A 72,089-nucleotide genomic window follows, 5' to 3' on the forward strand; every position below is an offset into this window, starting at 1 on the left:
AGCTCTGCAGCACCGGACCAGCGCCGAGCGGAGGTGAGTACTGTACAGAACTAAAGGGGGGTGAGAGGGGGCTGGATAATGTCGAATGCCGCAGTGGTCTTCAACCTGCGGACCTCCGGAGGTTTCAAAACTACAACTCCCAGCAAGCCCGGACAGCCGATGGCTGACCGGGCTTGCTGGGAGTTGTAGTTTTGAAACAACTGGAGGTCCGCAGGTTGAAGACCACTGCGGGTGAAGACCACTCGAGTATAAGCCGAGGGGTTGTTTTCAGCACGAAAAATCGTGCTGAAAGACTCGGCTTATACTCGAGTATATACGGTATATAATAAATCCCCCCCAACCACACACACTATATAATAAATCCCCCCCACCACACACACTATATAATAAATCCCCCCCACCACACACACACTATATAATAAGTCCCCCCCACCACACACACTATATAATAATTCCCCCCCACCACACACACTATATAATAAATCCCCCCACCAGACACACTATATAATAAATCCCCCCACCACACACACACACTATATAATAAATCCCCCCCACCACACACACACACTATATAATAAATCCCCCCACCACACACACACACACACTATATAATAAATCCCCCCACCACACACACACTATATAATAAATCCCCCCACCACACACATACTATATAATAAATCCCCCCACCACACACACACTATATAATAAATCCCCAACCACACACACTATATAATAAATCCCCCCACCACACACACACGATATAATAAATCCCCCCCACCACACACACACTATATAATAAATCCCCCCACCACACACACACACACACACACTATATAATAAATCCCCCCCACCACACACACACTATATAATAAATCCCCAACCACACACACTATATAATAAATCCCCCCACCACACACACACGATATAATAAATCCCCCCCACCACACACACACTATATAATAAATCCCCCCACCACACACACACACACACACACACACACTATATAATAAATCCCCCCCACCACACACACACTATATAATAAATCCCCCCACCACACACATACTATATAATAAATCCCCCCACCACACACACATTATATAATAAATCCACCCACCACACACACACTATATAATAAATCCCCCCACCACACACACACTATATAATAAATCACGCCACCACACACACACACTATAATATAAATCCCCCCCACCACACACACACTATATAATAAATCCACCCCACCTGTGCTGCCTTCGCAATGTATTTTACATGCTTGGCACTCAGCAGGGTCTGTTCCTTTAAGACCCTCCATTTTTTTGAAGCCTAGAGGCGGGCCTTCTCTCTAAAACATAGGGCTAGCTCCGGCATGTCTCATTCATTCCAGCTCCAGCTACCACAGTGACCAGATCCACAGGACTTCTTAAAGCTAATACAGACTGCAAATCTGATAAATACCAAAGCCTGTGAGTACGGAATTGTTAGTTAGGCTGTGTAGAGAGATGCTAGGCATTTGTAGATAGATAATGTGTTTTCAGTGTGTAGTAAGTGAGCACATGTTAGACCCTATCTATGTATTAGCTATGCATAATGTAAGGCACTTGAATAGCCATGCTTATATCTGTCTTTCATATGTTTGTTTTACAGTTTTACCGCACTTTCATTATATCTCAGTAAAGATTACATCAGTTAAGCAAACCAGCGTGTCTTTCCTTGAGATTCGGTATAAACTTGATGTGAAGCTGTGTCCACGAGACAGCGGAGACATTATAGTAAAAAGGCTTTTAAAACGTTATCAGAAGCAGTTAATCAGCTTTGAATCGTCCGCAGCCATAAAAAAGACTCATAAATCCTGTGCCCTGCAGTCTGTGTCGGAGTAAGGGCGCGAAGCACTAGAAAGTGAAACTAATTCTCTCACGCGCTATAACACCGCTGTGCTGTGTCCAGTCATCATCATTATCTAGCTGCCAGCTAAATCAAGATGCAGAACTCAGAGAACAGCACTCTGACAGTTAACCCTCAATGCTCCTATAAAGAGAATGACACCTTGCCAAGAAGTAGATCTAGGTGCACAACATTGTCTAGAGCGTCCAGTCAAACAAATCTAACTTCGGTTAGCGCCGATGCATCAAGATTTAAACGCCATAGTTCTAGACACTCAAGCACCACCAGCCTGTCATCCGCTAGCGCCATAGCAACTAAGGCAAGAGCGAAAGCAGAGGCAGCTTGTGCAATGGCGTCCTATGCAAAGCAGGAAGCTGAATTGATGAAAGAACAAGCTGAAGCACTTAGAAGAAAAGCTGAAGTGCAAGCATCTTTACACTTACTGCATCAGCAGAAAAACGCTGCAGCAGCCTTAGCCGAGGCAGAAGTTCTCACAAGGGCTGCTGAAGCTCAGTTCGCTGACATAGAAACCCAGATGTCACCCCTCAGCGCAAGCCAACGTACCCGTGAGTACATACAGTCACAAGCAACCATGTACACTGACCAGCAGTTCAATGACACATCAAGGCCATCATTGACTCCACCAGCAATAAGCAACTTTGATTATACGCAACACTGCAAGACTGAATCAGAACCTCAGGGTAGGAAGTCAAGTGGTCACATCCTCAGAGATCAATCTGCCAACCTGACAAGAGTGCAAACGGATGCTGATGTACTCCCTCCTCAAGCAAATACAAGTCTGGATTATAGCAGAAAGACTTACAACAGAGGAGAAGAAAGCAGACTTAGTCAAGTACCTCATCAGCCTTACCAGCCGCAGCCATACCCTGAGTTTACACCCAGGAAGTATTCACCAGATGCAGCAAGAGCTACAGAGGTAGCAAGATTCCTGATGCGCCGTGAGATAGTGAGCGCTGGTCTCATGAAATTCGACGACCGTCCAGAAAACTACTGGGCCTGGAAGTCATCTTTCCTAAGCGGTACTCAAGATTTAGATCTGACAGACAGAGAAAAGCTTGATCTGCTCGTCAAATGGCTAGGACCAGAGTCCACTGAGCAAGCCCAAAGAATCAGATCAGTACATGTTCATGACGCAACAGCAGGACTTGCAATGGTGTGGAGGAGACTAGAACACTGCTATGGGTCACCTGAAGTGATTGAAGATGCTCTTCTGAAGAGGATAGAAAATTATCCAAGAATGACAAACAAAGACAATCAAAAGCTGAGAGGGTTTGGGGACCTACTCTTAGAAATAGAAGCCGCTAAGTCTAGTGGATATCTGCCAGGTCTCTCATACTTAGATACAGCACGTGGAGTTGATCCCATAATCGAGAAACTTCCTTTCAACTTGCAAGAAAGGTGGGTCACTCAAGCATCAAGATACAAGAAAGATCATCGAGTCGCATTTCCACCATTCGCCTTCCTTGCTGAATTCATCGTAGACCAAGCTGAAACACGCAATGATCCAAGCTTTGCTTTCCTGAACAAGAGAACTGCAAGCTCCCCAAAGGTAGAGCAAAAACATCCAACGCCTTACAAAGAACGCAGAGCAACAGTTTCTGTACGGAAGACAGAAGTCTCGCCTGAGTCTGCAGTCAATCAGGAAGACAACACAAGTAAGAAAGTTGAGGAGCCAGACAAAATATGTCTAATCCACAACAAGCCTCATCCACTAAGAAAATGTCGCAGTTTCAGAAGTAAGACGTTAGAAGAGCGCAAAGCTTACCTTAAAGACAATCACATTTGTTTCAGATGTTGCGGTTCAATTCAGCATCTTGCAAAAGACTGTACAAAAACAATAAAATGCACAGAGTGCAACAGTGATAAACACCTGTCAGCACTGCACCCAGGACCACCACCATGGAAACAAGAAGTTCCAGCAACTCAAGAAGATCATGGTGGGGAGCAAGGCGAGAGTACAACGCCAGCAGTAACCTCAAAGTGTACTGAGATCTGTACAGAGCAGGGCCGCCCCAGATCATGTTCCAAAATATGCTTAGTCAAGGTGTATCCTGCAGGCTTCAGAGAAAAAGCAATCAAGATGTACACAGTCTTGGATGAACAGAGTAACAGATCTCTGGCAAAAACAGAGTTCTTTGACCTCTTCGGTGACAAAGGAAGTCCAACTCCATACACCCTGAAGACTTGTTCTGGAGTTGTAGAGACAACAGGGAGAAGAGCAAGCAACTACATCATTGAGTCATTAGATGGAAAGACAAAGGTGACTCTTCCTACCCTCATAGAATGTGATGAGATACCAGACGACAGGTCAGAGATCCCCACACCTGAAGTTGCTCGTCATCACCCCCATCTGGTGCGAATATCAGACCAGATACCAGCACTAGATCCAGATGCTGCAATCATCCTTCTACTTGGGAGAGATATCCTCAGAGTGCACAAAGTCAGAGAACAGTACAATGGGCCACACAATGCACCATTTGCACAACGCCTTGATCTCGGATGGGTCATCGTTGGAGAAGTATGTCTAGACGGACTCCACAAACCAGAAAAGGTGAATGTCTACAGAACACATCTGTTACAGAATGGTCGTACATCTTGTCTTTGCCCATGTACCAACAGTCTACACATTAAAGAGAGACTTGTTAACCCAACACATCATCGGAGTATCCAGAGGTGCATGGAAGACTTAGCCTCAACTGGAGATACAGATGAACTGGGCTGTAAGGTGTTTGAAAGAACACGAGATGACGACAAGCTAGCACCCTCGGTGGAAGATACTCTCTTCCTTGAGATTATGGACAGAGAAGTCTTCAGAGACAAATCAGGCAGCTGGGTAGCCCCTCTACCCTTCCGGTCACCACGCCATCGCCTTCCTGACAACAAGGTACAAGCAGAGAAACGCTTCACCTCGTTGCAGCACATGCTACAAAGAAAGCCAAATATGAAGAAACACTTCCAAGCCTTCATGCAGAAGATCTTTGATAACGATCAAGCTGAAAAGGCACCACCACTACAAGAGAACCAAGAACACTGGTACTTACCAATATTTGGGGTGTACCATCCTCAGAAACCAGGCCAGATACGGGTAGTATTTGACTCTAGTGCGAAGCACAAAGGCCTCTCACTAAATGATGTCCTTCTCAGCGGACCTGACCTGAACAATACACTCCTTGGAGTACTCATCAGGTTCAGAAAAGAACTCGTAGCAGTGACAGCAGACGTACAACAGATGTTCTACTGTTTCCTTGTTCGTGAAGATCACAGAGACTACTTAAGGTTCCTGTGGTATGCAGACAATGACTTTAACAAAGAAATCACAGAGTACAGGATGAAGGTACATGTGTTTGGAAACAGCCCTTCTCCAGCTGTAGCTATCTACAACCTGAGACGAGCAGCACAACAAGGTGAAAGACATGGTCAAGAAGCCACACAGTTCGTCATGAAGAACTTCTACGTAGATGATGGACTTGCTTCTTTCTCCAGCAACGAAGAAGCTATCAACGTCCTGAAAAGTACAAGAGAAATGTTGGCAGAATCCAACATAAGACTGAACAAGGTAGCTTCCAACAGCAACAGAGTCATGGAAGCATTTCCAATGGAAGACCGTGCTAAAGACCTCAAAGACTTGGATCTAGGAACAGAATCACCACCCTTGCAAAGAAGTCTTGGGATTAGTTGGGACCTGAAGACTGACAGTTTCACCTTCAGGGTCTCCAGAGAAGAGAAGCCATTCACAAAAAGAGGTGTCCTATCTACAGTCAACAGTCTTTACGACCCCCTGGGGTTCGTAGCACCCATCATCATGCAAGGCAAAGCTCTTTTGAGACAGATCACTACTGAGCAAGAACAAAGTGACTGGGACATAACTCTACCTGAAGAGAAGGAAATGCAGTGGAAGTTGTGGAAAGACTCATTGTTAGAGCTTGAACAACTCAACATCCCTAGACCATACGTATCTGTTTCCTTGTCTGCTACAAAGAGAAGAGAAATATGCATATTCTCTGACGCCTCCACTATGGCTATCGCATCTGTCGCCTACCTTAGGGTAATAGACACTGAGGGACAAAGCCATGTCGGGTTCCTCATGGGAAAATCTAAGCTGGCTCCCAGACCGGCTCACACTGTCCCACGTCTAGAACTTTGTGCTGCTGTCTTAGCTGTAGAAATGGCAGACATGATTACAACAGAACTGGACATCGAGATCCATGCAATGAACTTTTATACAGACAGCAAGATTGTGTTAGGATATATTCACAATGCTTCAAGAAGATTTTATACATACGTGGCCAACAGAGTGACACGTATCAGAAAGTCTACAAGTCCAGAACAGTGGCATTACATCAGCACTGACAAGAACCCCGCTGATCATGGGACAAGACTAGTGCCAGCCGCTGCGCTCAAGCAAACTAACTGGTTTGTAGGTCCATCCTTTCTTCGTAAACCAGAAACCAAAGAAAATACTCAGGTAGAGACCTTTCAGCTCATAGAACCAGATCAAGACAAAGAGGTAAGACCTCAAGTGACAGTTTGTAGGACTATAGTTACAAGAGACAGTCTGGGCGCTCATAGATTTGAAAGGTTTTCCAGCTGGAAGTCGCTGACCCGTGCAATCGGAAAACTTATCTGTCTAGCCAGATCCTCCTGCAGAGCTACCAATACTGATCAGCGTAGCAACGGCCACCGTGAACAAACCAAGGTCACGATCATCAGATGCATCCAGCAGGAAGTCTTTAAAGAAGAAATCCAAGGCCTTCTGAAAAAGGAAGAGATTTCTCAACACAATTCGCTCAAGGACTTGTACACCAGGCAATGGAAACAAGTTCAAAGTCTTGCGGACATTTTCTGGAAGAGGTGGAGACAGGAATACCTGGTGATCTTCCAGCCATGCAAGAAATGGCAAGATGACAAACCCGATTTACAAGTTGGAGACGTTGTCTTACTGAAAGACTCTCAGGCCCACAGGAACGAGTGGCCTATTGGACTCATTGTGGGGACTGATCCTAGTAGTGATGCTAGAGTTAGAAAGGTTGAAGTTAGGATTGTTAGACAGGGCATTCCCAAAGTGTATGCAAGACCAATTTCTGAAGTAGTTTTACTCCTGTCCAAGGGTTAGTGGCATAACAAAAAGTATGCCAGGTGGGGAGTGTGCTGCCTTCGCAATGTATTTTACATGCTTGGCACTCAGCAGGGTCTGTTCCTTTAAGACCCTCCATTTTTTTGAAGCCTAGAGGCGGGCCTTCTCTCTAAAACATAGGGCTAGCTCCGGCATGTCTCATTCATTCCAGCTCCAGCTACCACAGTGACCAGATCCACAGGACTTCTTAAAGCTAATACAGACTGCAAATCTGATAAATACCAAAGCCTGTGAGTACGGAATTGTTAGTTAGGCTGTGTAGAGAGATGCTAGGCATTTGTAGATAGATAATGTGTTTTCAGTGTGTAGTAAGTGAGCACATGTTAGACCCTATCTATGTATTAGCTATGCATAATGTAAGGCACTTGAATAGCCATGCTTATATCTGTCTTTCATATGTTTGTTTTACAGTTTTACCGCACTTTCATTATATCTCAGTAAAGATTACATCAGTTAAGCAAACCAGCGTGTCTTTCCTTGAGATTCGGTATAAACTTGATGTGAAGCTGTGTCCACGAGACAGCGGAGACATTATACCACCACACACACTATATAATAAATCCCCACCACCACACACACTATATAATAAATCCCCCCAACACACACACTATATAATAAATCCCCACCACCACACACTATATAATAAATCCCCCCCACCACACACACTATATAATAAATTCCCCCCACCACACACACACACTATATAATAAATCCACCCCACCACACACACTATATAATAAATCCCCACCACCACACACACTATATAATAAATCCCCCCAACACACACACTATATAATAAATCCCCACCACACACACACTATATAATAAATCCCCCCAACCACACACACACTATAATAAATCCCCCCACCACAAACACACTATATAATAAATCCCCCCCAACACACACTATATAATAAATCCCCCCAACACACACACTATATAATAAATCCCCCCCACCACACACACACTATATAATAAATACCCCCCCACCACACACACTATATAATAAATCCCCCCCCCCAACACACACTCTATATAATAAATCCCCCCAACACACACTCTATATAATAAATCCCCACCACACACACACTATATAATAAATCCCCACCACACACACACTATATAATAAATCCCCCCCAACGCACACTATATAATAAATCCCCACCACACACACACACTATAATAAATCCCCCCACCACACACTATATAATAAATCCCCCCACCACACACACACTATATAATAAATCCCCCCCACCACACACACACTATATAATAAATCCCCCCCAACGCACACTATATAATAAATCCCCACCACACACACACACACTATAATAAATCCCCCCCCCCCACCACACACACTATATAATAAATCCCCCCCACCACAAACACTATATAATAAATCCCCCCCCACCACACACACACTATATAAGAAATCCCCCCCACCACACACACACTATATAATAAATCCCCCCCCACCACACACACACACATCACAGCATGCCCGGACAGCCAAAGGCTCTCCGGGCATGCTGGCAGTTGTAGTTTTGCAACAGCTGGAGGCACCCAGGTTAGGAAACACTGGGTTAGGCCCTAAGGCAGTGTTTGCTAACCAGGGCTCCTCCAGCTGTTGCAAAACTACAACTCACAGCATGCCCGGACAGCTGAAGGCTCTCCGGGCATGCTGGTAGTTGTAGTGGGAGGGAGGGGTACCTGTACGGCCGCAGTAGGCCTGGCGCTGGAAAACTGCCGGTGGGAGCTCATCTCCAGCGCTCTCCTCTCAGCCGGCACCACGTCACGTGACGTGATGACGCAGCTGCATGGGCCGCAGGCCGAAGGCTGGGAGGTGTCTGCGGGGGGGGGGATTTGTGGGGGGAGGCCGGTATATCTTAGTGGAGTGGCAATGGGTGCCCCTCGGGGCCTAGCAACGGGGGGCCCCCTTCTTCACTGTGCGCGGGGGCCTGGAGCAGGTGCTCCAAAGGCTTTGGACCACAGCGCCAGTGATAATCCGGGACCCCAGCCTAGACGGGGCCCCCCGCAACGCGGGGGCTGCGTGGGCCCCTGCTACGCCTGCTGGAGGCTCCGTTTTGGAAACCCAGCCGTACAAGACGTTTTTAATTATTTATTGGGGGGGGGGACAGTGTAAGGGGGTGTATAAGTAGTGTTTTACCCTTTATTATGTGTTAGTGTAGTGTAGTGTTTTTAGGGTACATTCACACTGGCGTGCTACGGTGAATTTCCCGCTAGGAGTTTGCGCTGCGGCGAAAAATTTGCCGCAGCCCAAACTTGAAGCAGGAAATTTACTGTAAACCTGTCTGTGTGAATGTATCCTGTACATTCACATGGAGGGCAAACCTCCAGCTGTTTCAAAACTACAACTCCCAGCATGTACTGACAGACCGTGCATGCTGGGAGTTGTACTTTTGCAACAGCTGGAGGCACACTGGTTGGAAAACCTTCAGTTAGGTTATGTTACCTAACTGAGTATTTTCCAACCAGTGCGCCTCCAGCTGTTGCAAAACTACAACTCCCAGAATGTACTAATCACCGAAGGGCATGCTGGGAGATGTAGTTATGCAACAGCTGGAGGTACCCAACTACAATTCCCAGCATGCCGAGACAGCTGTTTGCTTTCTGGGCATGCTGGGGATTGCAGTTTTGCAACATCTGGAGAGCTACAGTTTTTAGACCACTACACAGTGATCTCCAAACTGTGGACCTCCAGATGTTGCAAAACTACAACTCTCAGCATGCCCAGACAACAAACAGCTATGTGGGCATGCTAGGAGTTGTAGTGTTGGAAGATCTGGAGGGATGTAGTTTAGAGACCACTGTATAGTGGTCTCAAACTGCAGCCCTCCAGCTGTTGCAAAACTACATATTCCAGCATGCCCAAACAGCTGTCTGGGCATGCTGGGAGTTGTAGTTTTGCAACATCTGGAGGGCTACAGTTAGAGACCACAGTCTCAGACTGTAGCCCTCCAAATCAACTTACCGGCTTCTGTAGGATCCCGGGAGCCGTCCTCTTCAGAAGCACGTGACGCCGCCCGCCGATCAACGTCGCCGCTGCCTCCGGACGGGTAAGTGGACGTCGGCGCCCGGTCCCCTTCGGTTCCCCGTTCTGCCCCGCCTATTGTGGGTGGGCAGGACTGGGAAAACGAAAGTTAACCCCCCCGCCCCCGGTCTGCTATTGGTTGTCGCCTCTGACGATCAATAGCAGACCAATAGCAGGGATAGGAGGGGTGGCAACCCTAACAACCCACTCCTATGCCTACAGGGGGATCGTGGGTGTCTTAGACAACTGCGATCCCCCTTCTATTCTGGGTCACCAGGTCACAATAGACCCGTATGACCCGGAATCGGCGCAAATCGCAAGTGTGAATTCACTTGCGATTTGCGCCGATTGCCGATTGGGGGGGGGGTCTGATGACCCCCCTGGGCATTTGCGCGGGGTGCCTGCTGATTGATATCAGCAGTCACCCCGGCCCGGTCCCCGCCCGGCGCGTGGCGGGACTGAAATTCCCACGGGCGTATGGATACGCCCTTGGTCCTTAAGTACCAGGACGTCAAAGCTTATCCATACGCCCTAGGTCCTTAAGTGGTTAAACACTAACCTTGAGGTTGGGGAAATTTGCCAGATTTGTAAATTATTTCTATTTAAAAATCTTAATCCTTCCAATACTTATCAGCTGCTGTATTCTACAGAGGAAGTTATTTTCTTTTTGGATTTCTTTCCAGTCTGACCACAGTGCTCTCTGCTGACACCTCTGTCCATGTCAGGAACTGTCCGGAGTAGGAGAAGTTTACTATGGAGATTTGCTCCTGCTCACAGAGAGCACTGTAGTCAGACCGAAAAGAACTATACAACTTCCTCTATAGCATACGGCAGCTGATAAGTACTGTAAGGATTAAGATTTTTAAGAAGTAATTTACAAATCTGTTTAACTTTCTTGCACCAGTTGATTTAAAAAAATAAAATAAAAAAATGTTTTCCCCCGGAGTACCCCTTTTACGTAACACCTGTAAATTCTGCACTACGAATATCACCAGCCACTGAAGAGAGAGGTCATCCAACAACTGAAGTCCCAAAAAAATCTGCCACTAAATCCCTCAAGCAACCGTTCAGCCCCAGTCCAAAACCATCTGACCGGACCACAGGGACCAGTGTGGAGGAGAACAGTGTCCAGGCTGTAAAATAGAAGAACACTGGAGCAGCCAGATACACTGACTCTAAGGCTGAGCCTCATACTTCTACCGAAGCTGCAGAGTTATAGGGGAACTGTAATAATGAAAGTACTACAACCCCCAGTGTGGTCCGTCTATGCCCCCCTAAGGGTCAGGGTTGGAGGAGGCACAGGTTGAAAAGACACACTACAATGGGAGTTGTAGTACTGTAGTTGTTAAAGAAAAAAAAGATGTTTTCATCAGGTTGCCCATAGCAACCAATCAGATTACTTCTTTCATTCTTGAGAAGACCTCTGAAAAATAAAAGAAGTGATCTGATTGGTTGCTAAGAGCAACTGGACAACATTTCCTCTCCACAGGTACATTTCCCCGATTGTCTTCATATTTAGGATGAGAATCTACTGACAAAGTGAGTAGCCAACCATTTCTGGGCATAAAACTCTGTAAGAGACAGCAGTCTGGGGGCGTCTGTGGTGGACATGAAGGAAGGGGGGGGGTCCAGGGAAATTGAGATTTGACGTCTGCAGCGAGCGCTTCTCACTGAGCGACGGGTCTCATCCCAGGTATTGCAGGGGGACCCCCCATGATCAGCTACTTATCCCATAACCCATGGAAAGGGGATAAGTAAATTTTTGCCATAGTTCTCCTTTAATTGGCCAGAACACACCCAAAATCGGTCCCAGCCAAATATTGCTTCGTGTCCTGTCATTTCTCCCAGCTGTTCTTTTTCTACCTGCTTGTAAGGCATGCCTACACTCTCTAATTCCTTAAAGTGGTACTCCGCCCCTAGATATCTTATCCCCTACCTTAAGGATAGGACAAAAGATGACTGATCACTGGGACCCCCGCAATCTTCATGCAGCACCCGGCGTTCCAAATAATATATTAAGAACTCTGGGTTCTCGTGGTGCGGGTCGTGACCTCCCGCCACGCCCTTTCCATTTATGTCTATGGGAGGTGGTGTGATGTCACAAGAAGGTGTGGCATGATGTCACGAATCCCACCACAGGAACCAGTGATCTAAACATACTATTTAGAATTTTGGTTGCTGCGTGGAGATTGCTGGGGTCCCAGCAGCAGGATCCCCTTGATCAGACATCTTATCCCCTATCCTTTACATAGGGGATAAGATATCTAGAGGCGGAGTACCCCTTTAAGGGACAGTTCATGTACCCAAAAGTTGATCCTTTGCAACCGTATGACCCCTAGCAAGTTCCCTGCATGAGTCCCATTCATCAGAAAAAGACTTGTGCATGGAACTTGCTGGGTGTTCTACGTTTGCCTCATAAACTGCACCACCCAGCACCAGTTGCCTCTCTCCGCACCACATTATGCAGATCGTGCAGGAGAGCAGCTTTGGTCATCCATGTTTTGCTAACTCTATTTTCACACACAGAAATAAATAAATGAGTCGAGCAAGTCAAAGAACAGTTTAAAAAAAGGGGAACTTTATTTATTATTTATTAAAATGTTTGTGTAGGGGATTTTTTGTAACCTCCCATCACTCACAAAGAGCGTACAGTAACTAATACTCAGGACAGGAAAAACCTCCAGAGGGGAGGAAACCTGTAGGGAATCCATGGCTACTGTATGGCCCTTCCTCTGGGCATACTAAAGGAGGTTACCTCTAGAATTTGGGCAAATGTTTCTGTGTATGTGCATGATTCCTAGGCCTGTGCCTTCATCCAACGTCTTGCTGTAGGTCCCGAAATGCTACTCCATGTCCTGGAAATAGTGCATCTAAGATAGGGGACAAAAAAGATAGATTATTTACATGTTTATCATAGAAATACACATGGAACTGCAATAAAGACCTTTTGGACAAAGCAATTTAACACTTACCAGTCACAGTCATGTGCATGACTTTGCATTCCCGTGTCCCTACACAGTGTCCAGCACCGGCCCCTCACTGATGGACAGGACCAGTGTTATTTCTGGGGCTATGCCTTCATCCAACGTCTTGCTGTAGGTCCGGAAATGCTACTCCATGTCCTGGAGATAGTGCATCTAAGATAAGAAAAAAAAGATAAATCATTTACATGTTTATCATAGAAATACACATGGAACTGCACTAAAGATCTTTTGGACACAACAATGTAACACTTACCAGTCACAGTCATGTGTATGACTTTGCATTCCCGCGTCCCTACACAGTGTCCAGCACCGGCCCCTCACTGATGGAGAATGAACAGGAGCAGTGTTATTTCTGCTCAGTGCTGCTCTTTGGTGGACAATGGTTATGACATCACATGTGTGACACGCTGTTACCTCCTGGGAGTTCTATTTCAGTAGTGCTGCTCTCTGATTGGCTGAAAATAAAAAAAGCTTTCTAATATATTCTGTATGACTGTTATCTAAGGTTTTTGACAAATTTTATTAAAATTGCGCCACTCCCTGTGGGTGCGTTATATTTGTTTCTCCTAACCAGACATTCTGTATAAGTAATATCATTTGGTGGCCCCAACAGCCTGGGCCCATAGGTTTCTTACATAGATCAATGCTACTCCGGTAGGCTCAATGAGCAGCGCTGGCCGCCGGGACGTCTGACAAGTGACGTCCCTGACGTTGCGGTCTGGAACGAAGGATGTCACTAGTCATACGTCCCAGCAGCCATTGATTTAAAGTGGTCATGGCTCCTGCTGCCAGTTCAAGATCAGACACCATGGCCCTAGATTGACATACTGCAACACCGATCCCCTGTGGCTGCCCACCTGTTGCAAAACTACAACTCTCAGCCTTCGGCTGTCATGGCATGCTGGGAGCAGGGGCGGATCCAGAGTCGAGTCTCGGGAGGGGCGCTATTAGAGTATTTTGTGTTGGCGGACAGAAGATTACGGAACTTACAATATTATTAAATGTATCATACAGTCCTAACCTTGTTTAAGACTCTTAGGCCGTGCTCATATGTCAGAATAATAATCATATATACCAATTGCCACAGAATGGGAAAGTGCTAAGGCTCTATAGTGAGGAGAATACGCAGTGATATCAGTGATTACAGGTGACGTCTTATCATTGTGTATTCTCCTCACTATAGAGAAGACGTCACCTGTAATCACTGATATCATTGTGTATTCTCCTCACTATAGAGATCAGTGATTACAGGTGACGTCTTCTCTATAGTGAGGAGAATACACAATTATATCAGTGATTACAGGTGACGTCTTCTCTATAGTCTTTCCTTATCTAATTCAGATGGTACATACCGCCAGGATTTGTTCCAGCTAAATCTTCTCTCTGCAGAACTTGATGCCCAGACGTCTCCTCACTATGCCAATGCATTCTGATCCTCTATATGAAAACAATAATTATTATAATACTGCCAAACACTGTATTCTTTGAATATAATACTGGCACACACCCTCCTAATATAATTCTGACATACTGTACCCCCTGAATATACAACACACTGTACCCTCTGAATATAATACCACCATACACTGTACCCTCTGAATATAATACTACCACACTCTGTGCCCTCTAAATTTAATACTACCAAACACTGCACCCTCTGAATATAATACTATCACACGCTGCACCCTCTAAATATAATACTATCACACACTGTACCCACTGAATATAATACTAACACACACTGTGCCCTCTAAATCTAATACTACCACACAGTACATTCTCTGAATATAACTTGCTGTGCTGTTACTACCCTCTGAGTAAAATACCGTAATGTATTGTGGCCCCTAAAAAACGTACCACCCCAGAAATTCCTCACAATATACACTATACTTCTGAAAGGCAAAACACTCTGTGCCTTCACATATAGTAATAATGCCCCATCTTGTGCCCCTACATATAATATGACCCGTCCTGTTCCCCCACATAATAATGCCCTCTGTGCTGTGCCCCTCACATAGAATGCTCCTGTCATGTGCCCCACACATTTAATGCCCCCTGTGCTGTGCCCTTCACATATAATGCCCCCATTCTTTGCCCCTCACATATAATGCATCCATCATGCGCCCCTCATATATAAAGCCCCCATCATGCGTCCCGCACATATAATGCCCTTATCATGCGCCCCTCACATATAATGCCCCCTGTGCTGTGCCCTTCACATATAAAGCCCCATGTCCTGTCCACTCAGGGGGCATTATATGTGAGGGGCACAGCACAGGGGGCAATATATGTGAGGGGAACAGCACAGGGGGCAATATATGTGAGGGGAACAGCACAGGGGGCAATATATGTGAGGGGCACAGCACAGGGGGCATTATAAGTGTGGGGTACATAACAGGGGGCATTATATCATATAATGCCCCCCTGTGCTGTGCCCCACACATATAATGCCCCCTGTGCTGTGCCCCACACATATAATTTATATGTGTGGCACAGCACTGGGGGCATTAGGTGAGGGGCACAGCACAGGGGGCATTATATGATATAATGCCCCCCTGTCCTGTGCCCCTCACATATAATTCCCCCTGTGCTGTGCCCCTCACATATAATGTCCCCTGTGTTGTGCCCCTCACATAATGCCCCCTGTGCTGTGCCACACATATAAATTATATGTGTGGGGCACACAGCACAGGGTGCATTATATGTGAAGGGCACAGGACAGGGGGCATTATGTGAGGGGCACAGCACAGGGGGCATTATATGTGAAGGGCACAGGACAGGGGGCCCCCTGTCATGTGCTCTTCACATATAATGCCCCCTGTGCTTTGCCCTGCAGACCAGGGACGCGCACAGACATTTTGGAGGGCAGGGGCTCAAGTAAAAAAGAGGGCACTTTTCATAATTAAAAAACGTCTGCCAGACTTAATGGGCAGATGTGCTGCGGCCCAGGGACACAGTGGACTCCCGCCAGGCTTTCTCGACATTCTTAGCCCCCATAAAAGTTGGTGTTTTTGTAAAATTGAGTCAAGAACAGTTTCTATGAAGGTCTGCCATGTGTATATACACTTTGGCTGTGCTGTCAGTCTTATTTACAGAAAAGATATGACAGCTGCCCTATAATATACTGTATTATAGAGGAGATTTATCAAACCTGTGCAGAGAAAGAGCGGTGCAGTCGCCCATAGCAACCAATCAGATCGTTTTGCGGAAGGATTTTCCTCTGCAAAGGTTTTAATAAATCTCCCCCTATATGCCCCCACCTGAGCTCTATATGACAGAACCCAGCACCCATCACCAATCACCCATCACCCATCCCCAATCACCCATTCCCAATCACCCAGCACCCATCCCCAATCACCTAGCACCAATCACCCAGCACCCATCACCAATCACCCAGCACCAATCACCTAGCACCAATCACCCATCACCCATCCCCAATCATCCAGCACTCATCACCCATCCCCAATCACCCAGCACCAATCACCTAGCACCAATCACCTAGCACCAATCACCCAGCACCAATCACCCATCACCCATCCCCAATCACCCAGCACTCATCACCCATCCCCAATCACCCAGCACCAATCACCTAGCACCAATCACCCAGCACCCATCACCCATCCCCAATCACCTAGCACCAATAACCCAGCACCCATCACCAATCACCCAGCACCCATCACCCATCCCCAATCACCTAGCACCAATCACCCAGCACCCATCACCCAATCACCCAGCACCAATCACCCAGCACCAATCACCCAGCACCAATAACCCAGCACCCATCACCCATCCCCAATCACCTAGCACCAATCACCCAGCAACCATCACCCATCCCCAATCACCCAGCACCAATCACCCAGCACCCATCCCCAATCACCCATCCCCAATCACCCATCCCCAATCACCCATCCCCAATCACCCATCCCCAATCACCCAGCACCCATCACCCATCCCCAATCACCCAGCACCCATCACCCATCCCCAATCACCCAGCACCAATCACCCAGCACCAATCACCCAGCACCAATCACCCAGCACCAATCACCCAGCACCAATCACTCAGCACCAATCACCCAGCACCAATCACCCAGCACCAATCACCCAGCACCAATCACCCATCCCCAATCACCCAGCACCAATCACCCAGCACCCATCCCCAATCACCCATCCCCAATCACCCATCCCCAATCACCCATCCCCAATCACCCATCCCCAATCACCCAGCACCCATCACCCATCCCCAATCACCCAGCACCCATCACCCATCCCCAATCACCCAGCACCAATCACCCAGCACCAATCACCCAGCACCAATCACCCAGCACCAATCACCCAGCACCCATCACCCAGCACCCATCACCCATCCCCAATCACCCATCCCCAATCACCCAGCACCAATCACCCAGCACCAATCACCCAGCACCAATCACCCATCCCCAATCACCCAGCACCAATCACCCAGCACCAATCACCCAGCACCAATCACTCAGCACCAATCACCCAGCACCAATCACCCAGCACCAATCACTCAGCACCAATCACCCAGCACCAATCACCCAGCACCAATCACCCAGCACCAATCACCCAGCACCCATCACCAATCACCCACCTTATGCAAAATCTCCACACAGCTCTGGTTCTTACACTGAAGAGATGGACACCACACTAATATATGCTTACAGTCTACAATATACTAGAGTTGGCAAAAAAAAATAATTATAAATATACAAAGATGGCGAGGCATAGCACAGCATACAGGATGGAGGCAGGGAAGCTCCGCCTCCATTGCGCACAAGACTGACTTCGCATACTAGCAATGTGGGGCAATACCTAGAAAATGGAAAGACCAATTTTTGTATACTGCACTGTAACCTAGTGTATTGGGTTTAGTGTGAGTAAACAGCCTGTCAGTTTCCCTTTAATTATATACCGTACCTCCCCTTAATTCCCTATATACTGTGCCACCATTCATCTATTAATTCCCTATATACTGTGCCACCATTAATGAACTATATACTGTGCCACCATTCATCTATTAATTCCCTATATACTGTGCCACCATTCATCTATTAATTCCCTATATACTGTGCCACCATTAATGAACTATATACTGTGCCACCATTCATCTATTAATTTCCTATATACTGTGCCCCTATTAATGAACTATATACTGTGCCACTATTAATGAACTATATACTGTGCCACCATTCATCTATTAATTCCCTATATACTGTGCCACCATTAATGAACTATATACTGTGCCACCATTCATCTATTAATTCCCTATATACTGTGCCACCATTCATCTATTAATTCCCTATATACTGTGCCACCATTTATCGATTAATTCCCTATATACTGTGCCACTATTAATTAACTATATACTGTGCCACCATTCATCTATTAATTCCCTATATACTGTGCCACCATTCATCTATTAATTCCCTATATACTTTGCCACTATTAATGAACTATATACTGTGCCACTATTAATGAACTATATACTGTGCCACCATTCATCTATTAATTCCCTATATACTGTGCCACCATTCATCTATTAATTCCCTATATACTGTGCCACCATTAATGAACTATATACTGTGCCACCATTCATCTATTAATTCCCTATATGCTGTGCCACCATTAATGAACTATATACTGTGCCACTATTATTTAACTATACTGTGCCACCACTAAGGGTGCATTCACACGTGCGTATTTTCTGCTGCAGATCTGCTGCAGATCTGCTTTAGCAGATTTCTCTTCCCATTGTCAATGAGAAGCAAAATCTGCAGCAAAAATAGGCACACGTGAACGCACCCTAAGGATCTAAACACAGTGCCAGCATACATAAAAATATAATGTTCCAATATAATGAAATATATGCTGTGCTTCCATAAATTCCCTATATACTGTGCTTACATTCCTCTATTAATTCCCTAATAATGTGCTTCATACAATAAATACAAGCACATAACATAAAGGCACATACAGTACATAGGTAATATACACACATACAGTACATAGGTAATATACACACATACAGTACATAGGTAATATACACACATACAGTGCATAGGTAATATACACACATACAGTACATAGGTAATATACACACATACAGTACATAGGTAATATATAAACATACAGTACATAGGTAATATACACACATACAGTGCATAGGTAATATACACACATACAGTGCATAGGTAATATACACACATACAGTACATAGGTAATATACACACATACAGTGCATAGGTAATATACACACATACAGTGCATAGGTAATATACACACATACAGTGCATAGGTAATATACACACATACAGTACATAGGTAATATACACACATACAGTGCATAGGTAATATACACACATACAGTGCGTAGGTAATATACACACATACAGTGCATAGGTAATATACACACATACAGTGCATAGGTAATATACACACATACAGTACATAGGTAATATACACACATACAGTGCATAGGTAATATACACACATACAGTGCATAGGTAATATACACACATACAGTGCATAGGTAATATACACACATACAGTGCATAGGTAATATACACACATACAGTGCATAGGTAATATACACACATACAGTGCATAGGTAATATACACACATACAGTACATAGGTAATATACACACATACAGTACATAGGTAATATACACACATACAGTGCATAGGTAATATACACACATACAGGGCATAGGTAATATACACACATACAGTACATAGGTAATATACACACATACAGTCCATAGGTAATATACACACATACAGTACATAGGTAATATACACACATACAGTGCATAGGTTATATACACACATACAGTACATAGGTAATATACACACATACAGTACATAGGTAATATACACACATACAGTACATAGGTAATATACACACATACTGTGCATAGGTAATATACACACATACTGTGCATAGGTAATATACACACATACAGTAAATAGGTAATATACACACATACAGTACATAGGTAATATACACACATACAGTACATAGGTAATATACACACATACAGTACATAGGTAATATACACACATACAGTGCATAGGTAATATTCACACATACAGTGCATAGGTAATATACACACATACAGTGCATAGGTAATATACACACATACAGTGCATAGGTAATATACACACATACAGTACATAGGTAATATACACACATACAGTACATAGGTAATATACACACATACAGTACATAGGTAATATACACACATACAGTGCATAGGTAATATACACACATACAGTACATAGGTAATATACACACATACAGTACATAGGTAATATACACACATACAGTGCATAGGTAATATACACACATACAGTACATAGGTAATATACACACATACAGTACATAGGTAATATACACACATACAGTACATAGGTATTATACACACATACATAGAGACACTGACACATACATACAACATGGAATATATACTAAAAGATATAGCCAATAGGCACATCATACATACAGGTACACACATACAATCACTCACAGATATACACACACATACATAGATTTACTTGCTCATATATATATATATATATATATATATATATATATATATACACACACACACACACACACACACATATATACATACATACATACACATACACAGACAGATTCACTTGCTCACATATATATATACACACACATACATACACACATATATACATACACACATAAATACATACACACATATATACATACACACATATACACACACATACATACACACATATATACATACACACACATACATATACATACACACACATACACACACACACACATACAATCACTCACATATATACATATACACACACACTGACATACAATCACTCACATATATACATACACACACACACACACACACACACACACACTGACATACAATCACTCACATATATACATATACACACACTGACATACAATCACTCACATATATACATACACACACTGACATACAATCACTCACATATATACATATACACACACACTGACATACAATCACTCACATATATACATATACACACACACTGACATACAATCACTCACATATATACATACACACACTGACATACAATCACTCACATATATACATATACACACACACTGACATACAATCACTCACATATATACATATACACACACTGACATACAATCACTCACATATATACATATACACACACACACTGACATACAATCACTCACATATATACATATACACACACTGACATACAATCACTCACATATATACATATACACACACTGACATACAATCACTCACATATATTTACAGTTACTTACAGTAAGGCCCCATCCATCCCTCTCTGCACATACATAGAGATAGACACACACACATATATGTATATATATATATATATACACACACACAATGACATACAATCACTCACATATATATATATACACACACACTGACATACAATCACTCACATATATACATACACACACTGACATACAATCACTCACATATATACATACATACACACTGACATACAATCACTCACATATATATATACACACACTGACATACAATCACTCACATATATTTACAGTTACTTACAGTAAGGCCCCATCCATCCCTCTCTGCACATACATAGAGATAGACACACACACATATATATATATATATATATATATATATATATATATATACACACACACTGACATACAATCACTCACATATATTTACAGTTACTTACAGTAAGGGCTGCTTAGACTGGTTTGTGGCCGGACATGTTGTGGGCGGGGCCTCCCTCTGCCTCCTCTGCTCCTGTCTCCTCCATGTGGAGAGAAGCAAAGAAATGGCAGATAATGACAGGGTGAGTGGCGCCCCCTTGCTGCAGGGAGGGCACAGCACCCTCCATTAAACCACATACAAATCTCCAGCAATGGATCCTTTTTACTTCACTTGTCAGCCTGAGTCTGCACCTCCTTTTGTGAGGGCACTAGAGGGGCAGGTGAGGAAAAGGGCAGGGGCTCCAGCCCCCTTTCACTCCTATGTGTGCACGTCCCTGCTGCAGACCCTCATTAAATATTCCCTTTTCTCTGACCCCCCTCCTCCTAACAGTGGAGCATATCCTGTTTCCATAATCCCCTGGACCCTGAGCATACCCTTACTTACAGTATGCAGACCGCAGGGACGGGTCCTCCAGGCGCCGGCGCGATGATGTGACGTCATCGCGCCGGCCTTTAGTGGGTCTCGTCCCCGCAGCTCACACGCTGTGTACTCACAGCGTGTGTGTAAGGTAAGTGCAGTGTTTCCCAACCTTTTTCGGGTCGGGGCACACCTCGGAAAAAAAATTCCTATGCACACTGCATATATCTTATCTTGCATATATCTTATTTTCCCCCACATTAGGTTGGCAGTATAGTCCCCACACATTAGGTTGGCAATAAAGTCCCCCCACATTAGGTTGGCAGTATAGTCCCCCCACATTAGGTTGGCAGTATAGTCTCCCCACATTAGTTTGGCAGTATAGTCCCCCCACATTAGGTTGGCAGTATAGTCCCCCCACATTAGGTTGGCAGTATAGTCCCCCCACATTAGGTTGGCAGTATAGTCCCCCCACATTAGGTTGGCAATATAGTCTCCCCACATTAGGTTGGCAGTATAGTCTCCCCACATTAGGTTGGCAGTATAGTCTCCCCACATTAAGTTGGCAGTATAGTCTCCCCACATTAGGTTGGCAGTATAGTCCCCCCACATTAGGCCCCGCATAGTCCCCCCACATTAGGCCCCGCATAGTCCCCCCACATTAGGCCCCCGCATAGTCCCCCCACATTAGGCCCCCGCATAGTCCCCCCACATTAGGCCCCGCATAGTCCCCCCACATTAGGCCCCGCATAGTCCCCCCCACTTTAGGCCCCGTATAGTCCCCCCACATTAGGCCCCGCATAGTCCCCCCACATTAGGCCCCGCATAGTCCCCCCACATTAGGTCCCGCATAGTCCCCCACATTAGGCCCTGCATAGTCCCCCCACATTAGGCCCCGCATAGTCCCCCCACATTAGACCCTGCATAGTCCCCCCACATTAGGCCCCGCATAGTCCCCCCACATTAGGCCCTGTATAGTCCCCCCACATTAGGCCCCGTATAGTCCCCCCACATTAGGCCCCGTATAGTCCCCCCCACATTAGGCCCAGTATAGTCCCCCCCACATTAGGCCCAGTATAGTCCCCCCCACATTAGGCCCAGTATAGCCCCCCCCACATTAGGCCCAGTATAGTCCCCCCACATTAGGCCCCGTATAGTCCCCCCACATTAGGCCCCGCTTAGTCCCCCCACATTAGGCCCCGCATAGTCCCCCCACATTAGGCCCCGTATAGTCCCCCCACATTAGGCCCCGTATAGTCCCCCCACATTAGGCCCAGTATAGTCCCCCCCACATTAGGCCCAGTATAGTCCCCCCCACATTAGGCCCAGTATAGTCCCCCCCACATTAGGCCCAGTATAGCCCCCCCACATTAGGCCCAGTATAGTCCCCCCACATTAGGCCCAGTATAGTCCCCCCACATTAGGCCCAGTATAGTCCCCCCAAATTAGGCCCAGTATAGTCCCCCCCACATTAGGCCCAGTATAGTCCCCCCCACATTAGGCCCAGTATAGTCCCCCCCACATTAGGCCCAGTATAGTCCCCCCCCACATTAGGCCCAGAATAGTCCCCCCCACATTAGGCTCAGTATAGTCCCCCCCACATTAGGCCCAGTATAGTCCCCCTCCACATTAGGCCCAGTATAGTCCCCCCCACATTAGGCCCAGTATAGTCCCCCCCCACATTAGGCCCAGTATAGTCCCCCCACATTAGGCCCAGTATAGCCCCCCCCACATTAGGCCCAGTATAGTCCCCCCACATTAGGCCCAGTATAGTCCCCCCAAATTAGGCCCAGTATAGTCCCCCACACATTAGGCCCAGTATAGTCATCCCCACATTAGGCCCAGTATAGTCCCCCCCACATTAGGCCCAGTATAGTCCCCCCACATTAGGCCCAGTATAGTCCCCCCCACATTAGGCACAGTATAGTCCCCCCACATTAGGCCCAGTATAGTCCCCCCACATTAGGCCCAGTATAGTCCCCCACATTAGGCCCAGCATAGTCCCCCCACATTAGACCCCACATAGTCCTCCCACATTAGGCCCCGTATAGTCCCCCCACATTAGGCCCCGTATAGTCCCCCCACATTAGGTCCCGCATAGTCCCCCCACATTAGACCCCGCATAGTCCCCCCACATTAGACCCCGTATAGTCCCCCCACATTAGGCCCCGTATAGTCCCCCCACATTATGCCCCGTATATTCAACCCACATTAGGCCCAGTATAGTCCCACCACATTAGGCCCAGTATAGTCCCCCCACATTAGGCCCAGTATAGTCCCCCCACATTAGGCCCAGTATAGTCCCCCCCACATTAGGCCCAGTATAGTCCCCCCCACATTAGGCCCAGTATAGTCATCCCCACATTAGGCCCAGTATAGTCCCCCCCCACATTAGGCCCTGTATAGTCCCCCCACATTAGGCCCAGTATAGTCCCCCCACATTAGGCCCAGTATAGCCCCCCCACATTAGGCCCAGTATAGTCCCCCCCACATTAGGCCCAGTATAGTCCCCCCCACATTAGGCCCAGTATAGTCCCCCCCACATTAGGCCCAGTATAGTCCCCCCCCACATTAGGCCCAGTATAGTCCCCCCATATTAGGCCCAGTATAGTCCCCCCACATTAGGCCCAGTATAGTCCCCCCACATTAGGCCCAGTATAGTCCCCCCACATTAGGCCCAGTATAGTCTCCCCACATTAGGCCCAGTATAGTCCCCCCACATTAGGCCCAGTATAGTCCCCCCACATTAGGCCCAGTATAGTCCCCCCACATTAGGCCCAGTATAGTCCCCCCCCACATTAGGCCCAGTATAGTCCCCCCCCACATTAGGCCCAGTATAGTCCCCCCACATTAGGCCCAGTATAGTCCCCCCACATTAGGCCCAGTATAGTCCCCCCACATTAGGTGCAGTTCCCCCACAAACATACAGCCTTCAGCCATACAGTGTATTACTGAAGGCTGTATGCCTGTGTACTGCCCCCCTTCGGTGTTCCGAGCACCACTCCTCCGGTCCGGCTATACAAGTAGGTCCCGGGACCGGAGGAGCGGTGCTCGGAACACCAAAGGTGACGCGCCGCTGGAAACACTTACCAAGTTGACAGCGCGCGTCCTCCTCGCTGCTCCGGTCCTCTGCGATTGTTGCTATGGGCGCACGCATGGGACGTCAGTGACGTCCCTGCGTGCGCTACCTCCCGGCGGTCCCCGCGTTTTTAAAGTAAACTCGGGGCCGCAGGGACTTAGAGGCATCCCTGTGTCCCAAAAGCATCTTTCGGGACACAGAGGTGTCCCGCGGCAAAAACACCCGGCGGGTGTTTTTCCCACGGCACATCTTACACTATGTCACGGCACACTAGTGTGCCGTGGCACAGTGGTTGAAAAACACTGGGTTAGTGAATGGTGGAGCCGGAGCTTACAGCTTCGGCTCCACCACGCTAGGGAGCGGGGGTGCAGCAATCTCGGGGGGGGGGGGGGGGGGGGGCAATTGCCCCGTTGCACCCCCCCTGGATCTGCCACTGGCTGGGAGTTGTAGCTTTGCAATAGCTGGACAGATGTCTGTCGAAAGGGGGGAAAAGCACCAGAAATAAAGCAATGTGGGCTTTGAAAAACACCATTTATATGTTGTTTTTAATCACAGCCTAAGCCTAGGAACAAACACAATTCTTGTTTGATGTTTTTTTCTTTTTTTGCAAAAAACAAACAAACATCAAAATCTTCCCCCTCATGTCTTTTCTCAGCTATCTTTGTGTTATTTTTGCTAAAAGCACTGGGGGGGGGGGGGGGGGTGTCTTAGAGATTTATCAAAACCAGGGAAGAGGGAAAGTGGACCAGTTGCCCATAGCAACCAATCAGGTAGTTTCTTTCAGTTTTTAAAAAGGCCTCTGAAAAGTGAAAGAAGCGATCTGATTGGTTGCTATGGGCAACTGGTCCACTTGACCTCTGCACAGGTTTTCATACATCTTTCCCAATGTGTATTATTATTATCATCATCATCATCATCATCATCATCATCATCATCATCATCATCATCATCATTATTATTATTATTATTATTATTATTATTATTATCATAGGAAGTGTTTTTTCTTTGGTGTTTTTTTTCCCTCTGGCTTTTCTCATTACAAGTCATGTGATTCTTTCATCATTTGACTGAAGGATTTCTATAAAAAAAAAATAGTGAGAAAATCCCCCCCCCCCCAAAAAAATAAAAAATAAACATGCTCTCGGCATCCCACAGATTTGATAGCCTAAAAACACCATAAAAGGATGAAGAAACCCCCATTAGTGTCTGGTGTTTCATATTACCCTATTGATTCCAACCTAACATGTGCCCGCAGCGAGCATGGTGTTTTTTATGACAAACACGCCAAGTGTAATCCCAGCTGAAATGAATGTTTTCACAATAGGTGTGAACAGGCTGCAGGATGTGCTAGATATATTTGCATAGTTGCGGCATACAGCACGTGCAGCATTTATGTGGCGGCTTTCCGCTGGCATATATGGCTTTCTGTGCTGGTGAATGCAGCGGGCACTTACTGGCGTTTTTTTCCTAGCTGCACAGTTTTGCACCACAACCACTCCGGCTGGGACCAGGCTGACCGATCTAATGACCAAGATGCCGCAGTGAACGGCTTTCTTTCTGTGAAAGTTCTGGCGAACTACAATGCTCAGAAGAGGAGGAGCGCCATTGAGCTTTTGGAAAGAGAATTAGTTTGGAATGGTCAGGGCCATGTGCGTTTACAAAGCCCCGCGTGGTGCCAGAACAGTGGACCCCCCACATGTGACCCCATTTTGGAAACTACACCCCTCACAGAATTTAATAAGGGGTGCAGTGAGTATTTACACCCCACAGCTCGTTGGAACAGTGGGCTGTGCAAATGAAAAATTTTATTTTTCATTTTTACGGACCACTGTTCCAAAAATCTGTCAGACACCTGTGGGGCGTAAATTCTCAATGTACCCCTTATTACATTACGTGAGGGGTGTAGTTTCCAAAATGGGGTCACATGTGTCGGGGGTCCATTGTTCTGGCACTATGGGGGCTTTGTAAACACATGTGGCCTTCAATTCCAGACAAATTTTCTCTACAAAATCCCAATGGCGCTCCTTCTCTTCTGAGCATTGTAGTTCACCCGCAGAGCACTTTAAATTCACATATGGGGTATGTTCTTACTCAGAAGAGATGGGGTTACAAATTTTGGGGGTCTTTTTTCCTATTTTCCCTTGTGTAAATGAAAATTTTAGGGTAACACCAGCATTTTTGTGAAAAAAATTTTTTTTTTTTATTTTCCCATCCAACTTTAAAGAAAATTCGTCAAACACCTGTGGGGTGTTCAGGCTCATTATACCCCTTGTCACGTTCGGTGAGGGGTGTAGTTTCCAAAATAGGGTCACATGTGGGTATTTATTTTTTTGCGTTTGTCAGAACCGCTGTACAATCAGCCACCCCTGTGCAAATCACCAATTTAGGCCTCAAATGTACATGGTGCGCTCTCATTCCTGAGCCTTGTTGTGAGCCCGCAGAGCATTTTTTGCTCACATCTGGGGTATTTCCGTACTCAGGAGAAATTGCGTTACAAATTTTGGGGGTCTTTTTTTCCTTTTATCGCTTGTGGAAATAAAAAGTATGGGGCAACACCAGCATGTTAGTGTAAATTTTTTTTTATTTTTTTACACTAACAGGCTGGTGTAGCCCCCAACTTTTCCTTTTCACAAGCGGTAAAAGGAAAGAAAGACCCCAAAAATTTGTAGTGCAATTTCTCCCGAGTACGGAGATACCCCATATGTGGCCCTAAACTGTTTCCTTGAAATACGACAGGGCTCCGAAGTGAGAGAGCGCCATGCGCATTTGAGGACTAAATTAGGGATTGCACAGGGGTGGACATAGGGGTATTCTACGCCCGTGATTCCCAAACAGGGTGCCTCCAGCTGTTGCTAAACTCTCAGCATGCCTGGACAGTTAGTGGCTGTCCAGAAATGCTGGGAGTTGTTGTTTTGCAACAGCTGGAGGCTCCGTTTTGGAAACCCTGCCGTACAAGACGTTTTTAATTTTTTATTGGGGGGGGGGGGACAGTGTAAGGGGGTGTACATGTAGTGTTTTACCCTTTATTATGTGTTAGTGTAGTGTAGTGTTTTTAGGGTACATTCACACTGGCGTGCTACGGTGAATTTCCCGGTAGGAGTTTGCGGTGCGGCAAAAAATTTGCCGCAGCCCAAACTTGAAGCAGGAAATTTACTGTAAACCTGTCTTTGTGAATGTACCCTGTGCATTCACATGGGGGGTCAAACCTCCAGCTGTTTCAAAACTACAACTCCCAGCATGTACTGACAGACCGTGCATGCTGGTACTTGTACTTTTGCAACAGCTGGAGGCACACTGGTTGGAAAACCTTCAGTTAGGTTCTGTTACCTAACTCAGTATTTTCCAACCAGTGCGCCTCCAGCTGTTGCAAAACTACAATTCCCAGCATGTACTAATCACCGAAGGGCATGCTGGGAGATGTAGTTATGCAACAGCTGGAGGTACCCAACTATAATTCCCAGCATGCCGAGACAGCTGTTTGCTTTCTGGGCATGCTGGGGATTGCAGTTTTGCAACATCTGGAGAGCTACAGTTTTTTGACCACTGCACAGTGATCTCCAAACTGTGGACCTCCAGATGTTGCAAAACTACAACTCCCAGCATGCCCAGACAACAAACAGCTATGTGGGCATGCTAGGAGTTGTAGTTTTGCAAGATCTGGAGGGATATAGTTTAGAGACCACTGTATAGTGGTCTCAAACTGCAGCCCTCCAGCTGTTGCAGAACTACATATTCCAGCATGCCCAAACAGCTGTCTGGGCATGCTGGGAGTTGCAGTTTTGCAACATCTGGAGGGCTACAGTTAGAGACCACAGTCTCAGACTGTAGCCCTCCAGATCAACTTATCGGCTTTTGTAGGATCCCGGGAGCCGTCCTCTTCAGAAGCACATGACGCCGGCCGCCGATCAACGTCGCCACAGCCTCCGGACGGGTAAGTGGACGTCGGCGCCCGGTCCCCTTCGGTTCCCCGTTCTGCCCCGCCTATTGTGGGTGGACAAGACGGGGAAAACGAAAGTTAACCCCCCCGCCCCCGGTCTGCTATTGGTCGTCGCCTCTGACGATCAATAGCAGACCAATAGCAAGGATAGGAGGGGTGGCAACCCTGCCACCTCACTCCTATGCCTACAGGGGGATCGTGGGTGTCTTAAACAACCGCAATCCCCCTTCTATTCCTTGTCACCGGGTCACAATAGACCCGTATGACCCGGAATCGGCGCAAATCGCAAGTGTGAATTCACTTGCGATTTGCGCCGATCACCGATGGGCGGGGGGGGGGTGTCTGATGACCCCCCTGGGCATTTGCGCGGGGTGCCTGCTGATTGATATCAGCAGTCACCCCGGCCCGGTCCCCGCCCGGCGCGCGGCGGGGACTGAAATTCCCACGGGCGTATGAATACGCCCTGGGTCCTTAAGTACCAGGACGTCAAAGCGTATCCAAACGCCCTAGGTCCTTAAGTGGTTAAACACTAACCTTGAGGTTGGGGAAATTTGCCAGATTTGTAAATTATTTCTATTTAAAAATCTTAATCCTTCCAATACTTATCAGCTGCTGTATTCTACAGAGGAAGTTATTTTCTTTTTGGATTTCTTTCCAGTCTGACCACAGTGCTCTCTGCTGACACTCTTTTTATTAGAAAAATACAAAAACTTATCAAATACAAAACACAAAGCAAGCTTAACCAGCTATAACATAAATAAGAAATACTCTAGAACCAAAAACAAAACCTCATAAACAAAACCCTGCCTAACCGGCCAGCCCAGCTTTACTAAGATACTAAAATACTAAGATATTAACCCCTTCCCGCAGAATGTCATATATAAACGCCGGGTTGTGCAGTGCGTTCGCGCATCCCGACGTTTATAAATGACATTCAGTTAACCCGGCGATGCGCAGAATCGCACGGGTTAACTGGCAGAAGTCCCGCTGTTTCCAGCAGGGGACAACTTCTGCTTCACCCCCAGGACCATCCATTGATGGTCCTGGTCAGCGATCACTGTGATTGGTCCCTGTGGACCAATCACAGTGATCTAGGGTGAAAGTTCAGATCCCCCGCACTGACCGCCCCTGGAAGTCAGGCAGAACGGGGGACGATGGGTGCGGGGGCTCGCGCCATAGGTGGGGGAACACGCGGGGACCGGCGGCCTTACCCGAACCAGCGGTGGGACCGAGGAGCAGCGCGGGACCGGCCACGTTGACGAGCAGCGACGGGACCGGCAGGTAAGTACATGGTCCTCAGAAGCAGCAGTGAAGATCTTCACTGCTGCTTCTAGGAGTCTGAAAACTACAACTCCCAGCATGCCTAGACAGCCTTTGGCTGTCTGGGCATGCTGGGAGTTGTAGTTTTGCAACATCTGGAGGGCCCCAGTTTGGAGACCATTGTATAATGGTCTCCAATCTGTGCTCTTGCAGCTGTTGCAAAACTACAACTCCCAGCATGAACTGACTGTCCAGGAATGCTGGGAGTTTTAGTTCAGCAACATCTGGCCCTTCAGATGTTGCCGAACTACAACTCCCAGCATGCCCTTCAGCTGTCTGGGCATGCTGGGAGTTGTAGTTTTGCAACAACTGGAGACACACTGGTTGGGAAACATTGTCTGTTTCTAACTCAGTGTTTCCTAACCTGTGTGCCATATACACATACCCCTACACAGCCCCCCTCCCCCAATAAGAACATCCGATACACCACTGTTTCCAAAGCAGAGCCTCCAGCTGTTGAAAAAAAACAACTCCCAGTATTGCCGGACAGCCGTTGACTGTCCACGCATGCTGGGAGTTTTGCAACAGCTGGAGGCACCCTGTTTGGGAATCACTGGCGTAGAATACCCCTATGTCCACCCCTATGCAAATCCCTAATTTAGGCCTCAAATGCACATGGCGCTCTCACTTTGGAGCCCTGTCGTATTTCAAGGCAACAGTTTAGGGTCATATATGGGGTATCGCCGTACTCGGGAGAAATTGCGTTACAAGGTTTGGGGGGTATTTTCTTCTTTAACCCTTCATGAAAAGGAAATGTTGGGGTCTACACCAGAATGTTAGTGTAAAAATTTTTAATTTTTTACACTAACATGCTGATGTTGCCCTATACTTTACATTTTCACAAGAGGTAAAAGGGAAAAAAAGCCCCCCAAAATTTGTAACGCAATTTCTCCTGACTACGGAGATACTCCATATGTGGGCGCAAAGTGCTCTGGGGGCGCACAACAAGACCCAGAAGGGAGAGCGCACCATGTACATTTGAGGTGATTTGCACAGGGGTGGCTGATTGTTACAGTGGTTTTGACAAACGCAAAAAAAAAAAAACCCCCACATGTGACCCCATTTCGGAAATGACACCCCTCAGGGAATGTAATGAGGGGTGCAGTGAGAATTTACCCCCCACAGGTGTCTGACGGATCTTTGGAACAGTGGTCCGTGAAAATGAAAACTTGTACAGCCCACTGTTCCAAAGATCTGTCAGACACCAGTGGGGGGCAAATGCTCACTGTACCCCTTGTTACGTTCCTCAAGGGGTCTAGTTTCCAAAATGGTATGCCATGTGGTTTTTTTTGCTGTCCTGGCACCATAGGGGCTTCCTAAATGCGACATGCTCCCCGAGCAAAATTTTCTCTCAAAAAGCCAAATATGACTCCTTCTCTTCTGAGCATTGTAGTTCGCCCGTAGTGTACTTCAGGTCAACTTATGGGTTACCTCCATACTCAGAAGAGAAGGGGTTACAAATATTGGGGGGTATTTCCTGCTATTAACCCTTGGAAAAATTTGAAATTTGGGGGGAAATACACATTTTAGTGAAAAAAAATAATTATTTTTTTACATATGCAAAAGTCATGAAACACCTGTGTGGTATTAAGGCTCACTTTATTCCTTGTTATGTTCCTCAAGGGGTCTAGTTTCCAAAATGGTATGCCATGTGAGGTTTTTTTGCTGTTCTGGCACCATAGGGGCTTCCTAAATGCAACATGCCCCCCAAAAACCATTTCAGAAAAACATACTCTCCAAAATCCCCTTGTCGCTCTTTCCCTTCTGAGCCCTCTACTGCGCCCGCCGAACACTTTACATACACATATGATGTATGTGCTTACTCAAGAGAAATTGGGCTACAAATATAAGTATACATTTTCTCCTTTTACCCCTTGTAAAAATTCAAAAATTGGGTCTACAAGAACATGCGAGTGTAAAAAATGAAGATTGGGAAATTTCTCCTTCACTTTGCTTCTATTCCTGTGAAACACCTAAAGGGTTAAAATGATGACTGAATGTCATTTTGAATACTTTTGGGGGTGCAGTTTTTATAATGGGGTCTTTTGTGGGGTATTTCTAATATGAAGACCCTTCAAATCCACTTCAAACCTGAACTGGTCCCTGAAAAATAGTGAGTTTGAAAATTTTGGGAAAAATTGGAAAATTGCTGCTGAACTTTGAAGCCCTCTGGTGTCTTCCAAAAGTAAAAACTCGTCACTTCTATGATGCAAACATAAAGTAGACATATTGTATATGTGAATAAAAAATTTTTTTATTTGTAATATAAATTTTCCTTACAAGCAGAGAGCTTCAAAGTTAGAAAAATGCAAAATATTCAAATTTTTCATCAAATTTTAGGATTTTTCACAAGGAAAGGATGCAAGTTACCACAAAAATTTACCACCATGTTAAAGTAGAATATGTCACGAAAACACAATCTCGGAATCAGAATGATAACTAAAAGCATTCCAGAGTTATTAATGTTTAAAGTGACAGTGGTCAGATGTTCAAAAAACGCTCTGGTCCTTAAGGCCAAAATGGGCTTGGTCCTGAAGGGGTTAAAATATGCCCAAAATATCTAATCAAACACTCACACGCTTACCGAAAATGAACATAAGAAAAATAAATAAATAAAATAGCACAACTTGGCTTGTCAAAATATAAACATAAAAGTTATCATTACCCGACTATAACTCAAAACCATCCATACTTGGGAACACGCAACAAGAAAACTAAACAGAAAAGTAGCAAGCACACCTAAAAAAAAAAAAATGAATAAATAAATAAAATAAAAATAATTATTGTATGTTTTTTTACATTTTATTTTTTTTATATATTTTTTAATTTATTTTTTACATTTTTTATATTTTTTTAATCTATCTATATATATATTTTTTTCTCATATATTAAAATAATAAATAAATAAATAAATTAAAAAAAATTAAAAAAAAAATGTATATTGTAATAATAATAATAATAATAAAAATAATCAAAATAATCATATCACACATACATTCACTTACAAAACGTCCAAAGTAACTGGATCCTCTATCCGGGACTAATGAAAATACCAAAGAAAACATAAAACAGACCAAATAACTGAAATAAACAAAATAAACCACATATCAACACAACAACTGGTCCGGCTACCATAACGCTATAACATGAAACAATATGAAACAATATAGATATAACACAATATAGGTACAAAATTACTAAATTTACTATATAAATAAAATATAATATAAACAAAATATATGCACTACAGAAAACACCTACAAAATCAATAGAAAACCCTAGGAAAAACCCTACACTAAAACTGTACCCTCACCCACACCCCGGTCATCAGAGTTCCTACACTTCAAATTGTCCCTCACATATAGCTTCCCCTGAAAGCAGCGCCAGGCCAAGTCCCAAAACTTCTGGGGGATCCTTTTCATGCTTAAAAGGTACAACCCCACCCTCAGATCCCGACCTGGGCAGTCCCTGAGCACCAGAGGCTTCTGGAAGTGGGTCAACAGAAACCCGTTTGTCAAGGAACTGCCTTCACTGGGTCCTGATCTCCCACACTCCCAGACCCAACCGACGTATCGCCTTCAGAGTCGGGGTAGCGTAAGCCGGAAGATATCCATGGGGCGTACGGAGGTCCTTCACTTGCCCTCCTGTCTCCCATTCCTGGAAGAAAGGCCGAAACCATTCCCTGCAGGAGAGTACCCACGGAGAAGCCCTCTCTGACCAGAGGTTTGAGATGTTAGCTTTCAAGAAGGTGTTGGTTAAGAACACCACAGGGTTTACCATAGATAAACCCCCTAGTCTCCTAGTGCGGTACGTAACCTCCCTCTTGACTAGGTTCATCCTGTTTCCCCATAACAGTTGGAAAAACAGGCTGTAGATTCTAATGTAGTAAGCTTCTTTCAAGATACATACGCTGCAGATAGATAAACAAGGGGAGCAGGTACGATTTGATCAGGTGTACCCTTTCCCTGAGGGTCATAGACCAACCCTTCCATTGGTCCACCTTCTGAGCGGCATCCTGGAGCTTACCATCCCAGTTTTTGGTTGGATAATCATCCTGGCCGAATATGATGCCCAAAACTTTTGCTGACTCTTGGGGCCCGGGAAGAGTGTCCGGGAGATCAAACGTGGGATCTCCCCCTCCCAGCCAGAGACTCTCACACTTATCCCGGTTGATCATAGACCCAGATGCCTCCGAGTAGCGGTCCACTTCCGACATCACCACATCGACCTCCTCTCGCGAGGAGACAAAAATAGTGACATCGTCAGCGTACGCCACCACTCTGTGGGCGACATCCAGCTCCGCCAGACTCATCCTGACTCCCGCCAACGGCCCACAATCTACCCTCCGGACGAAGGGATCGATCGCAAACACGTATAAAAGCAGGCTCAAAGGACAACCCTGACGGACTTCGGACCCCACCTCAAAACAGCGGCCAGACCACCAGTTCACCAGTGGGAAACTCTCTGCCCCTGCATACAAGATCTTAAGCCAATTAACAAAAGTACTCGGTAAGCCATATCTCAGGAGGACGGACCAGAGGTACTCGTGGTTCACCCGATCAAACGCTTTGGCCTGATCCAGGGACAGCAAGTACCCCTTCCAGAAACCCGCTCTACTCCGCTCCACTGCCTCCCTGACACTAAGGTCCGCACTTAAGGTGCTTCGGCCTGGAACAGAGCAGTGCTGAGCCCCCGAAAGGAGCCGGGGTGCAAACTTCACCAGCCGATTAAACAGTATCTTAGCCAGAAGCTTCCTGTCCGTATTGAGAAGAGCTATGGGCCTCCAATTCTCAATACGGCTGGGATCTTTACCCTTTGACAGAAGAATCAGGGCTGACCTCCTCATTGAATTCGGCAGAGTGCCCGAGTAGAGACACTCATTGAATACCTCAGTCAAGAGGGGAGCTAAAGACTCCTTAAAGGTCCTGTACCACTCGGATGTTAAGCCATCCGGACCTGGCGACTTCTTAGGGGCGAGCCCCTCGATCGCCAGTCTCACTTCCTCTTCCCTGATTTCTTCTGCCAAAACATCAAGAGAGGGGTCTACCCCTGGCTCAGGAATGGTTTCAGCCAGGAAAGCCGACATCTTGTCTTGATCTAGATCCTTCCTTCCCAAGAGGTGCGAGTAGAAGGATCTGACGACCTCCAAGATCCCTGATCTGGACCGATTCAGAGATCCTGTAATATCAATCAGTCCTGAAATGACTTTACTACTCACTGACATCTTACAGTTTGTGTAAGGGTCGGGCGAGCGGTACTTCCCGAAATCCCTCTCAAAAACCAAAGATGCGTGCCTATCGTACTGACACCCCATCAGCAAGGATTTCACTCTGGAGATATCCTCACGGCTACCTCCAGTCGAGACAAGAAGCTCGAGTTTCCTACTCAGACCCTGATACAGGCGATACCTGTTCAGGGACCTGAGGCTCGAGAGCTGGCGGAAGAACCCCGCAACCCGCTTCTTGAATATCTCCCACCACTCTGACTTACTACTACATAGGCCCAGTAAAGGTACCTGACTCTGAAGAAAATCCTCAAAGGACTGTCTTATCTCCGCTTCCTCCAGGAGGGACAAATTCAGCTTCCAATAACCTTTTCCCATACGGGGGGGGGGTCTCTGAAACATTCAGGGAAAACAAAATCATACAGTGGTCGGAGAACTCCACCTCAACCACGGACACTGCGGAAGCTACGGCTTCCTCCTTTAAATAAAACCTATCTATCCTAGACCTGCGACTACCTTGATGATAGGGGAAACCCGTGTGGCCTGAGGGGCTCCAGATGTGGGCGTCCTCTAGGCGAGCTTCTCTAGCTATGCTAATCAGTGCAACACTATCGCAAGTCAGCGGACCATTGGAGCCTCTCCTATCTTGAGACCTTGTGACATTATTGAAGTCCCCTCCAAAGATCACTTGCCGACTCGTAAAAAAAAAGGGCTTAATCCTCATAAAGAGATCTTTACGGCCCCGCTTAGTTTGCGGGGCGTAGATGTTAATGAGTAGGAGCTCTTGTCCCTTCATGAAGACATCTAAGATCAGGCAACTCCCCATTTCTAACTCAATAACCCGTCTGCATTCAACAGGAGCAGTAAAAAGGACCGCCACCCCACTATACGGCTCAGCCGCAAGAGACCAGTGGGAGGGACCGCGCCTCCACTCTCTTCTGGCTTTTACCAGGGAGGCTAGATCTGACAACCTGGTCTCTTGTAAAAAGAAAATGTCAGCTTCAACACGGCCGAGAAAATCAAAGGCTGCGAATCTAGCCGTATCTGATTTTATGCTGGCACAGTTAATGGATGCCAACGTGATTGAGTTAGATGGCCTCACCCCTTAAACCTTCTTCCTCTCCTTCCCTCCACCCCCATCTAAATCGGAGGAAGACCCTTTGCCTCTTTTTAAACTCAGGGATATATCCATCCCAGGATCTTTACCTCCAGCATCTGGTGTTACCTCAGCCCCTGAGGAAACTGCCCCAGAGGAAGGAGGCTCGGCACCTCCTGGAGGCCGCACTGCCTCCGGACCCTCGAGAAGAGGAGGGGAGATGGTATCCCCAAGGGCCTCATATCGATTTGAAAGGACGATCAGAGGGTCAGAGACTGAGTTGTTCCTTCTATGGTCTGAGGCTACAACTGAAGAGGAGGACGGCGCTGCCTTACTCTTATCCTTCTTCTTCCTCCTCTTCTTCTTTTCCTGGCCACCATTTACTGTCTGCCCCTCCTTCTCCTGCTCATCCACAGTTTCGGATTCAGAGGCATGACTGGAAGAAGGAGCATCTTGACCTTCTTCCCTACGCAGTCTCCCTATCTCCTCATCCAGTTCGGCCCCACCCAAAGCCTCAGAGTTATTCTGACCTCCTTCTGAGCCAGTGTCTGGAGTGGGACCCCGAGCCACCCCTTGCACCTGGGCATTCTCAAGGGCCCTCTCCAACCTGCGCTTCTCCTCTCGCCTCCGCATAGAGGGGGTCTTATGTTTTTCCTTCACTGGCTTTGGTGCCCCTCTCCTCCACTAGTCCCCTCCCCCGCTGGGGCAACCGTTAGGCTCTCCCCAGCCGGGGCGGTCACATTGTTAGAGAACGAGCGTGGATACCGGCTGAACGGGTGACCTAGGTCACCACACAAGTTACACCGAATCTGCCCACAGGTGGCCGCCAGAGGACCCACCCCACAGCAGAGGGCGCATATCTGCTGAGTGCAGTTGGCACTAAAGTGGTTTGGGTCACCACACCTGTGACACAGCCTCGGCTACCCCTGGTAGAAGATCTGAATCCTGTCGCGTCCCAGAAAGGCGGCCGAAGGGATGTGGGTGACCGTGTTCCCTGAACGCCTGAGACGAACGGAAAACGTCCAGGCCCCAGACCATATATTGTGCTCGTCAAAGTTCTTCCGGGGGACGTCCGTCACCTCCCCGTACCTGCCTAGCAAGGTCATAATGTCATAACAAGAAAGTGACTCGTTACGGGTCAAAACGGTCACTTTCTTTACCATACTCTGGCGAGATACCGCTTTTACAGCGAAATCTCGCCATCCGGGCTCGTTTTTTATCAGCTCATAATTAGACCAAAAGAGATCTAGTCCTTCCGGCCTAACAAAGCTGACGTCAAACTCGGAGGAGCCGAAGGGGTGAATCAGGTCAAAGATGTCCCCAGCCCTGAAACCCATCTGGAAAAGAAGCTCCACCACCACCACGCATCTTCGACTTTCCAGACCAAACGGGCCACATTCCTGCGACCTAACTCCTGCCCGGGTGTCTGGAGGGACCATACGGCCTACCCATTCCCATGTCTCTCCACCCAAAAAGACAGGTCCATCTCCTTTCCCTCTACCTGGAGCGTCCTTTCTCCTCTCTTTAGTGTCTCCAGGAGGCGCCGTTGCAACTGACCTTCACCAGATGCAGGAGGTAAAGATCCTACTGAACCCCCAGCCGCCACACTTGCATAACTCCTGACGACCGGGGGGGCAGCCGGACCAGACACCGTCCCTACATCCCCGCCTAGGCCACCTGTACTGCCACAAAAGCCACTCTTATTCCTACCATCCACACCACTACTACTACTCTCATTCACACCACTACTCCTCCCATCTGCACCACTACCACTCCTCTCATTCACACCACTACCACCCCTCCTCTTCACTCCACTATCACCACTCTTATTCACTTCACTGCCACTCCTCCCAATCACTCCACTACCACTCCTCCCATCTGCACCACTACCACTCCTCTCATTCACTCCACTATCACCACTCTCATTCACACCACTACCACTCCTCCCATCCACAACACTACCACTCCTCCCATCTACACCACTACCACTGCTCCCATCTGCACCACTACCACTCCTCCCATCTGCACCACTACCACTCCTCCCATCTGCACCACTACCACTCCTCCCATTTGCACCACTACCACTGCCACATACACCCCTCTCATCCACAGCACTACCACTCCCATCTTTCAAACACCTTGTATTAACATTGCTTTTATCAACAGTATTTTTGGGATCAGCAGCTGCTTCACCCACTACCTCTGGGCTGGCCTAAACATGCTTTAGCTTGGCATTTTTGTACATTCTCAGGTCACCGGCGGCTGCCATTGTCGGCGACGCTGACTCCTCCTCCTTTCGAGATGTTACCGCCGACATCACCTCCCGAAGCTGAGGCTGCCCCTCCGGGCGCAACTTCACCCCTCCTCGTGCCACTGATGTGCAGGGACTCCCCTCTCTCACAGGGGAGATCCCTGCAGTGTCCGCGCCAAACACTGTGCCCAACCGCACGGGCTCAGCAGCAGGTTCTGACACCCCTCTCAGGGGAGTGCCCCGCAGCACCGACACTACTAGCAGCGCCCAGGGGACCGCCCCCCGAGCAGAAGATCTCACCACACACCTCAGGCGCCTGGACACTCCCCCCCCCCCCCTCTCAGGGAAGTGCCCCGCAGGGCTAGTAACATTGCCCACAATACTCGGGGAACCGCTCCCCTTGCAAACTGCCGCATAACTATTGCCCACCATTAAACCGTCCTGCTCTTCCCTACCAGCAGGACGCGTGACTGTAGCACCTGCGGCCATGTTAGATGCAGCACTGTACCCCCCGTGCTGGTCCCGTTCCACAGCAGAAGCGGGATCTGGCAGGGTGGGAGGCCCAGCAGCCTGAATCAACTTTTCAGGTGGCCCAGACTGCTGGATTGGAGAGAAAACAAACTTTATCTGCTCCTCAGCCTTTTTCTTCTTCTTCTTTTTTTTCCTCTTCTTCCCCTCAGGGCCCAGGTCCTGGCCAAAACTGCAATTTTCCAGACGGTTGGGTGACTCCTGCATCACTATGGCCCGCAGGAGCCCCCCCACAGACCAGTCCACTGTCACCGCCATCACTACTGTCACTTTCCTCAGAGGTGGCTGGTAAGGCGACTTGGGCAGGGTTGATGTAATCTGCACTCGGGGTGACAGAGGTCTTAGGGGTATACGGGGTATCACACACATCCCCCTCAATCTCATCTCCCTCACTGCCGCCATCTCCCTCACCACCTTCCTCCATCTTCTCCTCCATGACACACAAGCACTCTTCCTCCCCCTGACTATCCTCTTCCTCCTTCACAGGGGTACGCATGGTTTTATAGCGGTCTTCATTCTTTAATTTTTCTTTAAACATGCCTGCACCCTCTACAATCAGCATTCGGGCTCTCACCACCTCCTGCTCCTCTGCCTTCAGCTGACACACCCTGGCAGCGAACCTTGCCCTCATGGCCTTGGCAAAGTTATCTGTTTGGTAGCGAGCAAACTTCAGGTCTTCCCTTATGATTTTCAGCTTTTTTCCCAGCTACTCATATTCTACTAGATTTGCCTGCATGCGGGAACCGAAAGCAGCTAGCGACTCCCTGGGACCCTTCACCCCCCATTGCTGGGGTTCCATAGTATCAGACACAGTCCCCGAAGACATAACCATAAGCTTCTTACCGGACGCCTTGCGGTTTCCAGCGACGGACGGGGGAGTGGGCTCCACATTACTGCGGAGCCTGCTGGATCTTCTCACCCTGTCCTGGGATTCGGCCGTAGCTCTCTCACTCCCACCCCCTCACCGTCCTAGTTCGAGGGGTGGAAGTCTGGGGCTCCATAGCAGGAGGCTCTCCCAAGGAAGCTGCCACCCTCCTGGGGAAAAGGCTGTAGGAAACACTGCTTCAATCCTCTCTCTCTGGAAAACTCTTGAAGTCAGACACACCCAACAGCTGCTGTGTTCCACAGGAAGTGCTCTCTGCTGACGCTCTTTTTATTATAAATATATAAAAACTTAACAAAACAGAAAAACAGGCTTAACTAGCATTAACAAAACACAACACAACAAAACCTGCCTAACTGGCCAGCCCAACTTAACTAAACTAACTAAACACATAACATTATACCTACATATAAATTATCAAAAATACTATCACACACACATACCCACACATTCTTTACATAAACATAAAAATAGCTTTACTTAGCTTTAACTAAAAAAACAACCAGACTTGGTAAAACTCAACCACACATTACATTCACAACTAACCCACCCCAAAACCCCCACCACCACCACAACCCCCCCCTTTTTTTTTTTTTTATATATGTTTTTTTATATATATATTTTTTTGATTTTTATTTTTTATTTTTTTACTAAAATTAAATTTTTTCCCTCACATATATACACATATATACATATATATATACATATATATATATATATATATATATATATATATATACACATATACATATACATACATACACATACATACCCTTTTTTTAATCTACACTACCATAATACAACCAATATTAAATTAAAGTAATATAAAAATGCTAACTAAATCTGATCCGACTGCCTATCCCCATCCCCTCAAATAAGATAACCAATCCATACTATATAATAATATATACAATACGAATATAAAAACACAAATACATAACCTAAATGCAAATACATACATAAACTATATACACCAACAAACCAAAATATACACCTACAAAACACATGACATCCTACACTAGACTAACCCATTACCCACACAACCACCCACATTGACATGGGTCAGAGTCCATAGTCCATGGATATCGAGTCCAGTCCACAACTGACCCATGCCAGTCCCTCCAAACATCCACCAACCCACCAATTCCCCCACCCAACCTAATCTATACCCAAAACCAACTATACAAATACAACTTCATAACATAACATATACAAAACAATACAACCCAACTTAGGCCCAAGTTCGGTCGCCTGTAAGCCCTTTACGCAATCCATATTCTGAAAACAAAACAAAAAGACTAGGGTGTACATGCATAGCCCACCACCAGGAAGAAGGATGGCAATCCTGATGTTACTTTATAAACTCTCTCCACTAACTTTTCCCTACGACTCACCCTACTGTTATCCCTTCAACAAACTGACCCTGCACTCACCCTCTCTCTGTCCCTACATTGCTATCCCTAACCAGAAAAAGGGGTACTCTACCCAAGAGGTCTAGTACCTAGGGCACATCAAATGAAAAACCTCTCCACAGGAGAGAAGCCCTGCTGGTACCAAGACTGCCATACTCCAAAGACCTGATCTTCCCGAGGTCACCGGTGATGTTCCTACAGACCTCCACCTCGGAGAGGACTTTCCGCTGTGTAGATACTAGACACCGTGCGTTCCACGTGTAGTACCTAACTACTAAGCTGACTACAAATAAAGTGCCCCGGTCTCGGCCACCCAGGTTCCTGAATGCCCCATAAGCCCACTCCGGATAGGTAAGGCCGGCAAGCTGACTCCAGCCAATGGAAGCACCCACCCGGTTGTAGACCCCTATATTAAAGGGACAATGAAGCAGGAAGTGGTCCATGCTTTCCAGCATGTCCTCGCACTCTTCTCTGGGACATCCCCGGTCATCAGAGCTCCTACACTTCAAATTGTCCCTCACATATAGCTTCCCCTGAAAGCAGCGCCAGGCCAAGTCCCAAAACTTCTGGGGGATCCTTTTCATGTTTAAAAGGTACAACCCCACCCTCAGATCCCGACCTGGGCAGTCCCTGAGCGCCAGAGGCTTCTGGAAGTGGGTCAACAGAACCCGTTTGTCAAGGAACTGCCTTGACTGGGTCCTGATCTCCCACACTCCCAGACCCCACCGACGTATCGCCTTCAGAGTCGGGGTAGCATAAGCCGGAAGATATCCGTGTGGCGTACGGAGGTCCTTCACTTGCCCTCCTGTCTCCCATTCCTGGAAGAAAGGCCGAAACCATTCCCTGCAGGAGATTACCCACGGAGGAGCCCTCTCTGACCAGAGGTTTGAGATGTTAGCTTTCAAGAAGGTGTTTGTTAAGAACACCACAGGATTTACCATAGATAAACCCCCTAGTCTCCTCGTGCGGTACGTAACCTCCCTCTTGACTAGGTTCATCCTGTTCCCCCATAACAGTTGGAAAAACAGGCTGTAGATCCTAGTGTAGTAAGCCTCTGGTAAGATACATACGCTGCCCAGATAGATAAACAAGGGGAGCAGGTACGATTTGATCAGGTGTACCCTTTCCCTGAGGGTCATAGACCAACCCTTCCATTGGTCCACCTTCTGAGCGGCATCCTGGAGCTTACCATCCCAGTTTTTGGTGGGATAATCATCCTGGCCGAAAGTGATGCCCAAAACTTTTGCTGACTCTTGGGGCCCTGGAAGGGTGTCCGGGAGATCAAACGTGGGATCTCCCCCTCCCAGCCAGAGACTCTCACACTTATCCCGGTTGATCTTAGACCCGGATGCCTCAGAGTAGCGGTCCACTTCTGACATCACCACATCGACCTCCTCTCTCGAGGACACGAAAATGGTGACATCATCAGCGTATGCCACCACTCTCTGGGCGACATCCAGCTCCGCCAGACTCATCCCGACTCCCGCCAACGGCCCACAATCTACCCTCCGGACGAAGGGATCGATCGCAAACACGTATAAAAGCGGGCTCAAAGGACAACCCTGACGGACTCCGGACCCCACCTCAAAAGAGCGGCCAGACCAACCGTTCACAAGCGGGAAACTCTCTGCCCCTGCATACAAGATCTTAAGCCAATTAACAAAAGTACTTGGTAAGCCATATCTCAGTAGGACGGACCAGAGGTAGTCATGGTTCACCCGATCAAATGCTTTGGCCTGATCCAAGGACGACATGTACCCCTTCCAGAGACCCGCACTACTCCGCTCCACTGCCTCCCTGACACTGAGGACAGCACTTAAGGTGCCTCGGCCTGGAACAGAGCAGTGCTGGGCCCCCGAAAGGAGCCGGGGTGCAAACTTCACCAGCCGATTAAACAGTATCTTGGCCAGAAGCTTCCTGTCCGTATTGAGAAGAGCTATGGGCCTCCAATTCTCAATCCGGCTAGGATCTTTACCCTTTGACAGGAGAATCAGGGCTGACCTCCTCATTGACTTCGGCAGAGTGCCCGAGGAGAGACACTCATTGAATACCTCAGTCAAGAGGGGAGCTAAAGACTCCTTAAAGGTCCTGTACCACTCGGATGTTAAGCCATCCGGACCTGGCGACTTCTTAGGGGCAAGCCCCTCGATCGCCAGTCTCACTTCCTCTTCCCTGATTTCTTCTGCCAAAACATCAAGAGAGGGGTCTACCCCTGGCTCAGGAAAGGTTTCAGCCAGGAAAACCGACATCCCGTCTCGATCTAGATCCTTCCTTCCCAAGAGGTGCGAGTAGAAGGATCTGACGACCTCCAAGATCCCCGATCTGGACCGATTCAGAGATCCTGTACTATCGATCAGTCCTGAAATGACTTTACTGCTCACTGACATCTTACAGTTTCTGTAAGGGTCGGGCGAGCGGTACTTCCCGAAATCCCTCTCAAAAACCAAAGATGCGTGCCTATCGTACTGACACCTCATCAGCAAGGATTTCACTCTGGAGATATCCTCTCGGCTACCTCCAGTCGAGACAAGAAGCTCGAGTTTCCTCCTCAGACCCTGATACAAGCGATACCTGTTCAGGGACCTGAGGCTCGAGAGCTGGCGGAAGAACCCCGCAACCCGCTTCTTGAATATCTCCCACCACTCCAGCTTATTACTACAAAGATCCAGTAAAGGTACCTGACTCTGAAGAAAATCCTCAAAGGACTGTCTTACCTCCGCTTCCACCAGGAGGGACGAATTCAGCTTCCAATAACCTTTACCCATCCGGGGGGTCTCTGAAACATTCAGGGAAAACAAAATCATACAGTGATCGGAGAACTCCACCTCAACCACGGACACTGCGGAAGAGACAGCTTCCTCCTTTAAATAAAACCTGTCTATTCTAGACCTGCGGCTACCTTGATGATAGGTGAAACCCGCGTGGCCCGAGGGGCTCCGGATGTGGGCGTCCTCTAGGCGAGCTTCTCTAGTTATGCTAATTAGTGCCACACTATCGCAAGTCAGTGGACCATTGGAGCCTCTCCTATCCTGGGACCTCGTGACATTATTGAAGTCCCCTCCAAAGATCACCTGCCGACTCGTAAAAAGAAAGGGCTTAATCCTCATAAAGAGATCTTTACGGCCCCGCTTAGTTTGCGGGGCGTAGATGTTAATGAGCCGGAGCTCTTGTCCCTTCATGAAGACATCAATGATCAGGCACCTCCCCATTTCTAGCTCAATAACCCGTCTGCATTCAACAGGAGCGGAAAAAAAGACCGCCACCCCACTATACGGCTCAGCCGCAAGAGACCAGTGGGAGGGACCGCGCCTCCACTCTCTCCTGGCTTTTGCCAGAGAGGCAAGATCTGACAACCTGGTCTCTTGTAAAAAGAAAATGTCGGCTTCAACACGGCCGAGAAAATCAAAGGCTGCAAATCTAGCCGTATCTGACTTTATACTGGCACAGTTAATAGATGCCAGCGTCAGTGGGGTGAGTGCCGCCATCATGGGTGATTGAGTTAGATGGCCTCACCCCTTAAACCTTCTTCCTCTCCTTCCCTCCACCCCCATCGGAATCAGAGGAAGACCCTTTACTTCTTTTTAAACTCTGGGACATATCCATCCCAGGATCTTTACCTCCGGCACCTGGTGCTACCTCTCCCCCTGAGGAAACTACCCCAGAGGAAGGAGGCTCGGTACCTCCTGGAGGCCGCACTGCCTCCTGACCCTCGAGAAGAGGAGGGGAGATGGTATCCCCGAGGGCCTCATATCGATTCGAAAGGACGATCAGAGGGTCAGAGACTGAGTTGTTCCTTCTATGGTCTGAGGCTACAATTGAAGAGGAGGACGGCGCCACCTTACTCTTACACTTCTTCCTCCTCTTCTTTTTCTGGCCACCATTTACTGTCTGCCCCTCCTCCTCCTCCTCATCCACAGTTTCGGATTCAGAGGTATGACTGGAGGAAGGAGCATCTTGACCTTCTTCCCTACGCAGTCTCCCTATCTCCTCGTCCAGTTTGGCCTCACCCAAAGCCTCAGAGTTATTCTGACCTCCTTCTGAGCCAGTGTCTGGAGTGGGACCCCGAGCTACCCCTGGCACCTGGGCATTCTCAAGGGCCCTCTCCAACCTGCGCTTCTCCTCTCGCCTCCGCATAGAGGGGGTCTTATGTTTTTCCTTCACTGGCTTTGGTGCCCCCTCTCCTCCACTGGTCCCCTCCCCCGCTGGGGCAACTGTTAGGCTTTCCCCAGACGGGGCGGTCACAGCATTAGAGAACGAGCGCGGACACCGGCTGAACGGGTGACCTAAGTCACCACACAAGTTACACCGAATCTGCCCACAGGTGGCCGCCAGGTGACCCACCCCACAGCAGAGGGCGCATATCTGCTGAGTGCAGTTAGCACTAAAGTGGTTTGGGTCACCACACCTGTGACACAGCTTCGGCTGCCCCTGGTAGAAGATCTGAATTCTGTCGCGTCCCAGGAAGGCGGCCGAAGGAATGTGGGTGACAGTGTTCCCGGAACGCCTGAGACGGACGGAAAACGTCCAGGCCCCAGACCATATATTGTGCTCATCAAAGTTTTTCCGGGGGATGTCCGTCACCTCCCCGTACCTGCCCAGCCAGGTCATAATGTCATAACAAGAAAGTGACTCGTTACGGGTCAAAACGGTCACTTTCTTTACCATACTCTGGCGAGATACCGCTTTTACAGCGAAATCTCGCCATCCGGGCTCGTTTTTCACCAGCTCATAATTAGACCAGAAGAGATCTAGTCCCTCCGGCCTAACAAAGCTGACGTCAAACTCAGAGGAGCCGAAAGGGTGGATCAGGGCAAAGATGTCCCTAGCCCTGAAACCCATCTGGAAGAGAAGCTCCACCACTTTGCCCCTTTGGGGGCACGCATCTTCGCCTTTCCAGACCAGACGGGCCACATTCCTGCGACCTACCTCCTGCCCGGGTGTCTGGAGGGACCATACAGTCTCCCCATTTCTCTGTCGGAATGCTCCCAGACCATGTCTCTCCACCCAGAAAGATAGGTCCATCTCCTTTCCCTCTACCTGGAGCGTCCTTTCTCCTCTCTTTAGTGCCTCCAGGAGGCGCCGTTGCAACTGACCGTCACCAGATACAGGAGGTAAAGATCCCACTGAACCCCCGGCCGCCACGCTGGCATAACTCCTGGCGACCGAGGGGGCAGCCGGACCAGACCCTGTCCCTACGGCCCCACCTAAACCACCTGCACTGCCACAAACGTCACTATTATACACACCACTACTACTCCTCTCATTCACTACACTATCACTCCTCCCATCTGCACCACTCCCACTCATTCCACTACCACCCCGCCCATTCACTCCACTACCACTCCTCCCATCCGCACCACCACCACCACTCCTCCCATTCAATCCACCACCACCACTCACTCCACTACCACTCCTCCCATCTGCATCACTGCCACCCCGCCCATTCACTCCACTACCACTCCTCCCATCTGCATCACTGCCACCCCGTCCATTCACTCCACTACCACTCCTCCCATCTGCACCACTACCACTCCTCCTATTCACTCCATTACCACTCCTCACATTCACTCCACCATCACTCCCACATACACTCCTTTCATCCACAGCACTACTACTCCCATCATTCACACACCTTGTAGTGACATTGCTTTTGGTTTTATTAGCAGTGTTTTTGGGATCAGCCGCTGCTTCACCCACTACCTCTGGGCTGGCCAGGACATGCTTTAGCTGGATCTCTGTTGGCGATGCTGATTCCTCCTCCATGTGGGATGTCACCGCAGACATCACATCCCGAGGCCGAGGCTGCCCCTCCAAGCGCACCTCTGCCCCTCCACCTGCCACTGACTTGCAGGGACCCTCCTCCCTCACAGGGGAAATCCCTACAGCGTCCATGCCACACACTGCGCCTGACTGCACGGGATCAGCAGCGGGTCCCGGTGCCTGGACACTCCCCCCCCTCTCAGGGGAGTGCCCTGCAGAGCTGATAACAATGCCAGGGACACCCACCATTAACCCATCCTGCTCTTCCCTACCAGCAGGATGCGTGACTGTAGCACCCACGGCCATGTTGGATGCAGCACTGTACCCCCCGTGCTGGTCCCGTTCCACAGCAGAAACTGGATCTGGCAGGGTGGGGGGCCCAGCAGTCTGAACCAACTTCTCAGGTGGCCCAGACTGCTGGATAGGGGAGAAAACAAACATGACTTGCTCCTCAGCCTTTTTCTTCCTCCTGTTCTTTTTCTTCCTTTTATTCTCCTCAGGGCCCAGGTCCTGGCCAAAACTGAAATTTTCCAGACGGGTGGGTGACTCCTGCATCACTATGGCCCGCAGGAGCCCCCCACCGACTGGGCCGCTGTCACCACCATCACTACTGTCGCTTTCCTCTGAGGTGGTTGGTAAGGCGACTTGAGCAGGGTTAATATATTCTGCACTTGGGGTGACAGAGGTCTTAGGGGTACACGGGGTATCACACACATCCCCCTCACTCTCATCACCCTCACTGCCGCCATCTCCCTCACCACCTTCCTCCATCTTCTCCTCTGTATCACACAGGTGTTCTTCCTCCCCCTGACTATCCTCTTCCTCCTTCACAGGGGTCCGCATGATTTTATAGCGGTCCTCGTTTTTTAATTTTTCTTTAAACATACCCGCTCCCTCTATGATCTGCATTCGGGCTCTCACCACCTCCTGCTCCTCTGCCTTCAGCTCGCACACTCTAGCAGCAAACTTAGCCCTCATAGCCTTGGCAGAGTTATCTGTCTGGTAGCGGGCAAACTTCAGATCCTCCCTTAACACTTTCAGCTTCTTTCCCAGCTGTTCGTATTCCACCAGCTTTGCCTGCATGCGGGATCCAAACGTGGCAAGCGACTCCCTGGGTCCCTTCACCCCCCATTGCTGGGGTTCCGTAACATTAGAAACAGTCCCTGAAGACACAACAGTTATCTTCCTACCGTATGCCTTGCGGTTTCCAGCGATGGACGGGGGAGTGGGCTCCACATTACTGCGGAGCCTGCTGGATCTTCTGACCCCGTCCTTGGAATCGGCCGTAACTCTCTCACTCCCACCCCCCGCCGGCCTAGTACGGGAGGTGGAAGGCCGTGGGTCCATAGCAGGAGGCTCTTCCCAGGAGTCTGACACCCTCCTGGGGAAAAGGTTGCTGGAAAAAACTCCTTCTCTCCTCTCTCTCTGGACAACTCTGGAAGTGAGACACACCCAACAGCTGCTGTGTTCCACAGGAAGTGCTCTCTGCTGACACCTCTGTCCATGTCAGGAACTGTCCGGAGTAGGAGAAGTTTACTATGGAGATTTGCTCCTAATCACAGAGAGCACTGTAGTCAGACCAAAAAGAACTATACAACTTCCTCTGTAGCATACGGCAGCTGATAAGTACTGTAAGGATTAAGATTTTTAAGAAGTAATTTACAAATCTGTTTTACTTTCTTGCACCAGTTGATTTAAAAAAACTAAAATAAAATAATGTTTTCCCCCGGAGTACCCCTTTTACGTAACACCTGTAAATTCTGCACTACGAATATCAACAGCCACTGAAGAGAGGTCATCCAACAACTGAAGTCCCAAAAAAATCTGCCACTAAATCCCTCAAGCAACCATTCAGCCCCAGTTCAGAACCATCTGACCGGACCACAGGGACCAGTGTGGAGGAGAACAGTGTCCAGGCTGTAAAATAGAAGAACACGGGAGCAGCCAGATACACTGACTCTAAGGCTGAGCCTCATACTTCTACCGAAGCTGCAGAGTTATAGGGGAACTGTAAAAATGAAAGTACTACAACCCCCAGTGTGGTCCGTCTATGCCCCCCTAAGGGTCAGGGTTGGAGGAGGCACAGGTTGAAAAGACACACTACAATGGGAGTTGTAGTACTGTAGTTGTTAAAGAAAAAAAAGATGTTTTCATCAGGTTGCCCATAGCAACCAATCAGATTGCTTCTTTCATTCTTGAGAAGACCTCTGAAAAATAAAAGAAGTAATCTGATTGGTTGCTAAGAGCAACTGGACAACATTTCCTCTCCACAGGTACATTTCCCCGATTGTCTTCATATTTAGGATGAGAATCTACTGACAAAGTGAGTAGCCAACCATTTCTGGGCATAAAACTCTGTAAGAGACAGCAGTCTGGGGGCGTCTGTGGTGGACATGAAGGAAGGGGGGGGGGGGTCCAGGGAAATTGAGATTTGACGTCTGCAGCGAGCGCTTCTCACTGAGCGACGGGTCTCATCCCAGGTATTGCAGGGGGACCCCCCACGATCAGCTACTTATCCCATAAACCATGGATAGGGGATAAGTTAATTTTTGCCATAGTTTTCCTTTAATTGGCCAGAACACACCAAAAATCGGTCCCAGCCAAATATTGCTTTGTGTCCTGTCATTTCTCCCAGCTGTTCTTTTTCTACCTGCTTGTAAGGCATGCCTACACTCTCTAATTCCTTAAAGTGGTACTCCGCCCCTAGATATCTTATCCCCTACCTTAAGGATAGGACAAAAGATGACTGATCACTGGGACCCCCGCAATCTTCATGCAGCACCCGGCGTTCCAAATAATATATTTAGAACTCTGGGTTCTCGTGGTGCGGGTCGTGACCTCACGCCACGCCCTTTCCATTTATGTCTATGGGAGGTGGTGTGATGTCACAAGAAGGTGTGGCATGATGTCACGAATCCCACCACAGGAACCAGTGAGCTAAACGTACTATTTAGAATTTTGGTTGCTGCATGGAGATTGCTGGGGTCCCAGCAGCAGGATCCCATTGATCAGACATCTTATCCCCTATCCTTTACATAGGGGATAAGATATCTATACCCCTTTAAGGGACAGTTCATGTACCCAAAAGTTGATCCTTTGCAACCGTATGACCCCTAGCAAGTTCCCTGCATGAGTCCCATTCATCAGAAAAAGGCTTGTGCATGGAACTTGCTGGGTGTTCTACGTTTGCCTCATAAACTGCACCACCCAGCACCAGTTGCCTCTCTCCGCACCGCATTATGCAGATCCATGTTTTGCTAACTCTATTTTCACACACAGAAATAAATAAATGAGTCGAACAAGTCAAAGAACAGTTTAAAAAAAGGGGAACTTTATTTATTATTTATTAAAATGTTTGTGTAGGGGATTTTTTGTAACCTCCCATCACTCACAAAGAGCGTACAGTAACTAATACTCAGGACAGGAAAAACCTCCAGAGGGGAGGAAACCTGTAGGGAATCCATGGCTACTGTATGGCCCTTCCTCTGGGCATACTAAAGGAGGTTACCTCTAGAATTTGGGCAAATGTTTCTGTGTATGTGCATGATTCCTAGGCCTGTGCCTTCATCCAACGTCTTGCTGTAGGTCCGGAAATGCTACTCCATGTCCTGGAGATAGTGCATCTAAGATAAGAAAAAAAAAGATAAATTATTTACATGTTTATCATAGAAATACACATGGAACTGCACTAAAGATCTTTTGGACACAACAATGTAACACTTACCAGTCACAGTCATGTGTATGACTTTGCATTCCCACGTCCCTACACAGTGTCCAGCACCGGCCCCTCACTGATGGAGAATGAACAGGAGCCGTGTTATTTCTGCTCAGTGCTGCTCTTTGGTGGACAATGGTTATGACATCACATGTGTGACACGCTGTTACCTCCTGGGAGTTCTATTTCAGTAGTGCTGCTCTCTGATTGGCTGAAAATCAAAAAAGCTTTCTAATATATTCTGTATGACTGTTATCTAAGGTTTTTGACAATTTTTATTAAAATGGCGCCACTCCCTGTGGGTGCGTTATATTTGTTTCTCCTAACCAGACATTCTGTATATGTAATATCATTTGGTGGCCCCAACAGCCTGGGCCCATAGGTTTCTTACATAGATCAATGCTACTCCGGTAGGCTCAATGAGCAGCACTGGCCGCCGGGACGTCTGACGAGTGACGTCCCTGACGTTGCGGTCTGGAGCGAAGGATGTCACTAGTCAGACGTCCCAGCAGCCATTGATTTAAAGTGGTCGTGGCTCCTGCTGCCAGTTCAAGATCAGACACCATGGCCCTAGATTGACATACTGCAACACCGATCCCCTGTGGCTGCCCACCTGTTGCAAAACTACAACTCTCAGCCTTCGGCTGTCAGGGCATGCTGGGAGTTGTAGCTTTGCAATAGCTGGACAGACGTCTGTCGAAAGGGGGGAAAAAGCACCAGAAATAAAGCAATGTGGGCTTTGAAAAACACCATTTATATGTTGTTTTTAATCACAGCCTAAGCCTAGGAACAAACACAATTCTTGTTTGATGTTTTGGTTTTTTTTTGCAAAAAAAAACAAACATCAAAATCTTCCCCCTCATTTCTTTTCTCAGCTATCTTTGTGTTATTTTTGCTAAAAGCACTGGGGGGGGGGGGGGGGGGGGTGTCTTAGAGATTTATCAAAACCAGGGAAGAGGGAAAGTGGACCAGTTGCCCATAGCAACCAATCAGGTAGTTTCTTTGATTTTTAAAAAGGCCTCTGAAAAGTGAAAGAAGCGATCTGATTGGTTGCTATGGGCAACTGGTCCACTTGACCTCTGCACAGGTTTTCATACATCTGTCCCAATGTGTATTATTATCATCATCATCATCATCATCATTATTATTATTATTATTACAGGAAGTGTTTTTTCTTTAGTGTTTTTTTTCCCTCTGGCTTTTCTCATTACAAGTCATGTGATTCTTTCATCATTTGACTGAAGGATTTCTAAAAAAAAAAATTGTGAGAAAATACCCCCCCCCAAAAAAAAAAAAAAAACATGCTCTCGGCATCCCACAGATTTGATAGCCTAAAAACACCATAAAAGGATGAAAAAACCCCCATTAGTGTCTGGTGTTTCATATTACCCTATTGATTCCAACCTAACATGTGCCCGCAGCGAGCATGGTGTTTTTTATGACAAACACGCCAAGTGTAATCCCAGCTGAAATGAATGTTTTCACAATAGGTGTGAACAGGCTGCAGGCTGTGCTAGATATATTTGCATAGTTGCGGCATACAGCACGTGCAGCATTTATGTGGCGGCTTTCCGCTGGCATATATGGCTTTCTGTGCTGGTGAATGCAGCGGGCACTTACTGGCGGTTTTTTCCTAGCTGCACAGTTTTGCACCACAACCACTCCGGTTGGGACCAGGCTGACCGATCTAATGACCAAGATGCCGCAGTGAACGGCTTTCTTTCTGTGAAAGTTCTGGCGAACTACAATGCTCAGAAGAGGAGGAGCGCCATTGAGCTTTTGGAAAGAGAATTAGTTTGGAATGGTCAGGGCCATGTGCGTTTACAAAGCCCCCGTGGTGCCAGAACAGTGGACCCCCCCACATGTGACCCCATTTTGGAAACTACACCCCTCACAGAATTTAATAAGGGGTGCAGTGAGTATTTACACGCCACAGCTCTTTGGAACAGTGGGCTGTGCAAATGAAAAATGTAATTTTTCATTTTTACGGACTACTGTTCCAAAAATCTGTCAGACACCTGTGGGGGTAAATTCTCAATGTACCCCTTATTACATTACGTGGCGGGTGTAGTTTCCAAAATGGGGTCACATGTGTCGGGGGTCCATTGTTCTGGCACTATGGGGGCTTTGTAAACACATGTGGCCTTCAATTCCGGACAAATTTTCTCTACAAAATCCCAATGGCGCTCCTTCTCTTCGGAGCATTGTAGTTCGACCGCAGAGCACTTTAAATTCACATATGGGCTATGTTCTTACTCAGAAGAGATGGGGTTACAAATTTGGGGGGGCTTTTTTCCTATTTTCCCTTGTGAAAATGAAAAATTTAGGGTAACACCAGCATTTTAGTGAAAAAAATATTTTTTTTTCATTTTCCCTTCCAACTTTAATGAAAATTCATCAAACACCTGTGGGGTGTTCAGGCTCATTATACCCCTTGTCACGTTCGGTGAGGGGTGTAGTTTCCAAAATGGGGTCACATATGGGTATTTTTTTTTTTTTTGCGTTTGTCAGAACCGCTGTACAATCAGCCACCCCTGTGCAAATCACCAATTTAGGCCTCAAATGTACATGGTGCGCTCTCATTCCTGAGCCTTGTTGTGAGCCCGCAGAGCATTTTACGCTCACATCTGGGGTATTTCCTTACTCAGGAGAAATTGCATTACAAATTTTGGGGGTCAGTGTAAGGGGGTGTATATGCAGTGTTTTACCCTTTATTATGTGTTAGTGTAGTGTAGTGTTTTTAGGGTAAATTCACACTGGCGCGTTACGGTGAATTTCCCGCTAGGAGTTTGCGCTGCGGCGAAAAATTTTAAGTAGGAAATTTACTGTAAACCTGTCCGTGTGAATGTACCCTGTATATTCACATGGGGGGAAAACCTCCAGCTGTTTCAAAACTACAACTCCCAGCATGTACTGACAGACCATGCATGCTGGGAGTTGTACTTTTGCAACAGCTGGAGGCACACTGGTTGGAAAACCTTCAGTTAGGTTCTGTTACCTAACTCAGTATTTTTCAACCAGTGTGCCTCCAGCTGTTGCAAAACTACAACTCCCAGCATGTACTAATCACCGAAGGGCATGCTGGGAGATGTAGTTATGCAACAGCTTGAGATACCCAACTACAATTCCCAGCATGCCGAGACAGCTGTTTGCTTTCTGGGCATGCTGGGAATTGCAGTTTTGCAACATCTGGAGAGCTACAGTTTTTAAATCACTGCACAGTGATCTCCAAACTGTGGACCTCCAGATGTTGCAAAACTACAACTCCCAGCATGCCCAGACAACAAACAGCTATGTGGGCATACTAGGAGTTGTAGTTTTGCAAGATCTGGAGGGATATAGTTAAGAGACCACTGTATAGTGGTCTCAAACTGCAGCCCTCCAGCTGTTGCAAAACTACATATTCCAGCATGCCCAAACAGCTGTCTGGGCATGCTGGGAGTTGTAGTTTTGCAACATCTGGAGGGCTACAGTTAGAGACCACAGTCTCAGACTGTAGCCCTCCAGATCAACTTACCGGCTTCCATACCATCCCGGGAGCCGTCCTCTTCAGAAGCAAGTGACGGGTAAGTGGACGTCGGCGCCCGGTCCCCTTTGGTTCCCCGTTCTGCCCCGCCTATTGTGGATGGACAAGATGGGGAAAATGAAAGTTAACTCCCCCGCCCCCGGTCTGCTATTGGTCGTCCCCTCTGACAATCAATAGCAGACCAATAGCAGGGATAGGAGGGGTGGCAACCCTGCCACCCCACTCCTATGCCTACAGGGGGATCGTGGGTGTCTTAGACAAGCGCGATCTCCCTTCTATTTCGGGTCACCGGGTCACAATAGACCCGTATGACCCGGAATCGGCGCAAATCGCAAGTGTGAATTCACTTGCGATTTGTGCCGATCACCGATGGGGGGGGGGGGGTCATCACAAATGCACCCCTGGGCATTTGTGCGGGGTGCCTGCTGATTCATATCAGCAGTCACCCCGGCCCGGTCCCCGTCCGGCGCGCGGCGGGGACTGAAATTCCCACGGGCGTATGGATACGCCCTGGGTCCTTAAGTACCAGGACGTCAAAGCTTATCCATACGCCCTAGGTCCTTAAGTGGTTAAACACTAACCTTGAGGTTGGGGAAATTTGCCAGATTTGTAAATTATTTCTATTTAAAAATCTTAATCCTTCCAATACTTATCAGCTGCTGTAATTTACAGAGGAAGTTATTTTCTTTTTGGATTTCTTTCCAGTCTGACCACAGTGCTCTCTGCTGACACCTCTGTCCATGTCAGGAACTGTCCGGAGTAGGAGAAGTTTACTATGGAGATTTGCTCCTACTCACAGAGAGCACTGTAGTCAGACCGAAAAGAACTATACAACTTCCTCTATAGCATACGGCAGCTGATAAGTACTGTAAGGATTAAGATTTTTAAGAAGTAATTTACAAATCTGTTTAACTTTCTGGCACCAGTTGATTTAAAAAAAAAATAAAAAATTTCCCCCGTAGTACCCCTTTTACGTAACACCTGTAAATTCTGCACTACGAATATCAGCAGCCACTGAAGAGAGAGGTCATCCAACAACTGAAGTCCCAAAAAAATCTGCCACTAAATCCCTCAAGCAACCGTTCAGCCCCAGTCCAGAACCATCTGACCGGACCACAGGGACCAGTGTGGAGGAGAACAGAATGCCCTGGAAGGGAAAGCATTGGACTGTAGGGGCACATGACAGGGGGATTAGGCAGCGAGGAAAGGGTTAATGGGTTAGAGCGGGAGGTTCAAGGAGGAAAGGGAGGAGCTAGGTACAGGGGTCATAAGTAGGTAGGCAGGTAGTTAGGGCCAGTCGGGACACGAGGAGGAACGTGAGAAGAGCTCCCTACCTGATGGAGGACATGGACGTGATCTTGAGGCGAGTGAGGGAGGAGGCGCTGCTCCGTGGGCCCCAGTGGTTCGCGGAGCAGTTTCCGGGATTCGTGGCGCAGTCGGTGGGGGAGATCGGGCCCTGGTCCAGCAGCCGGCGCTCTCGCCCTCCGGAGCGCCTTTCACCTGCGGCCTCTCCCTCTGCTAGACGCCGGCGGGTGAGCCCTTTGGCCGTTGCCGCTGGCCTGAGGTCCGTGGCGGCCAGCGGTGTGCTGTCAGGGGGGAACGCCTGCCGGTTCGGATGCTGCGCTAGTGGGGACCGCGGGGCGTGCGGGCGGCGCGCCTCGCTCGCTGCAACGGGAGCGTGGTGCGGCGGTCTGCTCCCTGGGAGTGACGGTGATGGGGGAGCAGGCCAGGGGGAGGACGACGACACGTGCCCCAGCTGACCCCGCCCCCCAGTCGGGGGGCGAGCTCCTGCGGGCCTGGCAGTCACCCAGGCCTTGATTCATGCTGCACCTGCGGCCTCCTACACTAGAGGGGGTACGCGGCATACTAGATTGTCGCAGGCTGCTGCTGCTGCAGGGGGAGCTGCAGTGTACGGGGGGAATGAAATTAGCCCCGCCCCTAGCGATGCCAGCGGTGATGAGCTGCTGCTGGCTGATGGTCCTGCTGTTGCCCTGGACCCGTTGGCCAATCCCCTGCTTCCGAGGTTAGCGGGGGCCGGAGTTCTTCGGCACATCGCGGACCGGGTTGACAGGTTGCTGGGTGGGGCTGGAGAGGACCCAGCAGTCGTGGTACATATTGGCACCAATGACAAAGTAAGAGGTAGGTGGAGTGTCCTTAAAAATGATTCCAAGGACTTAGGTGGCAAGCTTAAGCCAAGGACCTCCAAGATAGTGTTTTCTGAAATACTACCAGTACCACGAGCCGCACCAGAGAGGCAGCGGGAGATCAGGGAGGTAAACAAGTGGCTCAGAAGCTGGTGTAGGAAGGAAGGGTTTGGGTTCATGGAGAACTGGGCTGATTTCGCTGTCGGTTACCGGCTCTACCGTAGGGACGGGCTGCACCTCAATGGGGAGGGTGCAGCTTTGATTGGGGAGAAGATGGCTAGAAGGGTGGAGGAGTGTTTAAACTAGGGACTTGGGGGAGGGAACCTACAGCAAAGAGGGGGAAGATAGTGTAGATAGAGAGGTGGGAATTATAAATGTACCTGGGGGTGGAGCGGAGAGAGGGGTTAGAATAGTTAATAGGAATAGGCTTCATAGGAAAATAAAACTTACACTCTTGAATCCCATTAACCCCAATAACATAAAGGATGGAAATGTAAAGTGTATGTTCACAAATGCCAGAAGCCTAGCAAATAAAATGGGGGAGCTTGAGGCCTTGATACTGGAGGAACATATTGATATAGTTGGGGTCTCTGAGACATGGCTGGACTCCTCGCATGACTGGGCTGTCAATCTGCAGGGGTTTACATTGTTTCGCAAGGATAGAATGAACAGAAAAGGTGGTGGAGTCTGTCTGTATGTAAGAAGTGGTATGAAAGTCAGTGTGAACGATGCCATAGTGTGTGATGATTCTGAGGAGGTGGAATCACTGTGGGTAGAATTACAAAAGGAGGGAAATTATGAAAAAATAATATTTGGTGTAATCTACAGACCCCCTAATATCACTGAAGAGATAGAAGGTCGGCTGCATAAACAAATAGAGAGGGCCGCCCGGGCAGGTACAGTGGTAATAATGGGAGATTTTAACTATCCAGATATAGATTGGGGTCCGGGGTTTGCTAAAACTACAAAGGGGCGACAATTGCTAAATTTATTGCAGGATAATTTTATGGGCCAGTTTGTGGAGGACCCAACAAGAAGTGATGCCTTGTTGAATCTGATCATTTCCAACAAAGCAGAGCTGGTTGGTAATGTAACTGTGCGGGAAATCCTTGGTAATAGCGACCACAATATAGTTACTTTTGACTTAAAATGTAGAAAACAAAGACAGGCGGGGAAGGCAAAAACATATAACTTTAAAAAGGCAAACTTCCCTGGGCTGAGGGCTGCACTACAGGACATAGACTGGGGGAGGTGTTCTCAAATACTGATACAGAAGGTAAATGGGACATCTTTAAATCAACTCTAAATAACTATACAGCTAAATATATACCAAAGGGGAACAAATATAAACGATTAAAACTAAATCCTACATGGCTGACAAATGATGTTAAAAGAGCAATAAACAACAAAAAAATAGACTTCAAAAAATTCAAATCTGATGGGTCAGCTATAACATTTAAACAGTACAAGGAGCTTAATAAAATCTGTAAAAATTTTATAAAAACAGCAAAAATTCAAAACGAGAGACAGGTGGCCAAAGAAAGCAAAACTAATCCTAAATATTTTTTTAGATATATAAATACAAAAAAATCAAGGACATAGCATGTAGGACCCCTTAATAATGATAATGGGAAGGTTGTCACAGGCGATCAAGAGAAGGCGGAGCTACTGAATGGGTTCTTTAGTTCTGTATACACTATGGGAAAAGGAGCTGACATTGGCCAGGTCAGTGCTGGTAACACATCATGTAATGTACTGAACTGGCTTAATGTAGAGATGGTACAAGGTAAGTTAAGTGATATAAATGTAAGCAAATCTCCAGGGCCAGATGGATTGCACCCAAGAGTTCTTAGAGAGGTAAGTTCAGTAATATCTGTACCCCTGTTCATGATATTTAGAGAATCTCTGGTGTCTGGTATTGTGCCAAGGGACTGGCGCAAGGCGAATGTGGTGCCAATCTTCAAAAAGGGCTCTAGGTCTTCCCCAGGAAACTATAGACCGGTAAGTTTAACGTACATTGTGGGTAAATTGTTTGAAGGACTTATAAGGGATTACATACAGGAATACATAGGGGATAATTGTATTATAAGTGATAACCAGCATGGGTTTACTAAGGATAGAAGTTTTCAAACCAATCTAATTTGCTTTTATGAAGAGGTGAGTAGAAGCCTTGACAGAGGAATGGCTGTGGATATAGTGTTTCTGGATTTTGCTAAAGCATTTGATACTGTCCCTCATAGACGTCTGACAGGTAAGTTAAGGTCTTTGGGTTTGGAAATTTTAGTTTGTAACTGGATTGAACACTGGCTCATGGATCGTACCCAGAGAGTGGTGGTCAATAATTCATACTCTGATTGGTTCACGGTTATTAGTGGTGTACCCCAAGGTTCAGTACTGGGACCGCTGTTGTTTAATTTATTTATCAATGATATAGAGGATGGTATTAACAGCTCTGTTTCTATCTTTGCAGATGACACCAAGCTTTGTAGCACGGTACAGTCTATAGAGGATGTGCATAAGTTACAAGATGACTTGGATAGACTAAGTGTCTGGGCATCCACTTGGCAAATGAGGTTCAATGTGGATAAATGTAAAGTTATGCATCTGGGTACTAATAACCTGCATGCGTCATATGTCTTAGGGGGGGATTAAACTGGCAGAGTCACTGGTAGAGAAGGATCTGGGTGTACTTGTAGATCACAGACTACAGAATAGCATGCAATGTCAGGCTGCTGCTTCCAAAGCCAGCAGGATATTGTCATGTATCAAAAGAGGCATGGACTAAAGGGACAGGGACATAATACTGCCCCTTTATAAAGCATTGGTACAGCCTCACCTGGAGTATGCTGTTCAGTTTTGGTCGCCTGTACATAAAAGGGACACTGTGGAGCTGGAAAGGGTGCAGAGACGCGCAAATAAACTAATATGGGGCATAAAACATCTTAGCTATGAGGAGCGATTAAAGGAGTTACAATTGTTTAGTCTTGAGAAGAGACGTTTAAGGGGGGATATGATAAACGTATATAAGAATATTAATGGCCCATACAAAAAATATGGAGAAAAACTGTTCCAGGTTAAACCCCCCCAAAGGACGAGGGGGCACTCCCTCCGTCTGGAGAAGAAAAACTTTAGTCTCAAGGGGCGACACGCCTTCTTTACCATGAGAACTGTGAACTTATGGAACAGTCTACCTCAGGAACTGGTCACAGCAGGAAAAATTAACAGCTTTAAAACAGGATTAGATACATTCCTGGAACAAAATAACATTAATGCTTATGAAGAAATATAAAATCCCATCCCTTCCCCAATATCGCGCCACACCCCTACCCCTTAATTCCCTGGTTGAACTTGATGGACATATGTCTTTTTTCGAATGTACTAACTATGTTACTATGTTACTATGATGCCGCTGTTGGGGGTGATTTGACTGGTGTTGCTGCATTCCGCACGGAAGGGGTTCTTCGGGTCCAGCCTCCTGTCGTCGATGTGAGCCGAGTCCGTGATGTCCGGAGCCGTCCCGCAGCTGGAGTTACGGCCGCTGGTCCAGAGCCGGTGAGGTCGGGTGAGTACACCACTGTCTCCACTGCTGCGGGTTCAGGGGGGTGGGGGGGTTGGAGGGTTTGCAATATTTCGTAGATGGGTTGCAAGCGTTGCTGCGCAGTAGCGGGTTGTCTGCGGGTGGGTCGCCGGTACCTGTGTGGGGCGCAGCGACTTTGTCCAAGGGGCTGGTGGATATAGCCGCGGTCCTGGTGTTGCTCGGGCGAGCTCACCCCAGGTGGTGGGGGCGTCGGGATCCGGTGGGGGGGTTCGTTTGGCTGCTTCTGCTCGGGGGGAGGTGTACGTGTGTTTCGAGGGCCCCTTGGGCGCGCACTTTAAGGCTGAGGTGCGGGAAAGGATTTGGAAGCGGGAGTATGTGGATATTTTTTCGCTACTCCTGCTTGAATAATTTAATCTGGACAGGGTTAGGCCGGATGAGTCGAAGCGTATGGAGAAGGTTGAGGAGGAGGAGCGCCGGCGGTTTCGGCTGATACAGCGGACCTTCTCCAACTGGCTTCAGGCGTTCGCTATTTTGGGCAGCGTTGTGGGAGAAAAGTCGCCGGAGCATTGCTCTGGTCTCTTTTGTTATTTGGACGCTGTTGGGGAGGCGTATTGGGTGTATGGGGGTTCGGCGTGGCTTTGGTACCATGAACAGTTTAGGCAGCGGATGGCGGTGCGCCATGATTTGAGGTGGGACCATAAGGACATAGGGCTGTGGATGCGGCTTATGGCGGCTCCACGCAGTGGGGGTGGCCTGCAGTCCTTTCGGGACAGCGCCGGAGGTGCAGGGCCGGGGTCAGGGTGTTTGCTGGCAATTCAATAAAGGGAATTGCAAGTTCGGAGCAGAGTGCCGTTTTAAGCACGAATGCTCCGGGTGCGGAGTGGGTGGCCACGGGCTGTCGTGCTGATTCTGGCGAGGTAAAGGCAAATTGGGGGAGGTTGATGCGAAGAGGGGCGACCCCGGTGCAGGTGGCAAGGATGGAGCCTTTCCTCACCAAGTACCCAAATAGGGCGCGGGGGAATTTTTGAGGGCGGGGTTTACGGACGGATTCCGTATCACCTTTGAGGGGGTTCTGGATGGGAATGGGGAGGTTAGGAATTTGGTCTCGGCTCTTGTCCGGCCAGATTTGGTGGAGGAGAAACTGATGAAAGAGGTGTCTTTGGGTCGGATGGCTGGTCCTTTTGACTCGCCTCCGTTGGTGGGCCTAATAAGTTCCGCCTGTTTCACCACCTTTCACATCCTTCTGGAGGGTCGGTGAATGACGGCATTGACCCAGCTATCTGTGCTGTGACTTATACTTCTTTTGATGCGGCATTGGCGTGGGTCCGGAGGTACGGCCAGGGGGCCTTGTTGGCCAAGACGGACATTGAGGCCGCTTTTCGTCTGTTGCCGGTACACCCGGACAGTTTTGCGTTATTGGGGTGCTGTTTGGGAGGGCGTTTTTTTGTAGACATGTGTTTGCCCATGGGCTGCTCAGTTTCATGTGCGTTTTTTGAGCAGTTTAGCTCCTTTTTGGAGTGGGTGGTGCGGGTAGAGTCGGGTTTGGATTCGGTTTTGCACTACCTTGATGACTTCCTGTTTTTGGGCCCGGCGGGGTCTAGGGTGTGTGCTATTTTACTACAGGAAATGGAGAGGGTGTCAGGCTGGTTTGGCGTTCGGTTGGCGCCTGACAAGACTGAGGGCCCGTCTACGTCGTTGAAGTTTTTGGGCATAGTGATCGACAGTGTGGCCATGGAGTGCCGGCTGCCAGAAGATAAGCTGGGGGATCTGAGGGAGGAGGTGGCGAGGGCGTGTCGGGTTCGGAAGCTGCAGCTGCGGGAGGTCCAGTGTTTGCTGGGGCGTCTCAATTTTGCGTGCCGGATCATGCCTATGGGGAGGGTTTTTTGCAGACGTCTCGCGGCGGTCACGGTGGGTGTTTCTCGGCCTAATCACTATGTGCAGTTGCCGGTGGGGTTGCGTGAGGACCTGAGGGTGTGGCAGGATTTTTTGGGTCGGTATAATGGGCGCTCTGTGGTGATGGGGAGGCCGGTATCGAGCGTTGACCTGGATCTGTATACCGATGCGGCTGGGGCCTGCGGGTTTGGGGCTTACCTTCAGGGTCAGTGGTGTGTGGAGGTATGACGGGAGACGGGGCTGACTAGAAACCTTGCATTCCTGGAATTGTTCCCGATCGTGGTTGCAGTGTTTGTATGGGGGGAGCTGTTTCGCAATAGGAATGTGTGCTTCCATTGTGACAACCTGGGGGTGGTTTTGGCTATCAACAACCAGACGGCGAGTTCTCCGCCAGTGGTCACGTTGCTGAGGCGATAAGTGTTGAGGGTGCTAGAGCTTAATTCTCAGGTGGTGGCGTTGCATGTGCCGGGGGTGGATAATTCGGTGGCTGACGCTCTCTCTCGCTTACAGTGGGACCGTTTCCGGGAACTGGCGCCGGAGGCCGAGGTGACCGGCCTCCCGTGTCCGGAATGGCTGTGGCATCTGGTTTAGAGTTGGCGCTCGCTTTAGTCTGTCGGTCAGTAAGCCAGGCTACTTGGGCTTCTTATCAACGCTGGTGGTCGGACTGGGAGACGCTACTGGGACAGTTGTCGTTTATGGGCGCCCCTGCAGATTGGGAGGCGGCCCTATTGTATTATGTTGGTAGGCCGTTTTGCGAGGACGTGTCTCCGGCGGGGATTGGCCGTCGGATGTCGGCTTTTGCGTTCTGGTTCAAAGTTTGTGGTTTGCCGGACGTCTCTAAGTCGTTTTTGGTGCGTTAGGCACTGCGGGGGTTTCGGAGGGGGGCGGTGTCCAGGGATTCGAGGCGTCCGGTGACTTTTCCGCTTTTGTGTCGGTTGGGGACGGCATTGGATGGGATTTCTATTTCGGATTACGAGCGTTGTTTGTTTTGATTGGCGTTTGTTTTGGTGTTTTTTGGGGCATTTCGGATGTTAGTTTGGAAGGTGGGGTTTTGCGTTCTTTGCTGCGCCCTTCCAAAACGGATCAGGAGGGTCGTGGGGTTACAGTGCGTTTGGCGGCCTTACGGGGCTCGGCTATGTGTCCGGCTTTTTGCTATGCGGCTTTTTTGGAGGTGAGGGTTGTGGGTCCTTTATTGGTACACGCAGACGGGAGTTTTTTATTGCGTTTTCAATTCGTGGTTTTTTTTTGGAAGTGTTTGGCGGTGGTGGGTTGTGTGGCACGGGATTATAGCTCGCATGCGTTCCGCATTGGGGCGGCTACCGAGGCGTCTCGTTGGGGCTTGGGACCCGAGATCATTAGGCGGATTGGGAGGTGGGAGTCGGAGAGGTTTCAGTTATGTTCGTCCTCATTTGCTGTGATTGTTGTGTGTTGGGGGAGTGCGGTTTGTATTTTGTTATTGTTTTTTGTCTTTCAGGTGGCGGCCCGGGACTTGTGTGGATTATCGGCCACTCCTATGTGGTGAGGAGTGGGGTGCGGGCTGGTGTTCGTCCAGCGGGCCGGCAGTTGGGCTTGACGAGTTCGGCAGGTCAGGTCCACTGGTTGGGGAAGAGCGGAATGCGGAATTGTTGGCCAGGGTTCAGTTTTTTGTACACTTGGACAGAGCCCCCAACGACCTTGTCATACACCTAGGAGGGAATGGTTTGGGTGTGAGGAGATCCCGGGATCTGACCTGGGACATCAAGCTGGACTTGATGCGATTGTGGTCGTCCTTTCCAGGCCTGATCATCGAGTGGTCTGAAATGGTGGCCAGGAGGAAATGGAGGCAGGCCAGGTCTGTGGTTGCCATTAATAGAGCACGGATTAAACTCAATAAGGTGGTGGGCAAATTCGTGGCCCGTAATGGGGGCCTGGTGGTGCGTCATAGAGAATTGGAGGGGAGCTCTTCGGAGTTCTTGGATGATGATGGCGTTCATCTGAATATTTTTGGTATGGATCTGTGGATCTTGGAGATTCGGGAGGTGGTGGAGCGAGCACTTAGTCTGTGGTGGAAAGGGGACAAGTGAGGAGTCACTTGTCGCCATTGTGGCGGTGGCAGGAGAGAGACCTGGAGGTACAAGTGGATGGCATGGAGGTGATGGGATACAGTGTGGAGGTGGGCTGGGAGCGGTCCCATTTTCCCGATGGAAAATTCTGCAAGGGAACATGGGTTCCCAGGATTGTTGGGGGGCCTCACAAAATGGTGCTCCTGTGCAGGCGCTAACGGCTAGGAGCAAGTGAGGCCCCATTCTAGCTTGGGCTCGGTAACAGTGCCTTCAGGTCCTCCTCCTGTATTAGGGACATGTTAATTGGTTAACTTATGTTAAGAATGTTTTATTCAGGGCGTGACTGGACTCGCTAGAGAGAGGAAGCATGGTGTGAGAGCTCCCGCCGGACTGGACTGAAAACGGGCTAATCTGAAGGTTATGGGTGGTAGATCTCGTGCCAAACGGAAGAAGAAGCAACCTGCACCCACTGTGCCTCCTCTGAGCGGTATCGCCCGCTATTTCGCATCTCAGCCATCCGATCGGACCGACCAACCTGTGGTGCGGCCTTCAGACGCCATTCCCCAACAACAGCAGTTCGAGGCGGGGAGAAGGAGTGAGCAGGCGCTCCACGCGGCGTCTGCAGCAAGTGACCCCGCTGACAGTGCAGCTCACACGGCCTGCAGACAGAGAGAGACCGGCGACAATACACAGGACTCTGCTCCGGGCTTTGACAACGCGCCGTGCGCGATACTGGAAGTAAGTGCCGCCGCCTCCCTCCAGCACCAGTGCTCGGCTACCTCACGGCCTCCACTGCTGCCATCTCCTACTGCGCCACAGCGTCCGGCACAGACCTGTGCCGTCCAGCACCCGGTCACCTACTGGTGCGGAACTGCACTTAACTTAGAGACTCCTTCCCCACTTACCTCCACATCCCTACCTGAGTGCTTATCTGCCTCTGTCAGACCACCAATGCCCGGGCATCAACCCGCTAAGAAGCTAGGCCCTGCCATACAGCCTATATCCACCAACCTCTATGTGACACAGATAGGGATGGGATCCTCACAGTCTACTGATGACAAACCAGTAGGGCAGTCTGCAATACCTGCCTCCCCGGCTCCTGACCACAGCTTGATGCCACAACCTGAACATCAGGTACTTCCTGCACCTGAATTTCACCAGGGCTTGCAGCCTGAGTCCCCAACTCCCAATAATACATCACCCGACACAATAGCCTCCTCCATGGCTGCCGGTCCTGCCGCAATGAATCCACAGGCTGCTGGCCCCTCGCCATCCTTGCCGTCTCCTGCCACTGGCCAACACGTTTCACGTGAGATCCAGTATACGAATCCTGCATCTATGACACCTTTATTACCTACCTGCCAGGACTCGGGAAATGCCCAGCAGTCACAAGATGGCGATTGGAGGCTGGTTGAGAAACAACATAAATCGCAAGGGACTTTACGTACACCACCTGTACGCGGAGCGGCTGCGTCACCCCAGCTACCTGTGCTCCCAGAAAAGGTTCCTGGCCCTCCGGCATGCGACATAACTGACTGGGCCAATGAAATGTACTCTGATGGCTCCAACTCTGATAGAGACTCTCAAGACTCATCTGTGGATAGTGACGCCCCTGAGTACTGGGGTAAAAGTCCCCCTGCAAAGAAAAAATTATTCAAGACCCCGATGAAAGTGAGACATAATAAACGCCGCTCCCGTGACCATTCATCCTCTGAGGACTCTCATACTCCAACGGAGGATGCCCCTCATAGGTCTGCACCCTCTAGACAGCAGATGCCAGCCATAACTGCCACGCTTCAGTCACATGTGCCGCCTCCTACCTTTCCACTTACTCCTGAGATGGCGCTCTCGACATTGCAGGGACACCCTGAATTGCAAGCACTCTTGACCCTGATCCCCACTAAAGCTGACTTGGCAACGCTGGCGACCGATCTCAAACTTGCTTGGAACCGTGACCTGGAACCCGTTAAGGCTGAGGTGTCTAACTTACATAAGAAGGTCCAGAGACTGGAGGATTTTTGCTCTACTACTACAACCCACCTCCAGAAACTACAGGAAGCCACAGAGAAATTGACATTACAGCAAATCCACACAATTGATCACTTGGACGATCTTGATAATAGGAATCGGCGCAATAATCTTAGGATCAAGGGCCTTCCGGAAACAGTTCTACCTCAGAACTTGCCAGATACATTGCAACGTCTCTTTAATGAACTACTAAAGAAACCGCCGTATTCGAACATAGAACTGGATAGTGCTCACAGGGCTCTCAGAGCGAAACATCCTGATCCGAAAAAGCCTCGTGATGTTGTCTGCAGAGTGCATCATTTTCTCCAGAAAGAGGCAATCCAACCGTTGCTGACTCTGTTACAAAATTCTAAAATTGTTTACAGATGGGGCTTCCCCTTCTCTCTGATTGCAAAGTATGGATCCAATATCTCTACGCTCAAGAGACCGGAAGATTTGCCTGCCTTCCTTGAAGCCTTCCGTATCCCCCATGTCAGTCTGCCTGAGTGGGAAGCCTTGTTCTTATCTCCCCTTCCTACTGCACCGCAAAACCGTCCTGATCGATCTCCGAGAGACCGTCCATCCGAGGTCACCACAAGTGTCCCGCTGCAGCAAAGATCGAAACGTAAAACCTGAGCTGCCTATCTGAGATATTAGTGTATTACCTCATATGTAGTTTAACACTGTCAAATGTGGTTGCATTATGTCACCGCAGATAGATTACTGATATTTCTTGTCTTTTATAGCTTGTCCTCATATGGTCACTGTTTCCTGGCCTGTTAGTCTTATATTCTTTACTTGTTTATTTTATGTCTCCTTTGCTCCCATGGTACCCACTCTTCCTAAATATAATTTACTACCTGCACACATAATGCCCATAACCTACCAACTACCATTGTTCCCCTAATTTAGTTGCTACTGTTGTCACACTTAGCCCGTTTCATACTCGCCTCATCCCCTTAAGCGGGGATGAAGCTCTGACCTGTTACTCATAAGTCCAACCCAGGACCACTAAATGCTGTCCTTTCTGGCTTGTCTATCACGTTACCCCACTAGTATGTACATCGGACTGGTTCCGTTGGTACCTCTGACCCTTATGGTCTATTCCTTTAGTCCCTTTGCTTCTGTGTCTGTGCAGAAGCTTCTCTTCCCTTGCTTTCCTCCCTTTTCCCTTCCTCCCCACTTACTTGTGCTCTCTTCTATACGCAGACTTGAATCCTCGGACACTTGCCTGACTGATGGGCTGGACCCTCCCCCTGTCTACCAACGGTGTGGTGAATATTGGCATTTACACATTACATCTGATGGCGGTTGACCTTCACATTACTACCCTTAATGTCAAGGGTTTCAACACCCCCGAAAAGCGTGCCCAGACGTTGTTCTCCATTCATAAGCAAAGATCCCATATCATAGCTCTACAGGAAACACATTTTAAAAAAGGTCACCTCCCTACCATACCAACCAGGCACTACGATAAATGGATACATAGTGTTAACCCTGATTCCAGGACTAAGGGTGTATCCATAGTTTTTCACAGGACGCTTCCCATTACGATCCAGACCTCCCTAGTTGACACAGACGCTCGATTTGTCTTCGCCAATTGCCTCCTTGCGGGACATAATCTGACGGTGGCCTCTATATACACTTCGAACCAAAACCAAATTCAGTTCTTACTGAAGACTTTGGAGAGACTCTCCTCCTTTGCCAGGGGTCAGATTCTTCTGTGTGGAGACTTTAACACACCTCTATTCCCTCAGGTGGACACCTCATCAGGACACTCATACATCTCTCATAGTAAACTCAGGGCCCTTAGGCATAAGCTACATCTATTACAGTTAATTGATACCTGGAGAGCCTTCCATCCACAAGGACGAGATTATACCTTCTTCTCACACCCTAGACAAACATACAGTAGAATAGACTACATTCTCTGTTCACACTCCCTCCTCCCCTCTTTTACTTCTGTTACGATTGGTGTTGTCTCTATGTCTGATCATGCCCCAGTTCAGGGTACATTTACGCTTCCGACCTTGGCCAAGCCACATGCCTCTTGGAAGCTTAATGAGTCATTGCTTTCTGATGCTCTTTGCATTCAGGAACTGAAATCGACGATTCCCCATTTTATTCAAGACCACTCGTCAGATCCGTCGTCACCGCTAATCAAGTGGGAAACATTGAAATGTGTCTTGAGGGGAGTTTTGATGAGGCATGGGGCTCGGCTGAAAAGGGAAGCCTCAGCTAAGCTGATGACATTATACCGAGAGCTGAACATCCTAGAGACACGGCACAAACAACACCAACAGGACTCAACTTACCGTGAACTCATCAGAGTCAGGAGTGATCTGTTAGAGACGCTCTACAAAAAACACTGCCACTATAGACAACTAACGGGTAGACTGTTCTACGAGTGGAGTAATAAATCGGGGAAGATGCTGGCGAGGGCCCTTAGGGCGACACGCTCGACCCTCTATGTCCCCTCCATTCGCACTCGATCAGGCACCCCTTCTTCCCTCACGCCGGAAATACTGGAAACTTTTCAGAAATATTATACAGACCTATATAACCTCCCTAAACCTACCGCTCTCTCCTCTCACACTGGCACTCAACCCTCCTTACAGAATTACTTACATGAAACGGCATTGCCCATCCTAACTGCTGAATCTATCTCGGACTTGGAGGCTCAGTTCACCCCTGAGGAACTCCACCTGGCGATATCGGCCCTACCTGCTGGTAAAAGTCCGGGACCAGATGGCTATACTGCCAAGTTCTATAAGACCCTCAGGGATGACCTGTCCTCCACACTCCTGCTGACTTTTAATGCTATCTCATCTTCCTCCTCAATCCCCCAGGCCTTCCTTGACGCATATATCACAGTCATTCCAAAAGATGGGAGGGACCCCCTGCAGTGCTCTAACTACCGACCAATATCTCTCCTTAACACTGACACAAAATTATTCGTGAAATTAATAGCAAAAAGATTGGCACCCTACATGAGCTCCCTCATCCACCCGGATCAGGTGGGCTTCGTCCGCGGAAGGGAGGCAAGAGATAATACTCTGTGAGCATTCTCTGCAGTGCATTGTGCTCGATTACACGCTTCTCCCCTATTCTTGCTCTCTCTGGACGCGGAGAAGGCCTTTGACCGGGTGGACTGGGAATTTTTGGGATCGACTCTGAGACAAATAGGTTTGGGCCCCCATATGTTTGCCAGAATCATGGCGCTGTATTCCTCACCCCAGGCTAGAATCAGAATCAATGGACAGCTGTCGGCTCCCTTTAGCATTCGCAACGGTACGAGGCAAGGCTGCCCATTATCACCTATCCTTTATGTCCTATGCATGGAGCACTTGCTCAATGCAATACGCTCGAATCCAGATATAAGAGGCCTCTCCTCTCCCTCGTGCAGTTGCAAATGCTCAGCGTTCGCTGACGATGTCCTTCTATTTCTCTCCTCCCCGCTCACTACCCTGCCTTCCCTCCTCTCCACCATAGCACAATATTAGGCTTATAGTAACTATAAACTGAACCCATCCAAAAGCGAAGCTTTGAATATCACACTGCCCTCCCAAATGATCACTCACATTTCTTCCACTTACCCTTTTAAATGGCAGAGGTCATCACTGAAATATCTTGGGATCCTAGTCCCTAGTGATCTGGCTAGCACTTTCAATTAAATTTTCCCCCATTGTTCCACACCCTGAGAACTGACTTGTCGAAATGGGACAATAAAAACTTCTCATGGATTGGCAGGGTAAATATTTTTTAAATGAACATCCTACCCCGCTTACTCTATCTCTTTGCCTGTATCCCCTGTCATATCCCCCGTTCTTTCTTTAAGGACCTCTCTGCAATGCAGTCTCACTTTGTTTGGAGTAAGAAACATCCCCGCTTGGCAGGGAAGGTGCTTTATAGACGCAAGAGGGAGGGTGGCTTCGCACTGCCAGACTGCCTATCGTATTACAAGGCGATCATATTAGCCAGAATACTAGACTGCTACCACAGTCAGACTGCTAAGCAATGGGTTGTCTTTGAAAGAAATCTCTGTGGTGTGGATGCTAGGTCTACCTTGTGGACCAAAAGACTGCCCGCCCCCTTGCACCCACCTGACCATTTACCCCCGGTAACACATTCAATACTGCAAGCACATCAGTCTTACCTGAAAAATACATCTCACTATTTCCCGGATGGCCCCCTTATGCCCCTGTTTGGCAATGTGCTCTTCCCTCCAGCGCAGACTTCTGCCACTTTCTTAACGCGTAAAAAGTCTGATTATGTCCTATTCTCTTCCTTACTGCAACCCACAGGCTTGAAATCCCTCTCCGACCTTTTGGGTGGAACTCAGCCTTCAACTATACATAGGTTCCAATATAGTCAACTTCTACACTTCTATAACACCAACAAAGCCGCACTCCGTCTTCATAGACAACTGACCCCCTTTGAAACCCTTTGTGCGGCCTCCGCTCCTGTCCCCCATGCAATCGGAACTCTCTATGCCCTGATCATAGGGGAACGCTCTGAAATTCCCCTGCCCTATCGAGTGGCATGGGAAAGGGAACTACAATGTTCTATTCCTGACAATGACTGGTCTCGTGCCCTGCTACATTGTCACAAATCTAGTATCTCATGCAAGGCACAAGAAACTAACTATAAAATCATCACGAGATGGTACAGAGTGCCGTCTCTTTTGGCGCAGATGTTCCCACAGGCTTCTGATGCATGTTGGAGGTGCGGACGCTCAAAAGGGACAATGTCCCATATCTGGGTGACATGCCCGACATTGAATACGTTTTGGACACAAGTTTTATCTACCGTAAATAGGCTGACGACCCTTTCCATCGATAAGGACCCACGACCTATCCTCCTGTCCATATTCCCTAACACATGCCCCCGTCTGTCAGCCACTTTAGCACACTATTTACTTATCTCGGCTAGAGCTGTGATCCCTCGCCTTTGGAAATCTCCACTACCCCCGACCTACTCCTCATGGCTGAGGGAAGTTACCTATACTTGTAGGATGGAAGAACTCCGGGCAGACTCTACCCGACAGTTCGATAAATACCATGCTGTTTGGTCGCCTTGGCTATCCTATGTTGCCTTTCAGGAGTTCACTGATGATAACCTGGATCTGTCACCACGCACGCTCATCCCCCTCTGTCCAACTCCGCAATAGCTCACCCACAGTTGCTGTTTACTGCTTAGACAGGTGGAGAGGTTCAGTCCGAACAGGTAAGACTCTCTGCCATATTACACTAAGTCTGCTGCATCCTATCTCCCCCTCTTCGATTTTTCTACACCCCCCCCTCCTTCCTCTATCCCCCCCTGTATCTTTTCCTCTCTCTCCCTCCTCTCCTATCTTCCAGTTCCCTCTACCGCTATTGTGTTTCCTTTGTCTGCCCTGGTTCGCTGCTTCACTACTGGCGATGTTTGAATTTTCGCTAAAGTTGTCGAATTTATACGTAGTTCTGAATCCTGTTAGCTACTCACAAC

General features: G+C 48.1%; 1 protein-coding gene and 1 long non-coding RNA gene across 3 annotated transcripts; one reads left to right on the top strand and one right to left on the bottom strand.

Annotated features, from left to right (window-relative positions):
- Positions 1–1,278: 1,278 nt before the first annotated feature.
- On the top strand, positions 1,279–6,807 carry LOC130367381 (uncharacterized). The gene is made up of 3 exons (XM_056569797.1): positions 1,279–1,463; positions 1,645–2,921; positions 6,695–6,807. The coding sequence occupies exons 2-3, from the start codon at positions 1,979–1,981 to the stop codon at positions 6,805–6,807; spliced, it is 1,056 nt and encodes a 351-aa protein (XP_056425772.1). The 5' UTR covers positions 1,279–1,463; positions 1,645–1,978.
- A 6,056-nt stretch (positions 6,808–12,863) lies between these two features.
- LOC130368191 (uncharacterized) lies at positions 12,864–25,659 on the bottom strand. Of its 2 annotated transcripts, none has more exons than XR_008892337.1 (5): positions 25,338–25,659; positions 14,425–14,509; positions 13,326–13,527; positions 13,061–13,225; positions 12,864–12,958 (listed from the first exon to the last, which is right to left on the bottom strand). It is a non-coding gene; the product is annotated as an uncharacterized LOC130368191 (long non-coding RNA). The 2 variants fall into 2 exon arrangements; XR_008892338.1 differs by lacking the exon at positions 25,338–25,659 and adding an exon at positions 21,853–21,883.
- Positions 25,660–72,089: the final 46,430 nt, after the last annotated feature.

The sequence above is a fragment of the Hyla sarda genome, chromosome 4 (genome assembly GCF_029499605.1).
Source record: "Hyla sarda isolate aHylSar1 chromosome 4, aHylSar1.hap1, whole genome shotgun sequence".
Taxonomy (NCBI): Eukaryota; Metazoa; Chordata; class Amphibia; order Anura; family Hylidae; genus Hyla; species Hyla sarda.

Coding starts and splice junctions, on each gene's coding strand:
- LOC130367381 (XM_056569797.1), top strand. CDS start 1,979: ATGCAGAACTCAGAGAACAGCACTCTGACAGTTAACCCTCAATGCTCC. Junction 2,922..6,694: donor GAAGTCATCTTTCCTAAGCG/GTACTCAAGATT, acceptor AATTCGCTCAAG/GACTTGTACACCAGGCAATG.